The sequence below is a fragment of the Eublepharis macularius genome, chromosome 17 (genome assembly GCF_028583425.1).
Source record: "Eublepharis macularius isolate TG4126 chromosome 17, MPM_Emac_v1.0, whole genome shotgun sequence".
Lineage (NCBI taxonomy): Eukaryota > Metazoa > Chordata > Lepidosauria > Squamata > Eublepharidae > Eublepharis > Eublepharis macularius.
In genome coordinates this window covers 14086164-14153940 of record NC_072806.1, presented here as the reverse complement: position 1 = coordinate 14153940, position 67777 = coordinate 14086164, and the positions used below count along the sequence as shown (strand labels likewise).

General features: G+C 44.2%; 6 protein-coding genes across 6 annotated transcripts in view; 2 read left to right on the top strand and 4 right to left on the bottom strand.

Annotated features, from left to right (window-relative positions):
* The first annotated feature begins 2989 nt into the window (after positions 1-2989).
* On the top strand, positions 2990-11800 carry OTUD3 (OTU deubiquitinase 3). The gene is made up of 8 exons (XM_055000985.1): positions 2990-3247; positions 4844-4992; positions 5487-5599; positions 5971-6093; positions 7538-7666; positions 8317-8413; positions 8684-8859; positions 10005-11800. The coding sequence occupies exons 1-8, from the start codon at positions 3045-3047 to the stop codon at positions 10179-10181; spliced, it is 1167 nt and encodes a 388-aa protein (XP_054856960.1). The 5' UTR covers positions 2990-3044; the 3' UTR covers positions 10182-11800.
* Positions 11801-14396: 2596 nt separating this feature from the next.
* Positions 14397-19008, bottom strand: LOC129344609 (group IIE secretory phospholipase A2-like). Its single transcript, XM_055001397.1, has 4 exons — positions 18874-19008; positions 17652-17796; positions 16059-16165; positions 14397-14909 (listed from the first exon to the last, which is right to left on the bottom strand). The coding sequence occupies exons 1-4, from the start codon at positions 18911-18913 to the stop codon at positions 14767-14769; spliced, it is 435 nt and encodes a 144-aa protein (XP_054857372.1). The 5' UTR covers positions 18914-19008; the 3' UTR covers positions 14397-14766.
* Positions 19009-30055: 11047 nt separating this feature from the next.
* LOC129344608 (basic phospholipase A2 Sms-N6-like) lies at positions 30056-37278 on the bottom strand. Its single transcript, XM_055001396.1, has 5 exons — positions 37207-37278; positions 36058-36114; positions 34682-34826; positions 33624-33727; positions 30056-30249 (listed from the first exon to the last, which is right to left on the bottom strand). The coding sequence occupies exons 2-5, from the start codon at positions 36095-36097 to the stop codon at positions 30110-30112; spliced, it is 429 nt and encodes a 142-aa protein (XP_054857371.1). The 5' UTR covers positions 36098-36114; positions 37207-37278; the 3' UTR covers positions 30056-30109.
* Positions 37279-41773: 4495 nt separating this feature from the next.
* LOC129344554 (basic phospholipase A2 Sms-N6-like) lies at positions 41774-50152 on the bottom strand. Its single transcript, XM_055001302.1, has 5 exons — positions 49694-50152; positions 47791-47847; positions 45820-45964; positions 44947-45050; positions 41774-41932 (listed from the first exon to the last, which is right to left on the bottom strand). Exons 2-5 carry the CDS (start codon positions 47828-47830, stop codon positions 41790-41792), a joined length of 432 nt encoding a protein of 143 aa, XP_054857277.1. The 5' UTR covers positions 47831-47847; positions 49694-50152; the 3' UTR covers positions 41774-41789.
* A 2634-nt stretch (positions 50153-52786) lies between these two features.
* On the bottom strand, positions 52787-59733 carry LOC129344553 (basic phospholipase A2 Sms-N6-like). Its single transcript, XM_055001301.1, has 5 exons — positions 59692-59733; positions 59278-59331; positions 58303-58447; positions 56057-56163; positions 52787-53932 (listed from the first exon to the last, which is right to left on the bottom strand). Exons 2-5 carry the CDS (start codon positions 59321-59323, stop codon positions 53790-53792), a joined length of 441 nt encoding a protein of 146 aa, XP_054857276.1. The 5' UTR covers positions 59324-59331; positions 59692-59733; the 3' UTR covers positions 52787-53789.
* A 7301-nt stretch (positions 59734-67034) lies between these two features.
* The window catches only part of LOC129344884 (basic phospholipase A2-like), a 3078-nt gene continuing 2335 nt past the window's right edge, over positions 67035-67777 (top strand). The window contains exons 1-2 of the mRNA XM_055001799.1: positions 67035-67117; positions 67228-67280. Coding sequence (XP_054857774.1) covers positions 67035-67117; positions 67228-67280 — 136 coding nt within the window. The remainder of the gene's footprint in view (positions 67118-67227; positions 67281-67777) is intronic.

Below are 67777 nucleotides of genomic sequence, written 5' to 3'. Positions count from 1 at the left end.
CATAAGAGACAAACGTATTGATATCACTTCTCTGTATTTTATAGAGTGAAGGAACTCAACACTATTGGTATTTAGGAGGAAAAAAAGAGCATTTGTTTTGTTTCTCTTTCTCTCTTTTTTCTCTTCTGTATATAGTTCAATGGAAATGTAATCTAAAAGTTTTACTAAATATCACTTTTTTTGTAACGTTCAGCATAAAAAATAAAATTGAAATGGAAAAAAAAGGACACCTTTGGAGTCTGCTGTACATAAATGGTGCAGTGGCATATAAATCACTCGTATCTTGCATGAAAATTAAAATCTTTTTATCATCCTCTATCTGTCCACAGGTATGAAAGCATAGGACCATAAAAAAGTGTGGTGCCCTGGTAGCAGTGGGGAATGATTGGGGAAGAGGAATCAATGACAGTTGGAGAGGAGGGGAAGAAACAAAGGCCAGTTAGACAGATCACGAGTATTTGATAAAAGTCCACAAGAGGAACAAGGAGAAAACAGTGGTTAAAATCACAAGTTGTTGACATACTTCCTTCTACTCCACATTGTTGTTGAGAGACTAAAGAAAACTTGTGCTTTCACTGCTTTTCTCCTTTCTTTGGCCTGATAAAGCCAAAAATACTAAGCCCAGCTGTGAGGGCTTCATGCCATGTGGAAGGTTCAGCACTGGGTGTTCAGGGGAAGGATGGAAATTCTCCGCTAGAAAACCTGTAACTTCCTCTCCCCCATAACTCGTTCCAGGTTCTGAGGTAAGGAATACATGTATGTTAAAATGCTTTATATTTGTTAACTTTCATTAGTCATACTCAACTGGCCACACAGGCCTACAAAATCTATTTCATATTGCCTGATGAAGACAGTTGCCAGCTTTCAATCACTAGATTAACGTAGATCTAATTGATTAAGTGGCAGGGGGCCAATTTTAAATTGGTCAGGCTGCCTCTTTCTTTTGTGAGTCTGTTTTGATTTGGGGGTGTTTCTTATTACGGGAACAACACAGAAGATATTAAAGACGGTGTTTCTTTCTAATGCTAGCTTTTTGTCCATTACATTTCTCTCTCACACATCCCATCAGTTTCGCAAGAAGGTGTTGATTTTGAGGTTTTGGTAACAGATATAATTACCTACATGTAAACTGATTTCATCCAGGCAAGCGACCAATTCAAAGCCAATGGGAAATCTGTCAAATATTGCTCCAATTTCACTCCCTGCATTCTGTGTTTCTCCAGCATTTTTAATGCATGCTTGTTTGAGTTTACTTTTTTAGGGTATCTTAAATGTGCTTTGTTTTCAATGAGCAGGGAGCAGTTTTATAGATGGTTCTTCTGATAAAAATTATTTCTAGTGTAGAGAGGGGACACATTCATACGGGGAAGCACAGGTTCCACCGAAGCTGTGCATCTGTTGCCTTATAGCTGCCTTTGTAAACTTCCAGTTGTGAACCCTTAGTTTTGGAAAAGGAGAGTAGAAGAGCAATTCCATTGCTGTATGGGAAAGACCTAAGAACTGAACTGCTTTAACTTTGCCTCGGTGCCTTTCTTCCACCTCTCCCCCCTCCCCCACCCCCGGTCACCTTCTGATACATGTAGAATTAGAACAATATAAGAAATATAAAAAGGAACAGTCCAGCAACTGGGCAAATTCTACTAACGTCAGTAGGGAAGGGAGCTAATAAGAAAACAAGGCAATAAATACAGTACAGAGGTCAGGGTGATAAATAAATTGGACACAAGTTATTAATCTAGGGACAACACAACACTACATGGCCACAGGCTTGGGTGTTGGTTCCAGCGATTATGGATGACAAGGGTCGGGGCCGGGGAGGGTGGCAGTAACATCCCCAGCTGCTCAGGAGATCAAAACCACATGGCCTAAAGGATTACATGGTGTCAGGGTCCAGCTGGCAAGCAAATGTCTTTCACAGCAGCTTAGGATACAACTGTTGAGAAGAGAGGAACGATCAAAAGCTACTGGCCCTGATGGCTAACAGGAACTTCCACGTTCAGAGTCAGCAAACCGCGGCATATCAAGTTGTCAAGTGTCATCTGTAGAATCATGCCTGATCCACTGTTGGCCAGGGGAATCTCTGGGAAAGAGGAGGCTGGACAAACTGGATTTCTGGTCTGATCCTGCGGTGGTCTTATGTTCTTAACCCGAATAAAAAATACAGGATTTAAAAGTGAGGACAAATCTCTTTCAGGGTTAAATGTGTCAGTCTACACATGAATGCTAGCAATGGGTTGCTGCAGAATACGGTTGCCAACCTACAGGTGAGGCCTGGGGACCTGCAAATACAAGCGACCTCAGACTACAGAAATCAGTTCGCTGGAGAAAATGGATGCTTTGGGGGGTGGCCAACTACAGTTTTATTCCCCACTGTGGTCCCTCTCCTCCCCAAATCCAACCCTCCCTAGGCTATACTCTCAAATCTCCAGGAATTTCCCAACCGAGAGCTGGCAACCCTACTGCAGACATGCCTCCATCTACAGCCTTTTCACCTGTCTACATCAGAGGGAGCTTGGGCAGCAAGCTGTCCCCTCCACCTGCCATCTGCCTCCTCCTGTCCCAGAACTTTATCCAGGCCAATCCGCATGGTTCCTAAACCGCTGACTTCTCTGCTCATCTCTGACTTTTGGAAATCTAGTTGGTCTTTAAGGTGCCATAGACCCGGATGTTGCTTCCCACTGCAGATCCCCTTTGTCCTGTATCTGTTAGGGTGTGCGCTTGCACAAAAACGCCATTCCCTAGCTGCTTCTCGACCCGAGCTTGCGAACACGCCAATTAATGCAGATAAGCCTCACGTGGCAAACCTAAATTGTTAGCGCGCACCACTTCCAGCCATACCCATGACGGACAGCAGGTGGCAGCACTGGGAAAGAAGGGACCGATTCGCTCTGGACCGCCTCTCTATGGTCTCATTTCTGGCCCCATTTCCGTCACTTCCCTTTCACGTGACGCCGGCTTGGACAGAGTCAGGGCGGGGCCTCCGCTCCCACAGGCGCAGTCGCGACTGCCCGCCTGCTTGGCCCGGAGAGAGCGCGGAGCCCCCGATGTCTCGCAAGCAGGCGGCGAAGGCCCGGCCGGGGAAGGCGGAGACGGAACGCAAGCGGGATGAGCGGGCGGCGCGGAGGGCCCTGGCCCGCGAGAGGCGGAACAGACCACAAGCGGAAGGCGACGGAGGCGGGACCGGCGGGGGCCTGGCCGCTCAGCTGCAAGCGTTGGGACTGCGCCTCAGGGAGGTGCCAGGCGACGGGTGAGCCAAGCCCCACCCACAGCCGCGAGGGCCAATAGACGCCGCCCCTCGGCTAGCCCTGGGGGAGGAGGCCCCGCCCACCAACCGGCACTTGCGCCCCAAGCCACGCCCCACCGTTGTGCAGCCCCGGGAGGATTCTGAGCCACGCCTATGGCTACAGAGGCTCCGCCTACATAGTCTATTAAGCTTCCTGGCTTTAAAGAAAGGGGTGGAGGCTGAATATGCTACAGTTCCCAACCTCCAGGGGATAGCTGGAGATCTGCCGGAGCTGCAGCTGATCTCTAGGGAATAGTGATCACTTCCCCTGGAGAAAGTGGGTGCTTTGGAGGGTGGACTATATGGCCATATACCCTACTGAGGTCCCTCCTGAAGTCCCACTCGCCACAGGCTTCACACCTCAAATCTCCAGGAATTTCTCAACTTGGATCTGGCTATCCTACAGCGGTATCCCCCTTCAAATGTTGATTTCCTTGAGGCTACCAACTTTTCTCCTGCCAGGGCTCTTCTGTCTTTAGCAGCTGCAAACTGGACAGAAATCTAGTCATATTTAAACTTTTGGGGTCGACGAGAATCTTATGCTGTAACGTTTGTCTGTTGAAGAAATGGGAGCCCCTTTTTAGGAGAAGGGGGAAGCAAGGGGCTAGTCTATGATTTCCCTTCCTTGACCCTGCCAAAAGACTTATAGTTGCTCTTTTGTGGGCTCCAACGTCTGCTTTTGTATATTCACAAACAGTCTCGGGCACCTCCTTACAACTATATCTCTCTTATGCATGTTGGGCTTCTTTTGTTCTCCCTAATGCTGTTTTGGCTCCAAGCACTGGAAGGTAACTGCATAGTTGATTTTCTTGCTAATTCAGGCCCCTCCCTGCCAGCATCCTGACATTTACTTTTGTGAAGTTGGATTCTGCTTTACAGGCAAGACTCTTGCTTTCAGCGCCTGCTGCTCTGACTTAGCCCATGGAAGCTTATGAGCATTTGTAATGTACAAGGAATGGATCCATTTTTCACCTGCCCCTAAATCACAACAAGAAGAGCTCCCTTCAGAAGATTGGTCTCCATCCTTAGGATTGGTCTCCATCCTTAGGATTGGTCTCCATCCTCTGACTCACCAGAGGGGGGCCTGGAAGATCATTTGCAGGAACCTGACTGTGAATTGTTGCAGTGAAAGCAGCAGGTGCTGAATCCAACCAAGCTTTGTGTTTCTTGCAGGGCCTCCGGTTCATATGGAGGGGGGAGCCTTGTATCTGTCTTTGGCCTTTGCCATTTTCAAAAAAGAGAATGGCAAGGATGAACATTTAAAATGGTGGTGTCTGTTCATTTCTTCATCGAAGGCAGACATGGCACATTTGATTAGGCAGGGTGGTGGCAGCAATCCTGCTTGAAGAGAACCTTTTGTTTGTTTTCAGCTGGAGATTCCATTGCAGGCAAACGAAGGCCACGAGTTGATAATCTTGCTTCAGGGTTCAAATGAGTTCTTACTGCCTGAGGTTGCTGGCCAGCACTGGTTGGTTATTGTAGTGTTTGCCATTAATGTAGATGCTGTGTTTCCCTTCTGTTGCAAACCATAAGCTCACTTGTAGTCTGTCTTCTTCCTAGCAACTGTTTGTTCCGGGCTCTTGGGGACCAGCTCGAAGGACATTCCCGCAACCACCTCAAACATCGCCAGGAAACAGTGGACTACATGATAAAGCAACGGGAGGACTTTGAGCCTTTTGTGGAAGATGACGTCCCCTTTGAAAAGCATGGTAGGTGCACCACAGGAATGCTGCCTTTTGGGCAGATGGAATCAAGAAGAAGATGGGAACTCAAAGACCCGGACGTCAAATGAGTTGGCTCCCTGGTCATCTGCTGTGATTGAAGCGCTTGTTGGGGTTGGGCTCCCTGGCAGTCCTCCAGTGTAATGATTTTCCCCTTTCCCTACGTTGTTTTGATGATGGGGCTGTTTTGTCCAGCTTCCATTATTGTATCTGTGCAAGTCTGTCTGTAGCAGCAGAAAAGAGCAAGAGTCCAGTAGCACCTATAAGGCCAACCAAATTTGTGGTAGGGTATGAGCTTTTGTGAGTTACAGCTCACAGTTCGTGAGTTACAGCTCACAACAGCTCATACCCTACCCAAAATTTGGTTGGCCTTATAGGCACTACTGGACTCTGGCTCTTTTCTACTGTATCTGTGCAGGATGTTTTTCAGTACTTTTTTCCCCCACATTCTTTTAACACGTTTCCCTTCTGGTCTTTCCTAGTTGCCAATTTGGCACAGCCTGGCACTTTTGCTGGTAACGATGCTATTGTAGCTTTTGCAAGGAACAATCAAGTGAATGTTGTTATCCACCAGCTGAATGCCCCTCTGTGGCAGGTAAGACTTAAGCTGAGTGGGCAGGTAGCAGATCCCCAGGATAACTTTGGAACTCCCTTCCCAGGAAGGTTCATCTGTCTCCTCCTATTGTTGTCTTCTGCCAGCAGGTGGAGATTTTTTTTGGTTGGTTTGATATTCCCTCAGTAACTGTTACTCGTCCTTCTCCCTGTTTCTGTGTTTTTATGTTGGCCACTCTTATTTGGGTGAAAGGGCAGTATAGAAATGTTTTAAGTAGATAAATAATATTCAGACAAGTCTGCCCTTTTAAATTTGGTTGGTTTTTTGCATCCCGCTGTTTAATTCTTCAGAGAGTCCAGATTTAAGTCTCCACGTACATAACCTTTCATCGACTGTCATTCCATCTTTCACAGATTCGAGGAACGGACAAAAGCAATGCCCAAGAGCTGCACATTGCCTACCGATACGGAGAGCACTACGACAGTGTTCGAAAAGTCAATGACAACTCAGAGGCTCCTGCCCGGCTACAGACAGAGGTGGGTTATCAGAAACTTGGCTGGTGTGTTAAACGCTATCTAAAGACACGTGGGGTTGGGTGTGCTTGCTTAGTGGTTGGAAACTGTATGGTTGTAACTCCAGTTGACCACATAAAGCTGTCTTATACCAAGTCAGACCAGAGATTTCTCAAGCTTGATACTGTCTGTTCCGACCGGCAGTGGCTTTCTAGGATCTCGGGACTTTCACATCACCTCCCATATAATCTTTTTAATGATCTGCATACAAAGCAGATGCTCTTCCACTGAGCCACAGCCCCCACCCCTTAAAGTGATTTACACATGGCAAGTCGTTTCTCTGTAAAAACAAACTTTGCCAAGTTGGTCACGCATAGGATGGGAATCCAGAATGCAGTTCTTCAACGAGAATGATGTCCGCACAGTCTCCCTCTAAATATGCAGGCCATGGCTGGTAATAAGTCTGATACACTGTGGAACAGTTGTACAGTAAAGTGTGTCTCCAAATCTCCTTTGATGGTATCTGCGTTGCGGACAAATTCTGTAATCTATGGGCACAAGCGGATCAAAACTTTATGGGCAAAACCCAAAATTGAGCGTGATGTGATAGAGGGAGGGAAATGGCCATTTTCAAGAGACTGTTATCAAATAAGCTTGTCTGAGCACCTAAGAAAGACAGAAGGACCAGATAATTGGTGCTCTCGCTAAAGGGTGTGGCTTTATGCCTTTTCCCAGTTCACACAGGGATGCTCCGCCATTGGTTGATCTAGTTGCTTTCAGAGCAATTCCTGTCTATTATGCAGTCATGTACTTCTAAAGTGGGCAGGTGGGAATAATTTTGACTCACAAATGAAATCCCCAAACACTCTCTTCCTCCTGTGTACACGAGCGAGTGGTTTCCTGGTGGCATCCCATCCTCTTAAATTATCAGTGGAAATCTGCAATTGCTCCACCATTGAGCATGGGACTGTGATAACGGAGTTGCCACTGAAAATAATTGCTCTGCATCTTACGTAATCTTCTTTCCATATAACATTTAAGTAGAGAAACGTGCTGTATGGTGCAAAAGTGCCGTCTCGCATTTCCTTGTCTTAGTCTGTGTTACTGACTGCCATAGAAGGGGGGTGGTAGTATTAATAATGTTACATTACACGCTTCCCTTATTAAATTTTACAGGAAGTGAAGGGTGAGCTGTGCACAGGCTTGCCTTTTTCAGCGGCGGCCGTACGGTCAGCATAATGGATCTGTGCAATATATGCGCTGCTGTGTTTTTACTGAATTTTATCGTTTGTAAATTTTATTGTCAGTACCTGTTTTTGAGCTTTTATGTCGTGTTCGCTGATGTGATCCGCTCTGAGCCTGTTTGCAGGGAGAGCGGACTATAAGAATAAATCAATAAAGCATGGTGTCTGGTTTCCCCTCCGGAGTCTTAACTGAACTTATCAGCCCTGTGCTTGTGTGGTTCCAGGTGCTGAGCAAAAACGAATCCAATAAAGAGAAGCTCCAACTGAAGAAGGAGGTGGAGGAATCTGAAGAGGAGATACGAGATGAAATAGAGGATGCAGTGCAGAAAGTTCGGAATGCAACGGGCTGTCTGGTGAGCATTTAAGTGTCTGTTTGGTTGGGGATTGTGTATGCAGGTGGAGGTGCCTCCCGGGGGAACAGGCCTGGCTTGTTTGGGTACTAATTCTGCCAAGCCATCTCAACACCCCACTTATTTCCCTGATAAAAAAAGCTTTTGGAATTTTGGTTTATACCATGTAGTTGATCTCTGCAAAAAACAAGATGCTGCTAGACTTCTCTGGGCATAAACAGACTCACTGTCATGCCTTTTCCAAAGAAAGCCGAGAATTGCTATTTTACGAGTGCTGAGAGCTCGAGTCGAGAGTCTCCTTGCAGAACTACAGGGGTCAGCTGTCCCCGACCCCAGTCCCCTGATGATCTAGTTCTGGCCGCCTCTGCTGCCTTTGAAGAGCAGACGGTTACTGTAGCGACTCAACTCTGGGTAACTGAGTCCCTGATTTGAATCTAGCCTCAGTCACTAATCCCACCATGTGGTTTTAGCTCTGAGCCTCAGCTCTGCACCTGCAATAGGACGGCAGTAATACCTTCCTTACATGGCTAAGGATGGCTACAGAGTTTTTGAAGAGCTTGGGACACTCTTCAAGAATTATACACCTTATTAGCGCAGGCCAGCGTAAGCATCTCAAATCTGTCTCTCATCTCTCCTTACCCCACCCTTTGTAGGATGCTGATTTAATTGTCCAGGTCCTAGAGTCGGAGAGCTACTGTATTGATTCTGCAATATTTGCTATTCTCCAGATGAATGAGGTGAAAAGGCTCCGTAAGTGCCCAACAAGTTTTTAATTGGCTCCTTCTGCCAGTTGTTTCAATGGCCCTTCTTCTGTCGTCATTCTTAACTGGGGAATGTGTGTTGGCTGGCAGGCTTCTGCCTCTCCCCTCTCGATGCCGCCCCCCCCCTAGTTTTGTAGCTGCTGATTGCTGCCGAGAGCTAACTTGCAGCTTCCATGTATCTTTATTGGTACCGCAATCACACGAGCGGCGAATACGAGGAACGCCTTGTACTTCTGGCCCATCCCATGTCTCCTTTCAGATGAGGAGGAAGCTCAGGAGGCTCAGGAAAACCAGCAGAAGTCCCATCCCAAGCCCGCCCTGTGGGAGGAGAATGGAAACGGTATCAGGATTTTTGGCACTCAGGGCATAGAAAACAACAACGCCCCTGCGAGCCTTGAAGAAGGAAACCAGAGCAGGAAAAAGCCGGCTCCCAAGGTATCTGAAAGAGGATTGCATCTGGGGTGGTGGTGCTGCTACTTCTGGAAAATGAAGGAATCGGTCTGGATGATTCCATAGTCACTCCAGCTTACCAAGTCCCCTGCAGAAATTCTTGATTCTTTTGTTGGCTTGCGCTCTATTGGTCCTTCAGCAATTTTGCCCACATGCGCTCTTGTCCAGATAATTGCTCAGGTTTGCATTTCTGGTTTGACTTGCTTTGTTCATTCCTCCCGTAACCCAATCTCTGTTCCATCCCCAGTTACAGACTTACCAAAATCTCCCTGTTCTCGTAGCCTAAGCTCTGGTTCATGCATTCTATAGCAACCCTGAGCCCTTTGCCTGTGCTCTGGTTCTCCTCACTCTAGCCCCTTGCTCTGCTGCTAGAATTAGTCAGCTTTCTTTTCCTCCCTTAGCTTCCTTCCCTCTCTCTGTGTGTCCAGCATGTGTTCAGGCTCCTCATTTCCTTGATACCCTCTGCTGTTCCGATGGGCGGCTTTTGCTCTCAGATTCTAGCAAAGTATGAAAATGTGTTGAGTGAGTGACTTGGAAGTGCTAGAGAAGGGGCTTCACCAGTCCCTCTGCCTTGGGACAAGATGGTTTCAAATCCCAGGGGGGGGGAATGTGACATCAGCAGTGATGTCAGAGGAGTAATAGGCCCTGGAGATGCTGGGCGTATTACACCCCCTGGATCATATTAACTATGATCCAAACAGTGCTGCAACTAGTATTGTCCTTGCTGCCTGGAAAAACACTGCATTTTCCCAGCAAGAGTGTGAACAGAAGGCAGTTCCATGTGTTTCGATACTCAGCTTGTATCCAAAACTGAACCTTTCCTCTATCTATAGCGAAGGTTCCCAGTTTGGTGCCCACGGGCACCATGGCACCTGCTGACACCTTTCCTGGTGCCTGCCAAGTGTATTTAGAAAACGGGTGGGGCTTTCCCCCTCTTCCACTCCAGTTAGATCCATGGGTCATGGTTTGGTTATTTTCTTCCTTGATCACACATCCTCGGGACATCCTTTGCTTCCTACCCTTTTCCCAGCATCCGCGTCCCCAAATCCACTGCCAGCACTGTCCTTCCAGTTCTAGTCTGAGCATTCTTTTGTTCCTTCCGCTGCCTCCCTAACTTTCCCCTTTGACAGATATCCAACAAACAAAAGAAAGAGCAGCAACGACTTGAGAAGAAACGTCGCCAGGAAGACCGACACCGTCAGAAAATCCTGGCCAGCAAGAGCAACAACACTGACAATAACAGGAGCCAGGCAGACTCTGAGACCCAGGTCACCCTGGTGAAGACCGTGGCAGCTCTGAACATCTGATGGGATGGCCTTTGCCTCTGGACCCGCAGGGCACAGAAGCACCTGTGCTTGGCGAGGCAAACCACCCTCTTAAGAGCAAATACCTCACTTCTTGTCTGCTATCGAAATAGCGGTGTTTGCTAAATTGTCTGATTCAGGTGGAGTGGCTCTTGGGCCATGTTTGAGAATGACAGTACCTGAGCAGGAGGCGAGGGGGAGCAGTTACCGCCACTGGAGAGCAAAAAGCTGGCGGCCTATAAACAGGACCCCCCGTTGTGGGTTCTTTCGCTGCAGGACCTTATGGAACTTTTTCCAGTTTCTTCCAAGTTTTTTTTTTTTAACGTAAGTTATTTTAAATGATTCTCCATGAGAGCTTCAAGGTTTCCCTACTCAGGAATTTGTCCTCCCTTTCGATAAAGTAAATAGAAAGCTCTTCCCGTGTTGTATTCCAAAGCAAAACTCTGCCAAAGGTTGTACCGAAAATGAGCCTGTTGAAGACGTTGCTTTTCTTTTCTTTTGCTTAATGGTAACGTTAAAAGGAACAATTCTAGGCAGCGCTTTCCTTTGCGTTCAGCCTTATGGAACTGGGGGTGGCTTGTGGGGGGAGGGGAGGCAGAGCAGCTGGTTCTCTGCTAGCAGGAGAAGTTATCCTACTGTACCAGTCTCCGTTTGGTGGAGCAGCTGCAGAAAAAATAGCGGTGGGGGGGGCTGCTTATCTGTGTCTGAACAGTCTGGATTGTAATCCCAACCCTAGTTAAACAGCTATACAGTGAGGGGGCTTACTGGATTGTGGTGGTGGCCTGATCATGTCACACCCTTACAGACACTCAGGGGAAGCGGGTCCTCGGGAGATTTTGGGTCTGCACCCCCTTGTTCAGTTAAGACTGGCCCCTGAGAGTGTCCTGTCAACTTTCAGGGTGTAGCCACTTCACTTAGGACGACTTGAGTTAGGGAAGCGGAGAAAAAAGGCAAGCCCTTCTTCCCCCTGATTAGTAGAATGTGACAGCAACAAGGATGGCTTCTTAGATGCTGACCAAAGTGTGCTTGCATTTGCAATATTTGAAATATCCTGAGTGTTGTAGATGTAAGTTCAAAGAGCTCCTGTTCAGTTTACATCCTGAAAATAGCAAACAGCAATGAGAGCAAACTTCCCAGTTGTACTAGTTAACTCTTTCAGTTAAAAGTACCATTCAAAGTGAATGGATGCTTAGGCTGTGGGTCTGATATTGGTTTGTAGAGTACCATTTTCATTTCCAGCTCATCGGTGGAAACCTCTGGAGCAAGTGATATCACCTGCTGTTCCTGCCATCAAAGCTGTTGAAAATCAAGGCCTTCCAAAGGGTTAGCAAATCATTCATTCCTCACTTGGGTTCTCAAACCGAGGCTATACATTGGCCTGAGTTCCCCTGACAGTCTTACAGCTCTGAAGGTTTGGCTTGTTGCCCAACTTTTCTTCTCAGTAATTTCAAAAGAAGCAGTCCTTGATGATTGATTTCAAAAGAGCTAAGTAGCACAGATCCAAATTTATGGCAGTGATAAATTGCACAGATATAAGATGCACTAATGGAAGAGATAATGGTGCCATATCTTTGTGGTCATCTCAATAAACATGTTCTCATTGAGACTTTTGACCAGTTGAATACACTGACAATTTTGCTTTGATTCTTTAAAGTGTCTGTTTTCTTAGTGATTGTGTAAAGCCCTGGTGGTTTAAGGTAGCTAGAGAAGGGCTCTTGGGCAGGCGTAAAAGGAAGAAAATGTCATTAACTGATTTTTTTTAAAAATCCTAATGCTGTGACACGGAAAAGCCACATATAGTGAAAAATTTCTTACCATCTTTATCTCCCACTTCCTAACGTCCTCAAAGCATATGAAAAATATCAACAGGCATTAATATGAACATTAAAAAAATACCTCTAAGGTGAGCTGTGACTCACAAAATCTCATTCCTTGCCACAAATTTTGTTAGTCTCATAGGTGCTATTAGACTCTTGTACTTTTCTACTTGTTGACAAATCTACAACCAGCCCATGCCACAGAAGAAAGAGCCATCATAATTATGAACAGAGCTGTGCCCTGGGATATCACTAAAACACTGTCAGAAATAGAGCTATCTTGTATCATAGTGTGTCAGGATTATCACTGAAGTTACATGAAAAAATGCTACTTACAAGGGCGTTCCCTGGTAGAGGAGTGTGAAATTATGCCTGCAGCTGTAGGAAGTGTGGTGCCTGGGTTGGAACATGCTCCCTCATCCTTGAACAGTGTCTAGTGTAGCAAAATATGCGGCTATTTTGACATTGTAAGATTTGTGTGATTTTGGCTGAGGAAACCAAAAGGATGAGATGTATAACCTACCATGAGCCGTGTTTAAGCATGACAGAAGGAGCACTATGGAGGCCTGACTTGTTCTTTCTGCAGGACCCAGAAGACCATTATAACTGATGTTAAAATGAGGTTCAAAGATTTGAGAGACTGCTGAGGAAAAGGGCATATTACCAAGGATCAGAAGATCAAGTTAAGTCTTTGTCTAGAGCCACAGTGGTATCCTTCATGGATTTTTCTGTGAAAGGGAAGTGGCCTGTGGAGAATAACAGGCTGTTGGACTGACGGAGAATATCCCAGATGAGATGCAATTTGGTTGTGAAATGCATCAGCAGAAGAACCTGACCGTGTTAGATAAGCTACAATTCAAAGCTTTATGAATTGGTTTGCCAACAGATATTGAAGGTCTCCTCATGCAACAACCCTGTGAGGTAGGCTAGGCTGTGAGTGTGAGACTGGCCAGAGGTCAAGCAAGCTTCCATGGTGGAGGGGAGATTTGAATCTGGGTCTCCCAGATCCTAGTCTGAGACTCTGACCACTACACCACATGGGTCAATGCATAGAGTAGTGGCTGGTGGCTTAGCTGTTCAAAAAATACCTCAGTCGTGTACGCTTCATCAGGCAGTTTAGGGAATAAGAATGGAAGGCAATTCCCCCTCCTGTCCCTTTACCCCTTGAGGCAGTGTTGTGATACTGGCAGAGGAGCACATCCTGCAATAGAAACACAGGCCTCTTATAACAGCTGCCGTTAACAAGACAAATCCCTTTATCTGTCAGGGACTTCCCTCATACTCTAGTAGGCCTTCTCCACATCCCTGTCCCTCTATTGTCACCTCCATGTCTTTTTGTGAGGCTCAGTTGCCATCTACTAACACTCCACAAATGTCAAGGTGAACAGCAGACAACAGTCTCCAAAATGGCCCATCCCACAGTAAAAATTGGGATTATAAAAGAAGACAGTCCCAATCCCAGCAGGCCCTGAGAACCATCTTTGCTCAACACATTTGAGTTCTGATTTCGTGGGTCAAATGAGGGAATGTAATTCCTTCTGTCAGCCATTGATTTACTGGAAGTCCAAAAAAAGCAAACACTCCAAAAAAAGCAAACATTTGTGAGCTGCTCTGTAGCGATATTGTCTTCTAAAATGAAGGATATGTTTATTTTTCACCAGAGCAAGAAAGTATTCCAGTTTGCTTCACTGGCTTCCTGTTATCTCGATAAATATTTGCTCTTGACTTTTGCTCAGTATGGGTAGGATTAATACATCACAATCGGTTCTCATTCAGCGCACTTTAAGGTTACAATTGAGCATGAAGCACTCCTGTTGGAATCTGTGAGATTGCTGTGGGTGCCGCACTTGTTGCTTGTTTTTGAATACCAAAGATGATGGGTGGGGAGAGGAGGACAACAGATGGAGAATTTGGCATGTGAGAGGGATTTCTGGATGGCCACTGCTTGTGGAAGCTTGTGTAAAACTTGTAATAGACACTGCTTGGAACTAGGGTTGCCAGCTTCAAGTTGGGAAATTCCTGGAGATCTGGGGGGTGAAACCTGGAGAAAGTGGGGTTTGGGGTGGGAAAGGACCTTGGCACGACATAATTCCATAGAGTCCACCCCAAAGTAGCCATTTTCTCCAGCTGAACTGATCTCTGTGGCCTGGAGACCAGTTGTAATTCTGGGAGATCTCCAGCCACTACCTGGAGGCTGGTAACCCTACCTGGAACACAACCACAGGCAGGCAAGGTAGGGGATTTTTGTGTGCTTGGAATACTCCCCCCCCCCCGACACACACACCACCATACACTCACACCCTGTGTAAGCAGAAAAAGTCCTGTTGGTATTGTACTGATTTTAGTGAATTCAAGATACAATACTGACATCAGCTCATAAAAGAGATTTTCTGTACTGTCATTCATTAACTCAGAAGTGGCTATTTAATTACAAAATGCATATTGTCACGTGGTAAACTAAACAAAATTACTGCCACACTCATCCTAGAGTAGGGGAAAAGAGAGGAGGTATTCTTGATATTTTTAAATTTACACTCACAAACACGACAGCTAGTTTTAGTGATAGGAAATATTCCATCTTTAGGGAAACTGAGGTGTCCACAATTCCAATGACCATTACTTGAAATTCTTGAAAATCATTTTCCAGAGAACTTGGAGGGCTGGAGTCATACAAGGTAATGAGAGCAATAGCAAATGTTTAACAGTACTCTCTTCTGGAAGGAGGGAGTTGTATAATGCTGGGCAGTTAGGCAACTATCAATCTGGGGATCCTAGCAAGGAGGGGTGGCTCCCCTACACAGAATGTTTGGGTAATAGACGTTTCTTAGGCGGTAGGTCTTGGCAGCTCTTTGGAAACAGAGGGCAGCTGCTTCGTCGCACTCACAGATCATCCTAAGGCACATGGTTTTCCCACCTGGAAAATCAAAGAGCCAAGAGTTAAGGTACACCTCTGCTTTTATTTGTTTGATTTTGATCTCACTTCTCCTTCAAAGATCTAACGATGGCGTCCCCGGTCCCTTCCGCAGAACAATTCTGTGGGGCTGGTTAGGTTGACAGAAAGAGAGAGACTGAATCAGCTTTATGGCTGAGTGGGGATTTGAACTCAGGTCTTCCCAACATTTCAATTATGTAAATTGAAATGTTGTACTCCACTCTGAGCCCGCCTGGCGAGGAGGGCGGACTAAAAATACAATAACAATAACAATAATAATAGTCTGGCACTACAATTGTTACAAGCAGGTAAGCCACGTTAGTCTGTAATGGCAGAACAAAATTTGAGTCCAGCTGCACCTTAAGTAGCAGCAAATTTTTCTAGGGTATAAGCTTTTGTGAATCAAAACTCACTTTTGTATCTTGGAAAATGTGTTACTCTTTTAAGGTGCTGCAGAAATTGTGTATAACTATTATACACTAGATGCAAGGGCCTCTTTGCCAATATATCTCTGGTCCTTGCAGGGATAGGTGCTATTCATTGTGAATCAGAAATGGGAGTCTGCAAGCTAGAGACTCTGCTGCACTGTAAGGTGGAGTCCAACTTCACGAAAGCAAACATCAGGATGCTGGCAGGGAGGGTGAAACAGAAATGTGACTCTTTTCTTTTGTAAACATGCAATCAAAGACACCTATTGGGTCAAGGGGGCATCTTGAGTCCAGTTGTTAACCTCATCCTTACCTTTGGACAGCAGTAGGCTTTGGATTTGGAAGGAGGAGACAAAGAGGTGGGACCATGCAAGGAGGTGGTAAGGTTGCCAAATCTGACTTGAGAAAATCCTGGAGATTTGGGGAGGGAGGTTGCCTGTGGAGGAGGGAGTTTGGGATATTCCACCTAGAATCTGTGGTATACTATAGAGTCTGCCCTCCACAGCTGACATTTTCTCCTAGGGAACCTATATTTGTAGTCTGGAGATCAGATGTAATTCCCAGAAAAATCCAGGCTGAGCCTGGAGGTTGGCTGCCCTAAGAGGAGGGCCAACTACCTTTATCTTGCCCAAAGGCTGTCCCAAAGTCCAAAGCTGGTAGTGGTCCAGGACATCTGGATCATACTGCATTTTTCTTCACTTACTGCAATGAAAGGCCCCGTTCCAGAAAGAGTAGGAATAAGTCTCCAATTTGGGGTCACAGCCAAGTGATGACATCTTTCCATAGCAACAGTCATGGGTATGGCAGCACCTTATCGTTTCAGAAAGGAAGATGGGGGGAAAGAATAAATCACTGTTCCATAGTGCTTGTACTCCAGAAGCAGAATCCAGTGACAAAAGAATTCAAAGCTGGGGTAACATGTTCCAATTCCCAAGACTTCTTCAGAAGAGCTTTTTTAAAAAAAGAAACCCATGGTATTGGATCGCCTTTAAATCAGTACAGCTTGCCCATCTGTTTTTGGTAGAGTTGCCAGCTAGGGCTGGCAACTGGCTGAGACGATTTAGAGGGGCAGGGATGGGCAAGCTGGAGCGCCTAGCCTCACTTCCAGCAAAAGCTCTAGTCAAGGGTGATCCTGTAGGTAGGACTTACTAGTTTCTGATTTTATAAGCATAAAAGTTTTCTAGCAGAACCATCCCGTTCTTGCCAGGTCAGGCCGTTATGTGAAATCGCCAATAGCCTGTCTCTTCTCAACCCTATTTGCAGGTGATTGCTATGAATTACCTTTGAATTAGGGTTGCGAACTGTTTTGGGAAATCCATGAGGTTTTGGAGGCGGTGCCTGGGAAGAGAGGTGTATGGGAGGGGAGCTATGGTTGCCAACCTCCAGGTGGGGGCTGGCACTCTCCCAGAATTACAACTGATATTCAAATTACAGATATCTGTTCCCCTGGAAAAAAAATGGCAGGTTCCATAGCATCACATCCCTGCTGATCTCCCTCCACCACCACCCCCAATTCCATCTTCCCTAGACTCCACCTCTCAGATACTCCAGGAATTTCCCTACCTGGAGTTGGCCACACTTGAGGCAGCTCAGCAGGGATTTGATGCCATAGAGTCCACCCTTTGACGCTGCCATTTTCTACAGGGGAACTGATCTCTGTAGTCTGGAGATAAGCTGTAATTCTGGGAGATCTCCAGGCCCTAGTCTGCCTGTTCCATTGAGGGGAGGGATTCCTGCGTTTCTTTCAGTGTTCACATTTTAGTGACAAATACAAGCTTCAGTCAATATAAACTGGAAAGAAGAAAAAAACACTGGGAGTGTGTGTGTGTGTGTGAGAGAGAGAGAGTGAGAGAGCCTGCCTCTTTAACAGAGGTTTCATTGGATGCTATACCAGGTGATATTATTTATTACCACGCTCCGAAAAGTTTCCAGTGCTCATTTTCATACTGTTAAAGGCACAGGACATTTTCTCCAGGCCTGATGACGATTCTACAGTGGATGTGACTTGCTAAGTATACTTTTTAAGATGAGCTGAATTGTGTCTTTGGAAGGAAAGCATCCAATTCTCAACATTTTAAATCTGCATATTTCAAATTTTTGTACTTTCTCCTTCTTGTTTTGATTGATGGTAAACCAAAAATGACCTTAACGTCACGTGTGTCAATATCAGATCCTTTTTATTTCAGATATATTCTGCCTTCAGTTTAGAGTCAAATAAGGTGACTTTAATGAGAGTTCTCGGGGTGGGGAGCGAGTTTCGATTTCAGCACCTCCTCCCAGGATCCCACCCTCTTACCAGTCAGTTTCATCCAAGGGTTGCTTGGAGCCTCCCAGGCCACAGTAGCATCCATATCCATTGTAATGCAGAGAGGCGAGTTTGCCCGTTACCTGCCGGACCATGCTGGCAAACTGGACCAAGTTGCCATTTGCTAAGGAGAGAGCTGCAAGCAAGAACATAAGAAAAGCCCTGCGGGATCAGACGACCTAGGGCTTGCCAGCCTCCAGGTGGTAGCTGGAGATCTCCCGGAATTGCAACGGATCCCCAGGCAACAGAGACCGGTTCCCATGGAGAAAATGGCTGCTCTGAAGGGTGAGCGTTATGGCATTATACCCCACTGAGGCCCCTTCCCTCCTCAAACACCACCCTCTCCAGGCTCCACCTCCAAAATCTCCAGGAATTTCCCAAACTAGACCTGGCAACCTTAATCAGACCAGCAGGTCATCAGATCTGCTACTCTGTTCCCTTGGAGGGGCAATAAATAGGACATAAGGCCATTGTCTTCCCGTCGTATTGTCTTCTAGCTCTAGTATCCAAAGGTTTACTGCCTCTGAATTTGGAGGTTCCCTCTGGTTGCCGTTGAATATTTCAGTAACAGAAAACTGGAGACAGCCACCTTCTGGATGGTTAGAGACGACAGATTCCTTCTTTCATGGGATCATGTTGCTAAGCTGTATCTAAATGGACGTCTCAGGCCCTGATGTTTATGGACAGAGCAGACCGAACATCTGGTTAAATGGTGACGTCTATCCATTGTGCATAGTTTGTTATTTATTTATTTAGGATGAGTTTAACACACTTTTCTGCATACAGAAACAGACCCAAAGCAGCTTGCAATGTGCCAAATGTACAAAAGACAATCAAATTTCAGTTATGCAAAATGATTAAATACAAGTTTTCACTCCTACTTTACTTGGGGCTACTCCTGCGCTCCACACAGTCCACTGTCAGAAATGAGTGATGCATTTTTGCACATGTGTTCTCTCTCTCTCTCTCTCATATATAGTTGCCAACTTCCAGGTGGGGCCCGGAGATCCCACAGATTTACAGCTGATCTCCAGTTCCCCTGGAGAAAATGGGTGCTTTGAGGAGTGGCATTCACAGCATTATACCCCACTGAGTTCCCTCCCCAAACCCCACCCTCCTCAGGCTCCACCACCCCCCAACTCCAGGAATTTCCCAACCCAGAGTTGGCAACCTTAAGTTCGTGTAAATCTAAAAGTCTTTGGCTTGCACTTACCACACAGGAGAAGCAAAGGGATTCCAAGTGAAAGACTCATATTTACGCAGCTACTAAATATGTAGAATAGTAAAAGGGGCTTATTCTGTATCCCAAGGCAGGAAAGTTCAGGAAATCTAGAGAGCTGCAAGTGGTACTCTTTATATAATTGCACATGCTTGTGTTCTGTTCCTCTTTGGGAATGACATTATAGACGGATGTGCAAATATTGATCTTTTCACCGAGATCTGTTTGATGAATCAGGGCGTACCCAAGACCAGCACACCCACAGAACTGTTGGGACGTATATTGAGGGTGTTGGACATCCTGGTAAAAATACATTTCCCAGATAGTTTCAGGAGAGCAGCTGCGTTGGACTGCAGTAGAAGAGCAAAATCCGGTCCAGGAGCACCTTAAAGACCAACTAGATTTCTAGAATCCTAGAAAGGGGCTTTTAATGAACTGGAGTCTGACTCTAGTAGCTGGAGGCTTCCAGAATCAATATAGGCAGAAAGCACATCTTGTGCTTCCTTAGCCAAGACCCTGCTGGTGTTTTCTGTGACTGACCAACAGATTGTCACTGAGAGTCTACCCTGTTGGCATGTGTTGCATGTGTAGTTTGACAGTACTGGTTCTACCAATAGAACCTTGTTCTGTAAAGTAACCAAGTTCATAGGGAGCCTCACAACACATTACTAAGTACCTAGGGACACTCAAGTGCAGGATTCTGTGTTTAGTCCTCAGTTCATGTGCAGGCTGTTCTTGCTCAGTGCACCCGAATGCCACTTTTATGGGAGCTCCCTTTGTGTGACGCATCTGCAAGTGATTCCAGAGCGTAAAGTGCCAATTCAGCTCTGTTTTCACTGCGAGAACAAGTACAGTAGGCTCTTTTGAATGGCCAATTTGCATTTCTTCAAAATGTGAGGAAGTGTCAAGATCTGCATTTCAATGAATGGATGTGGGGGAAACTGGGATACTTTTAGTAGTTGATCTCAGACATGTGAATGAATTCATGTGGAGCAAATTGAAGTGTGACTGTGTGAGCGAGTGCATGGGAAGCTGGAGAGGCAACATGTGAAATGAGGTTCACTCGAGTGTCCCTAGGTACTTAGTAACATGTGCCCTGGAGAACGCTCCAATCACCTGGAAAACATCTGCTGGTGGTCCCTGGCCCCAGGGAGGCTTGGTTGGCCTCGACCAGGGCCAGGGCCTTTTTGGTCCTGGCCCCAACCTGGTCGAACTCTCTGTCTGAGGAGGACACCTGGGCCCGTCAGGATCTTCTATCATTTCAGCGAGCCTGTAAGATGGAGATGTTCCACCGGGCATATGTTTGAGGACAGCATGAGATCCTTACTGAGCCTCCCACCAAGTGTGGGGTTATACAGTGTCCATTGGCCGGCTGCCTGATGTATGGGTACCAACAAAAAAGGAGGGGCCACCCCCGTTGTTGCTAACAATATAAAGGGAAACCCACGGGGGTTGTTAAGACTACTATTCACAGAATGAAAAAGCTTACTTTATACAGTAATCATTTACTTGTAACTCAACATGCAAAATTCATAACATAAAAATTAATTTGTACATATTCAATGAGAGTTTACATAGAATGAACCTGCAAAGTAAATATAAGTTAACCAGTGTCCAACTCGTGTCTTCTTAAGTATCACAAACTGCACCAACATAAATGATGTCTTCTCTGAACGCGAAGCAGCAAGGGGTTAAAGTGTCCATGTATGTTCCACTTCACTGCAAGTCGCTCACTCGGAAGCAAGAGACACGCCCAATCTGGGGCCGGCTGAAGCTCAGATTTCGATAACGCCTCATCAGGGGCGTCAGTCTCAACCTTATTTTACTCCCAGCTGTGTGCGTTTGGGCATACAGTTCTTATTGTCTCGATCCCAATGGACCATGTCAAAATATCCCACTGGTAACAATTTTAACATTTTAACCCCTTGCTGCTCTGTCCTCTGACAGTTCTCCTGAGACAGGCATCCATCAAAAATGATATGAAACTGGATCCAAGCAAGTATGGAAGATGCCTTCACTAACGAATGTTGGATCCGGCCAAGTATAGAAGACTCAAGAGTCAGAACACTGTGGCAGGGATTCTGAGCAGTCCCTCCTCCCCAAGGGAATGAAGTCCTGATTGAATAAACCATGGGCATCGAGCAGGCAGATTGCATAATATCTGTCACACAAACAAACATGTATTTCACACCATGAGAAACGGTTTGCCATGTCTGTCGAGAGAGAAAAGAGATCAAAGAAAAGAGAGGAAAAAGAAATCAGTACAAAATATAATTATGTCAACGTGACCTTTTAGGATCCTCATTCACTTGATATTTATGGGCTTCAGCGTTATCCTTACTTCTGAAGTACATTTTCTTTTAATATACCTTTTTTCTCTGATATCCCTTTACTTTGGAATTTATACTCTTTTAATATGGTATGCCTTGTACTGGGCTATTTTTCTTCTAATCTTTAAATTACACACTTTTAATATAGAACTCTTTGTGTCTGATACTTATCCTTTTAATCTCTAGTTTATAGTCTTTCAATATGGGAACACCTTGTGTTTGACTCCTGTCTTTCTAATCTTTGAATAGTTACATCGGCCTTCTGTTTTTGCGAACATGACGTGACAAAGCATTTGCATTTTTTAAAAGAGAAGGAAGTACACCAGCTCAAATTTTGAAGGATCATGGTGGTTTCATGCATTGGCAAACCCTGGGGCAGTGGCAAAGGAGCCTCCATCCCTGAGAAGATCTACCATTGAGCACTGTTACTCTCCTCCAATCAGTGGCAAAGATCTCTTCCCTGAATACCCAAGATTCTTCCTGGGACAGATCTTCCTGGGTGGTAGCAACTGAGGGCCAAGCTACAAGTGACGAATGACACTTGAACGGCAAGTGTATTTCTACCTGTTCACTTGCCCTCCACTCAATCCACTTGCTGTTCAAGTGCCGTTTGTCACTTGTAGTTTGGCCCTGAGCATGTTACGTTTATGCAGGGCTTTTTTTCTGGGAAAAGAGGTGGTGGAACTCAGTGGGTTGCCAGCACAGGGGGCAACTCGTGGTGGGAGGGTGGTACCCCTGGTACCACATGTGTGTCCTGGGGGGACCACACAATGATGTCACTTTGGGTCAGCTGAAACAAGAGAGTTTTTTAAAGCTTAAATTGCCCTTGGAGAAAATGGTCACATGGATGGTGACCCCGGCCCCTGATCTCCAGACAAAGGGGAGTTTAGATTGCCCTCCACGCCCTGGGCAATCTAAACTCCCTTCTGTCTGGAGATCAGGGGGAGGGGACACCAGCCAAGTGACCATTTTCAAGAGGTGCCGGAACTCCGTTTCACCACGTTCCAGCTGAAAAAAAGCCCTGTGTTTATGTCAGGCAACACCAACCAAGTTACATTCAACACAAGTATCTAAATAGCTGATTCTGAACATGGCCAAGTTAGAGCACAGATCAAAAAATCTGCATAATGGGTCTATGTATGTAGATTGGGGACCCCCCCCCCTCCCACAAACCTAGGACAGCCCCAAGGTTTGTAGAGAAACCTAATAATAATAACCAATTTATATACCACCCTTCAGGACAACTTAATGCACACTCAAAGCAGTTTACAAAGTGTGTTATTATTACCCTCACGGCAATCACCCTGTAAGGTGGGTGGAGCTGAAAGAGCTCCGAGAGAGCTGTGACTCACCCAAGGTCACCCAGCTGGCTTCAAGCAGAGAAGTGGGGAAAGAAACCCCATTCTCCAGATTAGAGTCCCGCCACTCTTAACCACTACACCTAACTGGCTCTCAGAAACCAAATTGTGAGAGGATTTAACTTCCTTCCCAAATTAGTGAAGCAAAGCATCTTGAGATGCTTCATCACCAGATCTCTCAACCACCATTTTAAAGACAATTTCAGAATTTTTTTTGTGGGGGGGGGTTGTGGAAGGAAGAGGTATATGAACATCGGGCACTAGCCAATAAATGCCCCCTGGGTTTCTGTCAACATGCTGGAAAGTCACAAAACCAGGGTTTCTTTCCCACCCAGCGCTCACTCTACAACAGAAGGAATAATGTCCATATGTTTCCAGGGTAATGAAGATGTGTGTGCACGTTTCCAGGACAAATGTGTTGAGACCAGTTGTGCCAGACTGAATACATCTTCCTCAATATGTGGAAAGGAAGGCAGATTACTTACAACATTCAACGTCTTCACCATCATAGGTGTAACTGTAGCTCCTCGTTCTGGCATCACACAGCGGAGGCTTCAGAGATTCATAGCAACAGTTTAGGATCTGACAACATCTAGAGGAGAAAGAAAAAATGAAAGTCAGTTCTGCATCTGTTCTAACAACAAACGTTTCCTATGAAGTATCCTCACATTATTTTCCAAAGGGTACTTCCAGAGAACGCCTGTGTAATCTTCAACAGAATTACACCATTCTACATCTGTTGATTTAAAAGTGTGTAACTCTATTTTAAGTGTGGTAGTTTTAGACATGGAGCTTGACTGTAATTATCCAGTTGCCTTTACCAGATATTTTACTAATGAGCAAGTAGCTGTTGTGTGTGTGGCAAGTAGAACACAAACATTTACTGCAGCAACACAAGGAGCCAATGAGATCAGTGTTCCGAACCAGCCCAAAGAACCTGTGTACCCGGAATGAGTTAATATCTGACTTCAATGGTCTTAGGCTGGAGTAACTCTGCATAGGATTGCACTGTTAGTCCATTAGGTTTTGAGGCTTGGCTTTTAGAGCCTGGAAGCTGTGCATGTGTGAGAGAGGTTAGTTTAAGAGAAGTATGAATTAATGATCATTGGAGAAATCAGATCTCTTAAAAAGTTTCTCTGTCTGGGGAACTGAGTGCTGGACCTGGTGTGAAATGGCATATCATCATCATCATCATCATCATCATCATCATCATCATCATCATCAGGGCTTTTTTTCTGGGAAAAGAGGTGGTGGAACTCAGTGGGTTGCCCTCAGAGAAAATGGTCACATGACTGGGGCCCCACCCCCTGATCGCCGACAGAGGGGAGCTTAGATTGCCCTCAGCGGTGTGGAGGGCAATCTAAGCTCTCTTCTGTCTGGAGATCAGGGGGCGGGGCCACCAGCCATGTGACCATTTTCAAGAGGTTCCAGAACTCCATTCCACCACGTTCCAGCTGAAAAAAAGCCCTGATTACTACTACTACTGCTGCTGCTGCTGCTGTTACTGTTCTCACTGGGACCCAAGGCAGATTACAAGTATGATAAAAACTTTTAATCAACCAGTGAGCAAATTACAAGATATGATAATGTTTGAATCTAAATGCAAAGATTCCTAGTAAGACAATATAGTTAAGTTGGGATTGTAGAATGGGTGGGAAAATAAACAATGTATGCAAACATATTTGTTTAAGGCAACATGACTGTCAGTGTAGGAAAGGCTTCTTTCCACATTATAATAGGAGTGCCAACCTGCAGAATGGGCTTGGAGACCTCATGGAATTACAACTGATCTCCAGATTGCAGGAATCAATTTCCTTGGAGAAAACAGCTGCTTTGGAGGGTGGACTCTGTTACATTGCATACTAGTGAGGTCCTTCCCACCAAACCCGTACCTCCCTAGGCTTCATCTCCAAATCTCCAGGAATCTCCCAGCCTGGAGTTGGCAACCCAAGTACGCAGGTTGGGCTTGGGGCCCTCACTCTGTATCAGACATAGGACTGCCAATTCCAAGTTGGATAATTCCTGAAGGTGCCATTTGTTATGTGGAGTCAAGAACACTAAATCAGCCATATACACATCAATATAATCCTTGGGATCGCCATGACCAACGCCGTCGACTCCACAGTAGCAACCATACGATTTAAAAATACTGCCATTTATTTTAACCACATCAGTGAGCATTTGTTCACGGTTTTCCTCCTTCCCGTGGACATCAAAATCACCTAGAAAACAACAACAAAAAAGAGATCCCATTTGTTCAGTTTGTTTTTGCTATGGATGTGGGGGGGGGGTGAAGATGTCAAGGGTCACGTCAAAAGTCACTGTGTGATCTTGATTGCCAGTTGATGGCTTTTACACCATGAGTACGTCTACAAGTCTACAGTCAAGATACATCTGCCGCGCATTCAAGAGATGAGTCCTAAAAGAGAGGGAGCTGGAATATGAAGAATGGCAGCTCTAACACACACGAACATTGAACAGTGTTCCCCAACATGGCAGCCATAGGTACCATGAGACCCTTTGATGTGTTTTCCGGTGCCCATTTTCTTCTTGAGGATAAAATCCTCAAGGGTCCTGTAAGAAATGGAAAACAACAGGGAGCTTTGGATTGCTCCCGACTAGCTGAGCAACTAATAAAAACTGACTGACATCTCAGGCTAGCATGTCATGATCAAGCCTGGAGCTTGTCCATAGAGACCTGAGATCTACACTATACCAATATTCCTACCACCAATAAAAAGGGCAAAAGCCTGCCAGCAGTGAACCCCTCATAGAAATATAGAGCTGGAAGGAACCCCAAAGGCCATCTAGTCCACCCCCTGCACAATACAGGAAATTCCCAGCTCCCCCCCCCCATACAGAAGCCTGTTGAGAATGCCTTTGTAACAGATGGCTCCCCCGTGCTTGGGAGCAGCCATGTGATATATTAATCTCACTCAATTGTGGAAAAACCACTCCATGAAAAACCTAGGAAGGCTACTCTACTTACCAGAGGTGACTAGCATAGCAAAAGTAAGAAGCAGGTTCATTGTCACACACACCACCTTAAAAGATCACTCGGGATTCTCTGGTGATCCCCAAACCGAGGAATGAGGATTGAGAAAGTCAGATCTTCCACAGACTGATTTGGAAACATTCAGTCATTGTTCGAGAAGGTTGTGAAGTCCAAACCAGAAGAAGTAGTACTCATAGACAGGCTCCTACAATCTAAAAGCTGATAAGGCAGTGGGCAGCCAGGTACAAACTGTGAATGCCTTTTTACATCAGGTGATTGTTAATATGGAATACATTGTGTGACTTGGACTGGTCACGTGGCATGTTTCCCACTACCTCTAATGCCCATCACTAGCTTCTGCTGGTGAAAGTGGAGAAATGCCTTGCCTAGTTTAAAGATTTCAAAAAAGACACCCGGTAGACTGGCTACACTTCGGGCCAAGCTACACATGACAAATGACACTTGAACGGCAAGTGTATTTCTCCCTGTTCACTTGCCCTCCACTCAATCCACTTACCATTCAAGTGTCATTCGTCATGTGTAGCTTGGCCCTCCAACAGAGTGGGAAGCAGTTGGGGCTGCTGTCTTGTAGATAAAGGGTACACATTGCCTTTATCCTCTGCTTTGCCCTGCAATAGTGCATTAGAAATAACAGACCTGGAGATCATGGATCACCTTTAACTAACTAACTAACTAACTAACTAACTAACTAACTAACTAACTAACTAACTAACTAACTAACTAACTAACTAACTAACTAACAAACAAACAAAAGGTAAATTGCAGACGTGAACAGACACAATTTGGACTGGGGGCATGTGGGAAGAGAATGGGCTTAGACTGGAGCAATTTGGCATAGGAGTTCACTGTTACCCTTCAACCCTCTGATTGAATCAGGGATCCATGTGCCTGAAGGAGTCTAGTTTCAATTAGCAAAATTTGAGTGGAGCTTGAAAGTTCAAATGACAACTGCCTACACAGGGTAAAGATGAATTGGATTCCACAATCTCCATCACATCTGTTTGGGCTCAAAGAGAGAAAAAAATTCTTTTCTGCCCACAAGATGCTCACAATGGGATGAAGTGCCATATGGGAAAAAAGTGTATACGCTGACAGTTGATAGCAGGGGTCGGCAATCTTAATGAACTGGTAAGCATCTTTGGAATTTCAAGAACAGGAAGTGTATCTCAACAAAATGGCTGCCATCACAAAATGCTAGGAGATCCCCCAAAGGAGGCAGCTATCTCCAAGTGATGCTTCCTGAAGACCCAGAGGGAAAGCCTACCCCAATGGAGAAAAGTTAAACCGGTGCCTTTGGCCTTCTTTTGCAGATGGGGGGAGCACTAAACAAGTGGCCTCATGGCTCACTGAATCAACTTCCAACTGTATGAAAGAGTTCAGGCTTTCAAGTTATGCACACCTTGCAGAAAGGGGGCAGAGAAGAAAGAGTTGTGAAATCTGAAACCTTGCACACATTCCCCAACAGAAATTTCTGCAGGAAGTGGGTGGTCTTAGCCTCTTGAATCTTTTGGGTGACAGCATAGTTCCACACTAGAAATTTTCTCAGGAGATGGTGCCCACTCTTTCTTGAATGCAGTTTTTACAGTTGCCTTTGAATGCCATCAAATAATCATGCATACCACCTTTTTTCAGAGTGTTCTTTCTTGTGCAGTCACAAATGTTTGGGATTAGACACAGGCACAAACCACAAAAAAACCGGGGGCTGGGGCTGGGGTTTAGAGAGGAAATGGCTATTTAAACTGCCCTTTAATACGAACCAAATGAACCAGTAGACCAGTTCGTGGAAGTTCGTGGAAACAAGCTTCCACGAACCACTGGTTCGCGAACCATGAACCGGGATGGTTCGTGGGTTTTTTTTGGTTTGTATTCAGATTCGTGCCCATCTCTATTTGAGACATCTGGCCTTCTCTGAATACTCCCATTGATGTCTGAGATGGGTGTAAACAATTCACTTCCTTTGAGACCTTGTTTGGTGTGAGTGCTTTCTCAATTAATATTAACAAGTATTGTGTGGTAATGGTAAAATTATTTCTCTACCCAATATTTTCACCATATGTTGTCTTTGGCAAAGTTTGAAGAGATGTATTCTCCAAATGTTAACTACATATTTAAGTATTTTTCTGGATTTGAGATCCTGTGATATTTTATTTCAATATATGATTTTTTGACTGAGTTACTTGTCAACCAGCATGCAATGGTAAATTTGTTTTTGTCAGTATTTAGCCTCTGACAGTATATGAGACCATCTTTGAGGTGAGAGATGCCCACAAATTAAAACATCTGAATGTGAAGGCAAGCACTTCACATTCAAAATGTAAAATTTGAATTTTAATTGAAATGTTGAATAGTGAAACTGAAAAAATGTATCCGGCAGAGACTTATCTGCTGTCATTCATGCCAGTACTGTTCATGCAGTATATATGGAGCTGCTCTTGAAGGCTATCTGGAAATTACACAAATATGCTACCCATCCAGGGCTTTTTTTCAGCTGGAACGCAGCGGAACGAAGTTCTGGCACCTCTTGAAAATGGTCACATGGCTGGTGACCCCGCCCTCTGATTTCCAGACAGAGGGGAGTTTAGATTGCCCTCTGCGCCATGAGGAGATCTGGAGATCAAAGGGCGGGGCCACCAGCCATGTGACCATTTTCGCCAAGGGTGATTTAAACTTTTAAAAACTCCCCCCTTGTTCCAGCTGACCCAAAGTGATGTCATTATGTGGTCCTGAGTTCCACCACCTCTTTTCCCAGAAAAAAGCCCTGTACCAATCTATTGGCTAAACCAAGAGGAGTACATTACATGTATCTCTGTTGGCAGCCATTACATCCTACAGTGCCCCCCCCTAAACTGCTGTGCTCCATGTCAGGGAAGTGGACATTGCGGCTTGTTTGCTTTGCTTAATGTTGATTTTGTCAAGTTTATGAAGGAAATGGGGCTGTAGTGGAAGGGAACGGTTCAGGAGGATGCTTTTAAAAAGAGAGTAGGGTTATTGTCTGTTGCACTGCTTATTGTGTGTATTTCTTGCTTTTGCTGCATTGGCTTCGAATTTTGTGATCCTAGTCCTAGCGCACTGTTTGCTGGATGTCTTATGCTGTTTGACTGCACTGTAATTTTGTAATCAACAAGAAAGGCTAGCTATGAAATTAATAAGCGTTGGTTTTAAGCTTGTTAGTTGCTTTGTGAACTGACATTGAAAGGTGATACAAATTTAGTATAACAATACATTTGCGAAATAGTAAAGAGTCCAGTAGCACCTTTAAGACTAACCAGCTTTATTGTAGCATAAGCTTTCGAGAGCTGTGTGCACAGGACCTCCTAGCCCTGCGCTCAGCCACCTGTGTGGCAATCCAGCTGCCCCAGCACACGCCCTTGCTGCCGCCGCCGCCGCCGCCGCCAGCTCCACAGCGCACTGTGCTCTGGGCCAGCTGGCTTGCTGTGTGGGTGGCACAGGGCAGTGGGGCACGTGAACTGCGCGGAGGGCCTCCTAGCCCTGTGCTCAGCTGGCTGCGCGGCAAGCCAGCCGCCCCAGTGCACAGGGCGCTGCAGAGCTGGCGGCGGCGGCGGCAGCAAGGGCATGCGCTGGGGCAGCTGGCTTGTTGTGCGGGTGGCTGAGCACAGGGCTGGGAGGTCCTGCGCACGTGGCAAGCCAGCCGGACACCCCAGCACACACCTGCACCACTGCCGCCGCCACCAGCTCCATGGCTCATCAGGTGCTAGGGTGGATGGCTAGCCACATGGGCGGGCACGCCTCCCGCCCTGTGTAATGATGTCATTAAAGTGACATCATCACGCAGTGCCGGGACAGCGCGCGCGCCGTGTGCGTGTGCAGTGACCCAGGCAAGGGTTGCACCAAGGCGCCCACGCTCCTAGATCTGGCTCTGAGCAAAACTACACAATACCGCAGATTAAGACAAGACATGATCTCATCTCTTCTAGTAGCTGCCAAAACCACAACAGCACCAAGATGGAAGTCACATCAAGCACCTACCCTAAGCACTTGGTTCTCTAAGATATGGGAATACCTGATCATGAAAAAAATATTGGACAGATTACAACTATCAGAAAACTATTCCAAATCATCAAAAGGTTTAGAAACATTCTTAAAATACCTTTTAAATGATGACTCACAAATATTTAAGTCACCCTACTAGTCACTCATAGATACTGAAATCTAGCAGCAAGCAATAAAATGTACAATTATAAAAAAAATAGGAAAACCTCCTCCAACCTTATTTTTCAATCTTAATTCACAATGCTAATTTGCTATCTAAAAAAAGTCAGTTCTATGTAAGATATATCACACATTGTTAGCATATCAGATTTTTGTTTATGGTTTGGGTTAAGCTTTACTTCCAATGTATTAAAAGCAATTGTACTTAGTTGTATGTAAAAACGTTTGAATTTGAATAAAAATTAATTATTTAAAAAAGTTTCTAGAACAATTCAGCTTGTGGTTTTATTTTACTCTGTTTTTAACAGATAACAACTGCAGCTGGGCAGACACGGATAACAGGAACAACTTTTCATTCAACATTCCTTGGGTCCCTCGCAGTTCGTGTTGGAGTAAAAACGGAGCTTCTTGTCATATGAGCTCAGGTTGTCTTGCATGCAGAAGGCAGCTGCCTTGTCGCACTCACAAGTCTGCACCGCACACCAGCTTCCCTCATCTGTTAACAAAAAGGATGGGGTTAAAAAGTAGAGATGGGCACAAACCAAAATACAAACCAAAATTAAACACGAACCAGGCCAGTTCGTGGTTCGAGAACTGTGGTTCGTCAGATCCCATTTCTGACGAACTGCCACGAACTTTAGGCTGGTTCGTTTGGTTCATTTTTTGGTTCGTAAGTAACTGCAGACAGCCTGGTGCCAATCAATCAGTTTCCTAGGCAACTGGGGATGGGCTTCCTGAAGACCTTCTTCTGGCCCAAAAGTGACCTTCTGCTGACCCAGAAGTGGCCTTCTGCTGACCCGGATGTGATGATTTTCTGACTCAGATATGGCATTTTCACGAACCAAACAAACCGGTTCACGAACCAGGGGCAGGTTTGCGGAAGTTCATGGTTTGTGAAATTTGACAAACCACGAACCACATGGTTCGGGTTTTTTTCCGGTTCGTGCCTATCTCTATTAAAAAGTGCCCAGAAGGAACTCGAATCCTGTGGGCCAAATGCTTTTCTGCACCACCCGCAAAATCATAGCCCTGAACATGTTCAGTCAATGCATGGAGGGCAAGTGGGTGGGTACGATATAGCTGGTGCATCAGCAGCATGCCTGTGTATGGGGACAGGGCAAGCACACATGCCCGCTCTCTCCCTTTTGGGTCATTAATATGAGGAGGGGTTGGCACAGGTAACCAGGGCACCTAATGGCCGGGGCTGAAGCCAGTGAGTGCACTGCTCTGCTGAGAGCACTGTTTTACCTCCACCTAATTTTTTTAACATATATTTTTTATTTTATTGCTGAAAAATTTAAAAGACAGAACACATACAACTAACAAAAGCTTATGGTGACCAGCACCAACTAACAAACATAACTAAAAAGAAAGAAACCCACCTATACTATTAGTCATTACAGTTTCCCCCACCTAATTTTTGTAAAAGGACCTTTAACTTGAAACTTAGTTCCCATTTGAAGAACACCAACATGTTTTTTAGAATATGAAAATCTCTGGTTTTGAAAATAATATGGCCTTTTAGCTGAGGGCCAGTGTGGTGTAGAGTATAAGGCTAGGACCTGGGAGTTCTCAGTTCGAATTCCCTACTCTGCCATGTAAACTGGCCGTGGGACCTTGGGCCAGTTGCACACTCTCAGGCTAGACTACCTCACAGGGTTGTTGTGAAGATAAAATTAAGGTGAGGCTAGGAGGGTGCTCTCCAGCCCAGCGGCTTGCATACGGGGCACTCTTTGCCCTGTCACAATTCCCACTCATTCCTGTGGAAATTAGCTGGGGAGAGCCTAGCTCTATCTGGAAGGGTTCAGCCCCTGGTTGAGGTGGCTTTTAACGATGCCTTCAATTTTCACCTTTTAGGGAAAAAACCCACCTTGAGATTCCAACTTAGACAATTTTTTTTTCAAAAATCTGTCAAGAAGCTACAGAAGCTCTGACTAAACAGGCAACATTTCCCACAATACACTTTGAGCCTACTTTTTTCCACAGGGTCGCAAGGCAGCACCCATGGTTCTGTCTTCTTCTTTTTATCCTCACCACAACCCTGTAAGGTAGATTATGCTGAGAGAGTGTGATTAGCCCCAAACTTTCCTGCAAGCTTCATTGCCGAGTTGGGATTTTGCCGTTTTTTCAAAACAATTGTGAATGGCTATAGTGCCACTCGATGGATTTCTGATGGGTTAAGAAAAAAAATTGTAAGCATAAGCACAATTTCAACAGGAAAGAAGAGAGTTTAAGAATGTATAGGGCATGGTTTCCAGTCCTGAAAAACACCAGACTAACAAAATACTCTACATCTTACAATAGCCCTGCAGATAAGATTAGCATATCAACCACCAATCCATATGCAAAAGAACCTCCTCAGGATACAGCAAAGTTTCCCCCCATTAGCATTCCATGCCCTGGAAAACTCTTACAGGATGACTCAGCCCAAACCCACCTTCCTGAGTAGATATAAATTACCTGCTATCATCTTCTCCACATATTGACATTGAGAGATCTCTGTCTTTCGGTGCTACACCTCTGAACTACAATGCCAACACCATGGCCATACAGCCCAGAAAATCTACAACTAACTAAAAAATAGTTTGTTGCTGTATTTCTATTGCACCATAATGCTATAATTGCCATTTTTAAAAAAGTTGGCAGAAAGCCCTTTGGTGACCAGTAGGGGGGAAAGAATAGCCCTGAGGAGGCAACGGAGGAAAGTACAGAGGAAACCCGGTGTGCCTGCTCCATTGCCACTGCAAATACCTCTATGTGTGCAGAGGCAGTGAGTTCACAACAGAGAATCATTGCCCTATGGAAGCCATCTGTGATGATGTTGTGGCCCTGGACCAAATGTCAAGCTGATTTCAACCCCAGAAAAAGAATTCCAATTTCCTTGATTCTACGTCCTTCCAAGGTCAGTAAAATGATTACCCAGTTTCCTGCAGATAAAGTGTAGATGACAGTGGAAGGCAATGGTAAACCACCCCGTAATAAAAAGTCTGCCAAGAAAATGTCGCGATGTGACGTCCCCCCATGGGTCATGACTCGGTGCTTGCTCAGGGGACTACCTTTACCTCCTTATTTTTACAGACGTATTTGTTACAATTTGAAGAACTTCTGGAAATAGTGCAGTGTGCTTTGCCCAAGTTAATTTTTCTATGCAAGTTCACTTGGAATCCTTGGGATGCTTTTCTTTACCCCCACAGTAGTTATTCCCAGGGATACGTGGTGCCTTTCAAGAGGTACACAGCATGATGAGATTATCAATAAGAATAGTTTATTTAGTATGCTGTTAGAAGGCCTGGCATATGCGTAAACCCAGACGAGAGCTTTTCAATTGCAATGAGAAAATTTCACACTCGAACTGTGGGATTCTAATCCCAGCCTTTGCATAGGGGAAACTGGAAATGCTGACACATTTCAAACTTACTAAAAGGGCAAATAGTCACGTCAGCTCTACATTGAGACCTGCAGGCACAAATAAACAGTAGGTAAATGCCAATCCAAACATAGCCTTATAGAAATCACAGATCTCTTCTTTATAAAGTAAAATTACAGGCACAAGTGCACCCAATCTATCTAGGGAGGGAGGGGAGGTTTAACTCTTCGATACTTGCACAGTTTTGCTGAACAGCACATGCACACACAACCACTGGGCTGTTACTAGCACTGTCAAAAGGACAAACGCTTTAAGGGGCCTGTCTTTTTCATCTTGAAAGGCTAAGAACAGTGCAGGCACTCCATGAATGTGTCAAAGGGTAACCCTTCTTCGCCCTGTGGATCTCTAAGCCTGATCAGGGCCAGAAGATCCTGTAACTTTTACCTTTTGAAGATGAACCTATAGTTATCCTCATCTCTTTTGATTCTCAGAAGACAACTCACCGCATGTTACAGTTCCATTTTGATAGGTGAATGTGTATCTTTGAAAGTGGGGTTGGCACTTCCCAGTCAGTCCTGTGTAACAGCAGTCATGGACAAGGCAGCAACTGCGGGGAGAAAGGAGACCACAGCCTGAAACAAATAGAACATAAAAGCTCTGCTAGATCGGATCAATCGTCCATCGGTTCCAGCATCCTATTTCTCCCAATGGCAGGACGGAAGTGATGCTCATTGGGAAGGCAGAGACCTGGAAGGATATTGCACTCCCCACTTTTGATGGAGATCGTCTGAACCTTGCAGACTCAGTTAAGAGCCTGGGGTTATAGTGGATCTAGCGCTACTGCTAGAAAAGCAAGCTAAGGCAGCTGCAAAAAAAATGCTTTCTAGAACAGTCTAGCCTGGAAGATGGCCCCCTACCTCGACACGGCCGATCTGGTCATCTGGATCCATGTCATGGTAACATCGAGATTTTACTACCGTAATGCATTGTACATAGATCTCCCCTCTAAGCTAACTCGGAGACTCCAGTTGGTGCAGAATGCTGCAGCTCGGTTATTATTGGGAGCCAGGAGAAGAATGAATAATACTCCTATTCGGCAGCACTCCACTGGCTACCGGTCAGGTACCAGGTCCAATTGAAGGTGTTTGCTATCACATACAAAACTCTTCATCGCTTTGGTCTAGGATATAGCCAGTTTGGTGTAGTGGTTAAGAGCGATCCTTTTTAAAAAAGGATCCTATGCCTTGAGGAATGGGCTCATGCAATATCTGCGACAGATGCAAAATCTCACATACAGAGATTTTGCCCTTTGTGCTGGAACGGCACAGAGGGCAATCTAAACTCCCCTCTGTCTGGAGATCAGGAGGCGGGGCCACCAGCCATGTGACCATTTTCAAGAGGTGCCAGAACTCTGTTCCACCGCGTTCCAGCTGAAAAAAAGCCCTGGCTATTAGTAAGAAGCTGGTGTAATAAACTGAGACCGTAACTTTACCATGTTAACTGTAATCAACCTCCTAAAACAAATTCTAGCAGAAAAAGAATTGCTTTGCTATCGATTTACCGGTCAGTCGCATCTTTGGGTTGCCCTTTGCCACTCTTTCCACAATAGCACCCATAAGTGGTGTAGTCTGGGACTGGATTTTTTCCAGTGACTTGTTTAATCATTTTTCCAAAATCCAAGAGGTTTCCTTGGGCAATAAGAACACCTGAAAAACAATTATGGGAGTCAGCTGGTATGATGTATGGAAGGCAGGGACTTTGTTATCACTTGCCATACTCATAACTATGGTACTCCATTGATGTTGAAGTTCCTCGTTATTAAAAAAAATAAAATTATTTGTGTGCCAAGCCAAAAAAAGAAAAGAAAGAAAGAAAGAAAGAAAGAAATAGCAACAGCCACAACAACAAACAAAACAATGGGACTCTATACATAAGCTTCCATAAAAGGTCTCCAAAACATCTAAGTCCATATGCAATTATCTGTATGTGATATGTTCAAATGTTGATAAGTTTATAAGATCCTCAGTCCAATGAGGTATGGGAAGTGGGCTTTTGTCTTTCCAATGCTGTAATACAAGTCTTTTCGCAACTGTAAGGGCACGGAGGGTCTGTTTCTGTTGAATATCGGTTAGGTGCCAAGAGACAGGCAAAGGGACGCACCTGGTAAATTACAGCATCAACTATTGGACACCTGTCCCTGCAGCAAAACAAACTTGGTCATAGACCTTCCATGTCCATACTCAGAGCCAAGCTACAAGTGACTCCTGACACAGGTTGGACACTTATCAGCTTCCCTCAAGTTTTTTTTTAAATTTTGTTTATTAGGTGAGCATATTACACAAATAACAATTATCTATTAAAACCTTAATATCTATATTCCCCCACCCTTTCCCTCCTCCCTTTATCTAAAACTTCCAACAGCTTTCCAACCCGATAATAAAATCTATTACTTAATCTATTCTTTCTACATATCGTTATAACATCTTACTTTACTATACTAAATAATAACCATCATTTTTAAATCTAATTCTTATCTTCAACTAACCATAATTAAAACTTCCCTTTGTCAGATAAAGATTCATATCTCCTGATTTCCAAATTTAATAATTTTCCAGTTGCCATAATTTTTGCTTCCCTCAAGTTTTGATGGGAAATGTAGGCATCTTGGTCTTGCAGCTGTAATGGAGAGCCAAGCTGTAAAACCAGGATGCCTACATTTCCCATCAAAACTTGAGAGAAGCTGACAAGTGTCCAACCTGTGTCAGGCGTCACTTGTAGCTTGGCTCTCAGTGTTCGTTTTTGCTGTAGTCCTTTTCTTTTTTTCTCCCTGTCCTCAGCCACAAGAGTTGTGAAAGCTCAGCAGCTCCCCCATAAGATGTTTGGGACCGTTGCCGAGTTCCTCCACAGAGGGTCCAGTCAACTTTGTTGGGTACTTACTACAGGCCAGTAGCACAATCGCTCCCAAAAGGATCTTCATGTCTCTCTGATAAGGACCTGGAAAAAGGGCAACATGAAATCTGAATGCCAAGATTGGATGACAATCAATGTAACATGCTAAAAGAGGTACAATGAAGGTAAGAGTCCTATATGTATTACCAAAAATAGTTTGACTCTATATTTCAGTCTTTGTTAATCGTAATCAACCAGTTACTTTCTGAAGAACAAATGCCATATGACAGTTATGAGTAGTTTGTCCCCTACTCCAATATCTTGTTTGTTTTGAAACTTGGTTCCTATTTGCCTCATCTGTATTTTTCCCTTGCGACACAAACGGAAGAGATTTTAAGTGAAAAAAACAAAAACAAGTCTTCCCATTTACCTCACAATCTCTGAGGCTGAATTACGTAAAACTAAAATACCCTCTGGGACCAGCCACTTACAACTAAGCATCATATTAGTCTGGCCTTTTCAAAACGGGATGAAAAATGTAGAGGGCCAAAACCCATCTCAGTGTACAACTGGTTGAGGAAAACTTAACTGAGCATGGAGTGTGCCATGAAGAGTGTCTCAGTAAGGCTTGAAATGTATCCCATTGTCTTTCCCTCTTGGTCTGTCTTAAAACACCCACTGCTTTTAATTTGGAGATGGCAAAGACTCAACTTAGGATCTCTCTCACAAAGCAATTAAAGAATGGGCTCTCCACATAATTTGAAAAACTTATCTCCACCTTATCTGTTCAACATCAAACTGTATAGGTTTGCCAATAGTGTTTTTGTGGCCAGCACTGTTTTCTTTCTTTTCTTTCTTTTTCTCTCCTGTTTGCTTTTTTTTTGTTTTTGCACTAATAAAATTTTTAAAAATTGAAATAAAATTTAAAAAAAATCAGACTGCACATTATGATTTTTGATGTGTTGCGTTGCGGCTCCCCAACCTGACTTTGAAGCTACCAGTCATACGTTACACTTTTGGGGATTCTTTTGCTAGCTGCGCAAAGGCCTTCATCCTTCACCCTGTATTGTTCTCCTGATTAAAAACAGTCCCAGGGGGCACAATTTGCCCCCCAACTGGGCAAATGACATACAGATATCACCCTCTATCCAGAGAGGATATCCTGGACCTAATAAATAAAGTCAATATGGTACTTACTTTCCCCAGCCTTGGATAACGTCTTGGGAGTCTATAATCTGTGCTGGCAACTCTTGGTTTTCTCTCTTTTTCAGTTTGGTTGTCTCCCCTTGGAGGTGTATTGATGGGATTTTATAGCTGGCAGGAGAGTTTTATTACAACAAAGGGGGAAATCCCATTTCTCCCCAGAGCAAGTTTCTCTTCAACTCTTGAAACCTGTCCAACACACACACACAAACTTTTTTTTTTGTATATTGTCTGGAACAGTGATACTTTTTAATAACTGAAGGGGCACACTGAATTATAACTGCAGGCCTGAGTCAATCCTACATCCCAAAAGATGTACTACCAGTTTCTATTGGACCCAAATCTTGCTCTTCTATTTCAGACCAGCATGGCTACCCACCTGAGACTAATAAAATTAATAATAACATTCAATTTATATCCCGTCTTTCAGGACAACTACCAATTTGTTTAACAAAGTATAAATATAGAACATTTTCCTCTTCTATTCATTATACATTCAGTAATAAGTGTAAAAGGTTTAAGCAGATAAATTTCAAAGAGAAACCCCAGCAAGAAACAGATTTCATATTATCAGATTGGGATTCTGTAAGGGCTTAGGATAGCCATACCCAGGGCTTTTTTTCTGGGAAAAGAGGTGGTGGAACTCAGGACTGCACAATGACATCACTTTGGGTCAGCTGGAACAAGGGGGGAGTTTTTTAAAGTTTAAATCATCCTAGGAGAAAATGGTCACATGGCCAGTGGTCCCGCCCCCTGATCTCCAGACAGAGGGGAGTTTAGTTTGCCCTCCATGCCAGTGGCATGGACGGCAATCTAAACTCCTCTCTGTCTGGAGATCAGGGGGCGGGGCCACCGGCCATGTGACCATTTTCAAGAGGTGCCGGAACTCCATTCCACCGAGTTCCAGCTGAAAAAAAGCCCTGGCTGTACCTCATTTCAAAAATGTATTGTTCCTCCTTACAAGGTTATGTACACTATACAGATTTCAGCTTACTTTGCGAACTCATCAACAGTAAGGAATAGTTCACACCACCTCCAAGGGGATTGTTTACCTTTTTTGCCAGATCTCAATTTCACCTGTGCTCTGCAATGCCCTGTTTTGAGAAACTTGGGCGTCTCTTTTGAATAGTGTCTGCCTTTTTGATGTTTACAGCTCTGCGTATAAATCTCTATGCCAACCGAATGTAACATTTAATGCATTTGACTAAGTAAGATCTGGCTCACAAAAGCTTCTGTAGCAATACATTCATTAGTCTTTAAGGTGCCAGAAGACCTTTTTGTAATATCTCCTTTAGATAAGAGAGATCTTTTCTTTGATGAATATCCAAAACGGCAGCGAATTAAGTTCCAAGAAGAGCCTAAAGCCTGTTGTTGTTGTCTAATGCTGGGGAGAGAATGAAATGTTCAAACTGTCAGAACAGAATTTGGTACCCTTTCTGGAACTGAGTAGCATTGCGTTAAAACTTGGCTCGAAACAAAAAATCCCAAGTGCCCATTCTTTGACTTAATGAAAGCCAAGGCTAATAGCCAGAAAGATTTCTTGCTTCTTAAAAAGTCTTATGCAAAGCTAATATATCTAATTAACAATATATTTAATTAATTAAAGAAATAGTAATATCTTTAAAGATATCAAACTAAATAAACCATTTATTCATTTCCATGTCTGACTAATTTTTGCTCATGTCAAAACAAGAAAAACTAAGCCTAAATTTGCACTTAATTTGCTTTTTTGATCATTGTAGGATTCTTCCCAAGGAGATTTCCTGCCATAGTCAACACTAACCAAAACTAGAAGAGAATTTCAGAAAAGTCCCTTTCTCTGACTAGAAACAGAAAGCCTTCCTGTAACCTTGTTTGATTTGCATCTCGTTTTAATATAAAAGCTTAGCCCTGCAGTTCAACTAAATAAACCTTATTTAGCTATTGCTTGACCTGAAATAATTAAATTTGTACAAAACCAAGAACGAACATTATGAACTGAGATGTAGGGTGCAATATGAGCTGCCTTTTATGTTTAATGCTATATCTACATGATGGTATCTACATGATTGCTATCAAAGTTTTAATTGTTTATAATTGTTTTTATGTATTTATGATGTAAATCCACTCTGAGCCCGCTCGCGGGGACAGTGGATTATAAACTAAATGAATGACTGAATTAACTATCACTATGGTTGCCAATCACGAGGTGGGGCCTTGAGATTTACTGGAATTACAACTCATTTACTGAGTTCAATTTTCCTGGAGAAAATGGCTGCTTTGGAGGGTGAGCTCTACAGAATTATATCCCTCTGAGGTACCACAAACCCCACCCTTCCCAGGTTCCCCCCCAAAATCTTCAGGGATTTATTAATTAGCAACCCTAATTACTATTCCCTTTTGCCAATAAGCAAGCTTCTGGCGAAGAGAAGAAAAGTGCAAAAGATCATACCAAATTAATAAATAAAAACAGATAAGCAGAAAACATCTCTGATTTCTCAGCTACATTTTCAGCCAGAGATAACATCTCGCCCATATTTAGCTATCCTTGGAATAGCCCATCTCTTCTCATTATGCTGTTTTGCACATTGTGGCAACAGGGAGATTTCCACAGACTCCAAACAGGATTAGGGGGTACATCAACCTTTAATCCATGGGTGTGATGCAGTGAGTTACTGGGGAGTTTGAGGGGAAGCAGCTGTAAGGATGCAATCACATGACCTTTTATTTGAAAGTAAACCCACTTTTCTCTTGTACAGCATTAAATCTGCCTAACTTTCCATAAAACCAGGCAGAAAGACAGCAGTTCGCAGGAATTACCTCCAGGCATGCTTGCTTGGAGGTGATTCCTGCAATAAGACACGTATAGGACAGAACTATATAGCTATTTATGCACACTTACTTAGGAGTAATTCCATCACTTTCAAATGGATTTACACCCAGATAAAAATATGCATGCCAGTTTTATTGGCCAGACCCGTAAAATGCTGGTTAATAGACCAAAGGACAGACCAGATGTCAATATCAGGTAAGGTGGAAACCTCTTTATGCTTTCCTGAAATGTGTATGTCTCTGTGTTATGTTTCAATGTGAAAACCTGTTCTGGTTGACAGCTTAAGAGTTTTATGATGTCATCAAGATGGCTGAAGCCAAGTTTTCCCTACTTTTTCTAATTTGAACTATAACTTATATGGTATTTCACCAACAAGGTTGATTTTTCATAGGGGTCAGCAACTCAACTGGTAACCCCAGTGCCAAATTTGGCCCAAAGAGGGAAAAGTGTGTCCTCCCCCACACTCTCCAGTTGCCAGCCCAAAGGCAGGAAGTTGTATTGTGGCAGGACTTTAGGGCTACCAACCTCCAGGTGGGTCCTGGAGATCTCTCCCAGAATTACAAGTGTTCGCCAGGCCACAGAAATCAATTCCACTGGAGAAAATGGTTGCTTTAGAGGATGGACTCTATGACATTATAACTTGCTAAGCTTCATCCCCTCTCCAAATCCCCCCTCCCCATTCTCCCCCCCTCCCAAATCTCCAGGTATTTCCCAACCTGCATCTGGCAACCCTAGGCAGGGGTGATACTATCGGGACCAAATTTAGGAGGCAACTCCTCACGTGACCAACCACCCGGGGCTTCATCTGGGGAGAGCACTTACCCTATATTCTCTCTTCAGCTCTGTATTTTGCAAAATAAGCACAAGCGTGCAATGTTCCCTATTTGCATAATGTTTAGATTTGTGGGTTGAATTCCACGGAACTGTTCTGGCAGTGACGGTGCAAGGTGCCTTCTCCAGACATAACGTCTCTTCCTCCTGTGCTAGTGTACTAGACTGGCATTGTCTAACCCAGGGCTTTTTTTCTGGGAAAAGAGGTGGTGGAACTGAGAGCCAAGCTACAAGTGATGAATTACACTTGCCTGGCATGTTGATCAAGTGGAGCACGTTGATCAAGTGGAGCACAAGTGAACGGCAAGTAAACAGGGAGGAATACATGTGAGTCTGTTCACTTGCCAGGCAAGTGTCATTTGTCACTTGTAGCTTGGCTCTCAGTGGTGGAACTCAGGACTGCACAATGATGTCACTTTGGGTCAGCTGAAAGAAGGGGGGAGTTTTACAAAGTTTAAATCACTCTCTGCGAAAATAGTCACATGGCCGGTGTCCCCCCCCCCCGGTCTGATCTCCAGACAGAGGGGAGTTTAGATTGCCCTTGGGCTGATTCCACACGGCTTACCTGAAGCTGGGACGTTGTGCTACGTTGTGGATCATGCCGGGAAAAATGCGAAATATCGCGTTTTCTCACGCGAGTTTTGTGCGACGTCGTGCAAAACTCGCGTGAGAAAATGCGATATTTCTCATTTTTCCCAGCATGATCCGCAACATGGCGCAATGTCCCAGCTTCAGGAAAGCCGTGTGGAATCGGTCCTCTTTCAAGAGGTGCCGGAACTCCGTTCCACCTCGTTCCCGCTGAAACAAAGCCCTGACCCAACCCCATAATTTTGCCTTCCTTTCTGCTTATTATCTATATTTTTTAAAAAGGACCCGGAACAACTTCACTTGTGGTTTTATTATTTTACTTTGTTTTTGTAAGACAACTTTCCCCTCAACATTTCATGGGTCCCTCATTGCAATGAATGTCGAAGTAAAAACGGAGGTCCTTGTTGTAAGAGTTCAGGTTGTCTCGCAGGCAGAGGACAGCGGCCTTGTCACACTCGCAAGTCTGCATTTCGCACCAGCTTCCCTGACCTGTTGACAGAAAGGATGGCGTTAAAAGGTGCCTGGCACATATGGCCTGTGGGTTCTGCACCACAGGGACTTTAAAAGAAATTCATGGCAAAAACATAAACCCAAGCATGTTAGCCAATGTTCTGAGGGCGGTAGGGCATGATATTGCCAGCGCATCAGCAGTGTGCCAGTGCATAAAGGCAAGGCCTCCCTCTCAGCTCATTAATATGAGGAGGGAATACAGGCACAGGTAAGCAAAGCCACTTTGGATTCCCAGTGGGGGGAAAGCCAGGTTATAACTAAAGTGTGGTGGAGTGTGCTCTCAAGTCATAGCTGACTTATGGCGACCCCTGGTGGGATTTTCGTGGCAAGAACCTAACAGAGGTGGTTTGCCATTGCCTGCCTTTACAACCCTGATCTTCCTTGGAAGTCTCCCATCCAATTACTAACCAAGGCCGACCCTGCTTAGCTTCCGAGATCTGATGAGAGCAGGCTCACCTGAGCTATCCAGGTTGGGGCATAACTTAAGTAACTAAGTAAATAAATATCTGTGAGGATGGTAGGGTGCTGCCCAGCCCCGTTTCTTGAATATGGGGCTCCTTCAATGTGTCACAATTATCAGGGTTGCCAACTTTCAGGTAAGGGCTGGAGATCTCTTAGAATTGCAACTGATCTCCAGACTACTGAGATCAGTTCCTCTGGAGAAAATGTCCTCTTAGGCCATAACTCATTCCTGCTGAGCTCCTTCCCTAAATTCACAGTCCACAGGCTCCTCCCACCAAATCTCCAGGAATTTCCCAACCTGAATATGGCAACCCAGATTCCCACACATTCCTGTAGAGATTGGCTTGGGAGAGGCTAGCACTGCCTGGATGTATTCAGCCCCTGGCTGAAGAGTCTTTGGAGATGCCTCCATTTTTCATCTTTTAGGAAAAAACTTTGAAATTCCCCTTTAGATAAAAATCTTTCAAAATCCATGAAGCAGCTACAGGAGTTCTTCTGATTAGACAATTGACATTTCCCACAATGCATTTTGATCCCACTTTTCATCCAAGGGGCTGCAGGTCACCACCCATAGTTCTCTCCTGTTTTACCTCACAACAACCCTGTGAGGTAGATTAGGCTGAGAGAGCATGGCTGGCCCCAAGCTTTCCCCTCAGGCTTCATCCTTGAGTACAGATTTTACTGTTTATTCAAAAAAAATTGTGAGTTGCTATACTGCCACCAGATGGATTTTTGCTGAGTTAAGAAAAAATAGTTGCTATAGCACTATAGTGTTATAATGGTCATTTTTTTTTAAGCTGGCAAAAATCCCTCTGGTGATGTGACATGGGGGAAACAAGAGCCATGAGGGGATAACAGAGGAAAGTTCATACAAATGCGCTGTGTGCATAGGAACCCGCTGTGTGCAGAGGCAGTGAGTTCACACAGAGAATAGTTGCTCTATGGAAGCAGTCTGTGATGATGTTGTGGCCCTGAAGCAAATGTTGGTCTGATTTCAACCCTGGAGAAAGAATTCAATTTCTCTTGACTTTATCTCCTCTGGGGACAAACATATTGATTTGTAGTTTTTACTAACATATTTGCCCTGACCTGGATAGCTCAGGTGAGCCTGATCTCAGCAGAAGCTAAGCAGGGTCAACCTTGGTAAGTAATTGGATGGGAGACCTTCAATGAAGACCAGGGTTGCAGAGGCAGGCAATGGTAAACCACCTCTGTTAGTCTCTTGTCATGAAAACTCCGCCAGGCGTTGCCATAAGTCAGCTATGACTTGAGGGCACTCTCCACCACACTGACATATTTGTTATAGTATGTAGAACTTTTGGAAATGGTGCCAAGTGCTTCGCCCAAGATATTTTTTCTGTGCACTTGGAATCTTTGGGACAATTTTCTTTCACCCACACAGTTATTGCCAGACATATGAGGTGCCTTGCAAGAGATACGCAGCATGATGGGATTATCAATTAGAACAGTCTATCCAGTATGCTGTTAGAAGGCCTGGCATATGCATAAACCCAGACGAGAGCTTTTCAATTGCAATGATTAAATTTCACATTCAAACTGTGGAATTCTAATCCCAGCCTTTGCATAGGGGAAACTGGAAATGCTGACACATTTCAAACTTACTAAAAGGGCAAATAGTCATGTCAGCTCTACAGTGAGACTCGCAGGCACAAATACACAATAGGTAAATGCCAATCCAAACATAGCCTTATAGAAATCACAGATCTCTTCTTTAAAAAGTAAAATAACAGGCACAAGTGCTCCCAATCTCTCAGTGGAGGGGAGGGGAGGTTTAACTCTTCGATACTTGCATAGTTTTTCTGAACAGCACATGCACACACAACCACTGGGCTGTTACTAGCACTGTCAAAAGGACAAACGCTTTAAGGGGCCTGTCTTTTTCATCTTGAAAGGCTAAGAACAGTGCAGGCACTCCATGAATGTGTCAAAGGGTAACCCTTCTTCGCCCTGTGGATCTCTAAGCCTGATCAGGGCCAGAAGATCCTGTAACTTTTACCTTTTGAAGATGAACCTATGGTCATCACTATGACTCTTTTGACTCTTGGAAGACAACTCACTGCATGTTACAACAGGCACAAATACAGAACAGGTAAATAAACACCAGTTCAAACATAGCCTTATAGACCTTGTAGATCTCTGTTTCTTCTTTATAAAGTAAAATTCCATGCACAAGTGGTCCCAATCTGTTTATGCAGGGAAGGTTTAGGCTTTCAAAATTTGCATAGTTTTGTGAAACACCTCATACGTCCACTCTAGATGCTGCCAACAGGAAAAGGGCAGGATTTTTTCTTCTTCACCTTGAAAGGCTAAGAATAGTACAGGGATCCTAGTTTCAGTTTGGAAACCACAAATGTGCGTGCGCGCATGCGTACATGAGTTTGTGTGAAGGATTAACCCTTCTTCTCCCTGTGGAGCTCTGTCAGGGCCGCACAGCCCCATAACTTTTACCTTTTGAAAATTAACCTATGATCATCGCCGTGACTTTTTTTGACTCTCGGAAGACAACTCACCACATGTTACGACTCCATTGTTATAGGTGAATTTATATCTGTCGGTTTTGGTGTTGCACTTCTCACTCAGCTTTGAGTAACAGCAGTCATGTGCAAGGCAGCAACTGTGAGGAGAAAGGAGAGCACAGCTTGAAACAAATATAAAAACATAAACGCTCTGCTACATCGGGCCAATAGTCCAGCCATTCCAGCATTCTTTTTCTCCCTATGGCAGACCAGATGCCGCTAGATGCTGGAAGGCTGACGGATGCGCCACAGAGGCCTCTAGCAACTGGTATTCAAGCTAACAAGCAAGCATTAACCTCTTGGATCCGTCTGACAACACCCTCCCTTCACATCTTGTTAAAAGCTACAAAGGGCACAAGTTTTGTAAAAACATGGCAGATCTCTCTCCAAGCAGCTTATCAAAATCCTCCAGCCTCAAGAACCAAAAGCCTTTCAAAGGTGGTCCTCCTTTTGGCTGCCCTAGAGCGGCATGTGACACACAAATACACCACGCATGCATCACAGTCAGTATCTGAAGGACGAACTGCATTTCCCCAAGTGTTTTTTTAAAAAGGATCCTATGCCTTGAGTAATGGGCTCATGCAGTAACTGTGACAGAAGCAAAATCTCACATATGGTTTCCGGAAATGAGAAATCCATGTATTTCTCAGGCTTTGACAAGCATTTGATTTTCCATTACCAAGCCTGCAGCCTCTAAAACTCGTAGACTGTTCGTTGGGGTTCTTGGAATCGATCAAATGTATTCCTGGCTATTTATAAAAAACTGGTGTAATAAACTGAGCCCGTAACTTTACCAACTGGTTAACTGTAACCAACCTCCCCCCAGAATAAATCCTAGTGGAAAAGAATGGCTTTGCTATCGATTACCCGTCAGTGGCATCCCGAGGTCGCCCTTTGCCACCAATTCCGCAATAGCACCCATAAGTGGTGTAGTCTGGGAATGCACTTTTTCCAGTGACTACTTTAATCATGTCTCCAAATTCCAGGATGCTCCCTTGAGCCATAAGAATACCTGCAAAGCAATTGTAGGGAGTTAGCTGGTGAGAGTGTATGGAAGACAGGGACTTGGCTATTACTTTCCATATTCATCAACAGAGTTCTCCACTAATGTTGAGGTTCCGTGTAAATGACCTCAATGGAGACAATAGCATATTAGATATTTGGCCTCAGGGTTTATTGATCACTAGCAGGAAAGCAATTGCAGGTAGGAATAGGGTTGCCAGCCTCCAGGTGGTGGCTGGAGATCTCCCAGAATTACAACTGATCTCCAGGTGATGGAGGTCAGTTCACCTGGAGAAAATGGCTGCTTTGGAGGGTGGACTCTATGGCATTATACCATTCTGAGGCCCCTCCCCTCCACAAACTCCACCCCCCAAATCTCCAGGAATTTACCAGCCTGGACCTGGCAACCCTAGGTAGGAACAACTTCATGTTTGCAGGAAAGTGATTTTTTCTTCAGCGCAAAATGACTCTTGTGTGGATGCAGCCAGAGAAGGAGAAAGAGCACAGAAAAGACTGGAATGCGATGGGTTCCTAGCAATGTTGTTCTCTAATAATGAATGATGATCAAATTTGCAGATGGAATCACACTCAGCCTGGGTGTCTTATTAGTACTTTAGGGAAATTTCCCAGTTCCTGGTCAAATATCCTGTCTCTATAAAATGTCCCTGTTCTTTTAAAAATCAATTGCTTAAAACAACAACAACAACAACAACTACTACTACTACTACTACTACTACTACTACTACTACTACTACTACTACTACTACTACTACTACTACTACAGCAGCAGCAGCAACAACAACAGTACTTTAAATCCATCTCCTTTGGCTTAAGGGACGGAGAACTCAGCGACATCAGCACTTCTGATTGGCTGTTCCAAGCATATCGATTTAACTATCCTTCTTATAAGACCACTTCTTTATTTATTTATGCTCTGCTCTTCTCTCCAGTGAAGACTCACATGGTTTAAAATATCCTTCTCCCTTCCTCCATTTCATCCTCACATCAACCACCTTGGGAGGTAGGCTAGGTGAGAGAGAACAACTTGCCCAAGTCCCCCAAACAGCTTCCATAGCAGAGCAAGATTCGAACCTGGGTCACCCAGACCCTAGTCCAATACTCTAGCCACTATACCATGCTGGTGCTCAGCCTGTCCTTCAAAGATCAGGATCCAGAAAATCCAAGGACATTTTTTAGTTGGAACGGCTGCTGCTTCTTGTGCCTTTATTCTGGGACTGACAAACTGTTTACTGTTGTTCATGGACAGTGTATGTCATCTTGGAAACTATGGCTGAAAGGCAGAGTATAACTATTTTAAATGGAATAAGTGAATAAATGTGCTGGGGAGCAATGGCACTTCGCCAAGGCTCTGAAAAGGCTGTTCAGTCATTATAATTTTTGTGTTCCCACGGGAAAGCGTGCTACACACAATGATCCTAGTACATGCAGTCACCATTTTGTGTGAATAGAACAACACACATATTTTCCAGCTTACCTTCCAAAAACATGCATCCAAGCTGGAAAATACACACACTGCTCTGCTAAAACAAAATGCTTATCAAGCGGATTGTGCGTAGTAATCCCGAATTCTTCTCTCCTTATGCTCATTTGGATCACGAAAATCATAATTACCGAACAGGGCTAATGCAGCAAAACAAACTTGGTCATAGACCTTCCAGGTCCATACTCAGTGTTCGTTTTTGCTGGAGTCCTTTTTTTCTTCTCCCTGTCCTCAGCCACAACAGTTGTGAAAGCTCAGCAGCTCCCCCATAAGATGTTTGGGACCGTTGCCGAGTTCCTCCACAGAGGGTCCAGTCAACTTTGTTGGGTACTTACTACAGGCCAGTAGCACAATCGCTCCCAAAAGGATCTTCATGTCTCTCCGATAAGGACCTGAAAAAAGGGCAACACGAGGTTTGAATGCCAAGACTGGATGGTGATCAACGCAACATACTAACAGAGATACAGTGGAAGGTAGCAGTCTTATATATATTACCAAAAAGTATTTGGCTCTACATCTGTCATTGTTAATTGAGTAATCAACTAATTACCTTCTGAAGGCTCAAGAACATGTGACTGCCATGAGTTTGTCCCCTACCCTGTTTCTTGTTTGTTCTATGAAACACAGCTCCTTTATGCCTTACCTGTATTTTTCCTACGCAGAGCAAACAATAGTGAGTCTACGTGAGAGAGATTTTAAGCAGAAAAAATGTAAAACGAATTTTCCACTTTTTGTCACAAAAAGGTAGCGCACATGCATGCTCATGCACACAAATGTACTGACAAACCCTCTAGAACCAGCTGCATGCAAGTGAACATCAAACTTAGTCTGGCCTTTTCAAAATGGGATGAAAAATGTAGAGAGTCAACAACATACACCTCAGAGCGCAACTGGCTGTAGGAGACTGTCTTAGATGGTTATGCTTTCAATGTATTCCATTATATTAAAATATTTTATATTTTATTGTTTTATGATTTTAAACTTTAATGTATTGTATTTATTGTTTATATATCTTTTGAAATTGTTGCTTTATGATGCTGTGCCCTGCTCTGAGCCCATTTACGGGCAGGGCGGGATATAAATCCAACAAACAAATACATAAATCTTGTTATTCTTGGTCTGTGTATGTGTCGCCTGTCTTGAGACACCTGCTGCCTTTAATTTAGAGATGCAGCAAAAAGACCCGCTAATTAAGGACATTAAAGATAGAAATTAATACAATTTATTACAGACTAATATAGAGAATAATACAATATGACCCTTCTGTATAATGTATATAAATTTACCCAACAGTTCTCCGCACCATAAGAGAGTGAATTCTAAAAGTGCAAAGGAAGTACATACAGGATATCAAAGTGCAAGTACTAAAGTGCTAATTACCAAAGGTAAATATATTGCACATAAGATATATAAAGTGCATAGAGAGCAACAAGTAACAATGAAAATCCTCAGAACATATTCCAATATCATCCAAGAGTCATAAATGATGAAACAGAGAAAAGTCCAAAAGCACTCCTTCTCAATGGTATCGAGGAGAACTTGAAACTTGTGGGATTTTCTCAAGTGGCTGTGGAAAGTCATAGATTCTCTAATGAGATATCTAGATTCTTATTGGCCCGTTTCAAAATATATCTTTCTCAAAGAGTTACAGTTAAATAATAATTGTTCCAAAAGTACACAGAAGTGGCTATCATCAAGAATTAACTGGTTTATGTCATGGCCCAAAGGCTCTCAATTTGTCTTTAATTTAGAGATGTTAAAGACTCAACTTAGGATCTCTGACACAAAGCAATTGAAGAATGGGCTGTATTCATAATCTGAGAAACAAATCTCCCAGCAATACCCAATATAAGTTGAAAATGATAATATTGATACTATATTTATACATACTATACTACATTTATAAATACTATAGTTATTCTATTAGAGCATTTTAACCCTCCTTTCTCCATGACTGACTTACAATGAGCCAAACAGACATAATTATTGACGCGTTCTGTTGGCCTATCTAACCTTACTTTGAAGCCGGTAGCCATGTATTATACTCCCGGGAGTTCATTTCCCAAGCAAACTGGGGATTCAGCCTTCCCTTTATGCTGTTTTCCCAACCTGAAACAGTCTGAGGGAGCACAATTTTCTCCATTACAGCCCTGCAATGGGGCAGAAGATATATAGCCATTGCCTTCTATCTAGACCAGAAATCCTGGACCTAGTAAATACAGTCAATATAGTACTTACTGTCTCCAACTTCGGAAAATGTCTTGGGAATCTACAGTCTGTGCTGGCAACTCTTGTTTTCTCTCTTGGTCTTGGCTATCTTCTCTTGAAGGTGCCTGGACTGGACTTTATAGCCAACAGAAGAGTTTTATGGCAAGAGAGGGGAAAATCCCCCGTGTTCCAGGCTCAACTGGAAAAGCAGGTTTCTTCTCCACTGGACAGTTATACTGAAACCTCTCCAACAAGTTCTTTTCTGGTCTTCTAAAAAATACCCCACCTGATCCTTGTCTGTCTGTGCGTATATCCCAAATTACGGTTTGGAAGAATGCTGAAGCGGCAATTGTCACTTGCACTTCCGAACATCATATTTTGCAATCCTAGTGGTAGCTTTTTCCAGTGGGTGTTATGGAAGTTTCCATTATGCTGGTATTATCCTCAGATCATAGTATTTGTGTAAGAGACCTGGAACACCCATACCAATACTTTCTGATAACTGAAGAGGCACACGGAATTATAATTTCAGGCCTGAATCAGTCCTACACCCAGGAAGATTTACTTCCCTTTCAATGAATAATTGTAATAAAATAACTGAAGATCTGTTAAGATCCCAAATTATCAGTCTTGCCCCAAATGGTACCCCAAGGGTACCCAATCCTAACCTTTTGTGAAGGGCATCCTCTAGATGCTGTTTTAGAAGATTTGGTGGGGGCATGTTTTTGCTTTCTCCCTTTCTTCATGTTCAAGGAACCCCAATGCCCTCTCCTGCCTGGATCTCTTCACCATGTCTTTCTGTAGCTATGTGACTCTCTGAGAAGGCAGTCTAGAGTCTCTCTACACAAGACATCTGACACGTGAAGAACACGTGCCGGGAGATGTAATGTTAGCTGGGAAGGGTAGTTTAAAAAGACAGAGGCGATGGTAGGGCAAAGGCTTTGCTATACGCTGGAGCTGTGTGAAGGGAATGTGAAATGCCAGAAGGGAAACTTCAGGTCCAAGCCCAGCTCTGGAAGGCAGCACCAGCCTACTTCTATTCCGCGCTGCCCTCTGGTTTCCATCCCACACAGTTTTAGACTGGAGAGGTGAAATTGACAGATCCTTAGGGGAGGTGAAAATGAAATTAACAAACCCTCTGCGGAGCGATCTCTGCGGGCTCTCCCTTTTAAAAATATGCTTTCCGGCTGACATTGTGTCTCCTTACACTTGACAAACACATGCCAAGGCGTCTCATGTAGAGAGACTCCTCATTTCCAGCTGTCTATCCTGATCTCCCCATGTTATGAACCCAGCCTGCTGGCTAACTTATTTGCCACTCTACCTACCATGCACTTGGTTTGGGAAGATGCTCTTTCCTGTGCATCAAAGTCTCTTGCTACACCCCAAGAGTCCCAGTTGCCTCAAAGTCTACTACATACAATGGCTGATGGAACTTTCCAGCCAAGTGCAACATGCCTCCCTACCAACTTTCAAACTTTCTATCTGCTGCACTGTCAAAATTCAAAACTATCCTGGCATTCCCCAAGAGGCTACAGAAGCAGTGCTCAGTCTATCGGACTTACAGCTTTCTCTTTGAAAGTGTAATCTGTTTACCTCTGGAGGATGAATGGGAAAGAAATCCTTAAAAAGTACCCCACATGTGCCTGGATATGTGCAACATCTGGTTAGTGCCACGAAGGAGGCTATTAGACACCAAATGCAAGCATCACAGCATCAGAAGGGACAATATGATATTCAGGTAACATCACAGACTGCCAAAACTGGAGACCAAAGAGAGCTGAAAACCTAAATCATGTCAAAAGAGGTTAATGCTCTAAATTCAGCTGAAAGCACAGAGGACCTTACTGAATAGTGAAAGCGTTGTCTCGGAGGGCCAGAACGCTCAGACATCTTAAGCTCATTGCAATGACATGAAACCCTTTTTGAAATTTGTAGGAAGAGAAGAACAACCCAATTGCGGACCTTCATTTGGACCTTTTGCCAGATGTTGAGATCCTAGGAGAGCTAGAATATTGTAATGTCCAGTGTCCAGCCACATTACAGGGAGAAAAGCTGCCTCTTTAGACTCTAAAGAGAACACTGGCAGTGGTCAAATCCAGTGGGAACACGGGCCAGATTCATTTCTGACCCTGAAAAAAATGGCAGCTCTTACAACCTCAAGGACTGGGGATTTATCTGAATTGTTTCCAGATGCATTCCCCAATCCAGTAAGAACTGCACCTGAGGAATGTCTACCTGCTTGACCCCCTAAGACAAAGAAGGCCTCCTCCAAAGTGATCTGTAATCCTAAGGCAAATTCCCTCTATTTATTTTTAATATATATATATTTATTTTAAAAAACAAAGTATAGAAAAGAAAAAAGGGATTATATAACATAGTTGTATGGATCAAAATAAGTATATATAACAAGATCTATAAAACAGGAAGGATATCTTCCCAGCATCATCTTCATTTAATTTTTTAAAACATTGTCTGACTACAATACTATTTGCTTATATTCAACATTTTTGGTTTCAAATTTATATTCAACATTTGTATTCAACATTTTAAGTTTAAAATTTCATAGCTGATCTGTTTTGCAACTACATATTTAGTTTCAACATTATTGCCTATTCAATATTACATACTTTCACCGCCACCACAACTGTTTAACAAATAGATAATATATTAAATATTAAATATTAATATATCAATATATTAATATTATAATATATTAATATATTAATATATATTAATATATTAATACATATTATCTATTTAATATATTAAATAGATAATATATTAAAATACCCCCACCAAATCAGCCTGCTGAGAAGCGTGCGTGTGCTCCCATGTCCGTGTGATGACATCACTTCCTGGAACTGACATCATTGCGTAGGCACGGGAACACACACGCAAGGAGCACCGCAAACACCAAAAAAGTAAGCACTGGGTCCCACCTCCCAGTAGGTAGGGGGACATCTGGCATTCCTAAAATACAAAGAGAAAATCTATTGATGGTTGTTGTGGGTTTTCCGGGCTGTATTGCTGTGGTCTTGGCTATTGATGGTTGTTGTGGGTTTTCCGGGCTGTATTGCCGTGCCAAGACCACGGCAATACAGCCCGGAAAACCCACAACAACCATCGTTCTCCGGCCGTGAAAGCCTTCGACAATACAGAAAATCTATTATGTATCTCATAATATGAAAATGTTAAAAAAAATCATTCCCTATTATCATTTTATTATTATGAGATGTATAATAGACTTTCTCTTTGTGTTTCGAAGGCACATTCCCTTTAAAGGGTGGAGTGATATAGTGGAATTTATTCAAGGAATGGGTCATATAGAACTAGGCTGACCAGTTGTGGGTAAACAGCTAGACAGTGCCAGAAAAACAAAAGGAACTTACAATGAAGACACGCAGAACTGAGCAACTGCATATGGGTGTATGAGAGTGCCAGTTCTGATTTTTACCAACAGCTATTATTTGATTGTATATATAATTATACATGCAATTAAAACGTTATGAAGCTGAAATTGGTCTCTCCAAGCTAGTTAATTATTTTGAACCGCCAAATGAAAGAATCACCCTTTGGCCTTAAAAAAGCACTACAAATGGGGGTTTTAACACCCACCAGCAAGAACAGAAAATTTGCACACTACTGGTTAGTGAAAGATACTGTTTCTTCCATCACTAAAACATGATCATCCCTAACTAATATTGGCCAATAATTATGTGTGCTGCAGATGAAGACCTTTGCTGCTGAGTTTCTGGGGCAGTCAGACTAGACTGTTCTTCCACACTGATGGATTCCAACAGCACTTAATTTGGGGGCCTACTCCCAAACTGAGGCTTATTTCCCCCTTACCACAACACCATTCTGAATTGCTACACAAAGGTGCTCCAGAGGTATCCTAATTGCTTTCATTTCAGCACCACAATTCAAATGGGGTCAATTGGCTTTAAGAAGCAAACTCCTTTTGTGTGTTTAGATTATTATAGCTTGGGATACAGGTCTTACTTCTGATTCTTTGAATTTGACAATTGCCATTTTAGAGGAAGTGGTTTTGCCCTTGTATCCTCCCCCACAAAAGTTCCCCCTTTTTGGAGGGGTTTCTACAAACAGGACTGTCCCACTTTAACTAGCACTCAGGGGCTGAATTGGAGCAGAAGATGTTCCAATAGAAGCGAAGTTTCCAGCTGTAGCTCCCCAAGTGTTTTTTCAAGCACATCGCCAAGTTTCTGTCGCATTCACAGACCTGCTGTTCACATGATGTTCCACCACCTGAGGAAAAAACAAAATAGCATTTGCAGCTCAGGAGAAGACATTGGAATCCTAAATGTGCAAGACTTTGGGACTAAGCATCTCTTAAGCTCTCAAGACTTCACTGCTAGGGGCACTAGATCACTTCAATGTTGGAAGAGGAGGATCCAGCGCTGTCTCTCTCTTCAGTTTTCAGAGGGGGACAAACCAAAGAGTTATAAAGATAGAGAGGTCAGGGCACTCTGTTTACTGTTTACTATTGTTTACTGCTCTGACTGTCCTTTAATATACAGATTGCTATTCTCAGGATTTCTTCCTCTTGACTTCCTCCCTCTCCCTCCTTCTCTTCCTGGCTTTGTTCCAGGCAACACCTTTCTCATTCTCCTCCCTCCATCTTGGCAGCATGGATGCAGACCTTGTCCTGCCATCCATGCCCATCCTTAGACTAGATAAGTAGTTAGGATCTGTCTCTCCTCCTTTCCTATCAAAGTATGGAGTTCTTGCAATAAAGAACTCTCCTTTATTTTCTAAATATAACCCAAGTATATGCTTTTATTATTTTCATTCCTTCACACACACCAGCCAGCAAAACAAGCTCACAACCATCTATAATCACGCTTCCTATGCCACACGATATCCTCTGTAGTGATGCATTAGGAATTTCCCCGTATCTCTATGGTCTTTCCATAGAGACTAGGGGACGATCCTAGAACAGGACCCAAAAGTGACATCATAACTGTCCCTAATCTCCACCCTCACTAGGCACCGTCCTCAAAATCTCCCAGGATTTCCCAAGGTAAGCGCCCCAATGCTATTTCTATCGCCAAGCACACAAGGCTTGTCTCCAATGCGAAGCACGGTCTTGCATCTTCCCATTTTGGTTCTGCCCATTTATTTTTGTTTGTTTCAGAACATTTATTTAGAAAATTTATATGCTGTCTCCAGAACTGCTGGAGGCAGTGCACAACAAAACCAAAAAAGGAAAAGACAGTGCCAAAAAAACAAAAAAAAACAAAAAAATAAAAATGCATCAATGAAACAATGCAAGCTAATTAATTAAATAAATAAAAACAAGCCAGGGCATGAAGGTCACATAAACAGAGCAGCGTAAAATAATAGATAAAGAATCCTCAGGCTAGGAGCAGACCGTAAAACAGCTTTTTTAAAAAAAACCTTGGCTAAAGAGGAATGCTTCAGCTTTGGTCTTAAAAGGTGCTACTGCTGATAAAGGTGCTACTGCTGCACCTTTTGCTACCCACCTCACCTGGGCAAGCTGCCTCAATCAGGGCTCTGGAGAGGAATCGCATAAGTTTTCCAAAATAAATTCTACCCATGAAAGTTCAACCTGAAAATGATGTGATGCCGTTGATGTGACTGTGCCTCTTGTGACTGTGCCCCTGTCCCCCAGTCTCCTGCTGGATGCCAGCCACTGACTGCCGACCCTATACCAGAACCAAATTTATGCACAACCCAACAGTTTAGTGCCTCACATTAAGAGATTCCTCTCAATTCAACCCCCTCCTTCTGAGGGCCTCAACATGTCTTAATCTAGGCCCAATTTAAGTGATGATAAATTTGAGAGTCACTCAGTCAGAAGCAAACCTACTTAGTTTTACTATAGCCTGGATGACACCATCATTGTGGGGCCCACAAAAGCCTTAAGCCCACTGCTACTGGAAGTGGGAAGAGCCCAGCAGTGTCTGAAGTTTACAGAGTTTTGTGCCCCTGACACCTCCTGCCCCCGCCAAGGCTGACTAGTTGATAGTTCTATTGGCCGGACCAGGGCCGATTCCGGACGGCTTACCTGAAGCCGGGACGTTGCAGAACATGCCAGAAAAAACGCCGAAGATCATGTTTTCTCGTGCGAGTTTTGCGTGATGTTGTGCAAAACTCACATGAGAAAACACGATCTTCCGCGTTTTTTCCGGCATGTTCCGCAACGTTCCGGCTTCAGGTAAGCCGTGCGGAATTGGCCCAGTACAAAGCTGGCTGATCAGCAATTCTTTAACATGGTGTCAGGCTTGCTCTGTTTCTGTCAGCCGCTTCAAAAACAAAGGCATGTTTTAAGAGACTCAACTCTGATGTGGAAACCTAAATGCCACACCACCGTTGTATCCCAGTAATGTGCTGGCACAGTCAACTCACCACAGTTCATGTTCCCAGACAGGTAGCTGTAGGAATAGGAGACCGTTTTGGGTTTGCACCCCTGATTCTCCATTTTCTCATAGCAGCAGTCGTGATAATGACAGCACCTGAGAGAAGGGCAAAGCAATACAGTGTGAGTAACCCAGTGATGTGATGTGAACAACTAGGTCAGGGGTCTCTAATGTGGTGCCTGCTGACGCCTGTGCTCTAGTGTTTTCAGAAAGTGGGTGGGTCCAGGCAGAGCTCTTGCCCAGTACTGGAAATCTGATTTTGGTGGCAGCTGCAACCACAGTGTCAGATTAATTCTCTCTCTCACACCTCTTTCCAAGTATATATACGTAAACTCCTTCTCTTCTCTCCCACATGTTAGTCTCATGTGCATGTGTGTGTGTGGCTCTGCTTGTCACAGCATTCGTTTTATAGTTCCACCATCTCCTGCGGCAGCCATTTTGAGAGGAGAGTTTGAGATTCCACCAGATTCTAGCCCTGGTCTTGCCATACTGAGGGCCAAGCTACAAGTGATGAATGACACAGGTTGGATGCTTGTTAGCTTCCCTCAAGTTTCAATGGGAAATGTAGGCATCCTGGTCTTGCAGCTTGGCTCTCGGACCGCTGTCCAATGGACTTTTCAACTGTCACTTGTCCAACATTCCGCCAAGCTGCCTACATTTCCCTGAGCTAGAATTCTCTGCCATCATGCAGTTACAGAATGTCCAAAGATGGACAATCTGGTCCTGAGGAAGATGCACAGGGCAATCCTAAACATAAGTACACCCTTCTAAGTTCGTTGAAGTCATTGGACTAACAGACTATCTACACGTTACTTGTTTTACAAGTTCTCCACAGGGCCAACCTGTGCTCTGCGCAGACACACATCAGGTTAGGGATTGGCTTCTACTAAAAAAAAACCAAGGGTATAAAATGGGCTCGGAAAGCTGTTGCCAGAGGAGGAAGAGCTGCCTTTCTCCCAAGTTTTTTCCCCTGTGCAAAAACAGTGCTGGAAAGGAGAGTTTCCCCCTTTCTCCTGCCACGTGTGCACACAATACCTCCATGTGGAGCAGCAGAAAAGGGGAAATTTCTCTCCTCCACACTGTTTTTGCACAGGGAAAAAAGCTTGGGAGAAAGGCAGGAGCTTTCCTTCACCCCAGTGAAGCTTTCCGAGCCCATTAGCATGCTGGTTTTTTTTTTAAAGAAGCCAGTCCCCAAGGCGACGTGTGTCTGAACAGGGGTGGCTCCGTGGAGAACTCGTAAAAGAAGTAACAGTGTAGAGAGACTAATTCTGATAAGACTGCACTATAATTGTTCCAGTTTTTGTTGCTGAAGAACTAGAAGTCATGTCCACACATTTCAGATTCATATTTTCAGTGTGTCTATAGCCTTGTCATAATAAATTTGGGGCAGTTTATTTTATATATTGTCAATTCAGTGGACGGCCCCCCGCCTATGCACATATTCACTAGAGCTGACAATGTTGGAAGATAGTTTGTTAGCCTGAAGATTAAGAAGGGCATCTGGGAAGGGCAACAGAATTGTATGAAGACTCTGCAACTAAGAAACTTCTGGCTGACCTGAATGGCTCTCTTAGATGCATGCATGCATGCATGCATGCATGCATGCATGTATGCATGTATGTATGTATGTATGTATGTATGTATGTATGTATGTTGTTTATAGTCCACCTTTTTCACTGAGACTCAAGGTGGATTATACAGTGTGAGATTAGTGCAGTCAATATCAGGAACATTTTCATAAACAATGCCATAGGGTAAATAGACACAAGTTCACATAGCATTAACAGGCATCCAATACAACCGAATGGTGAGGTCTATGGTTCCTAACTCATTAGCGGATCATCTGAGATCCCCTCCCTACAATACAGCCCACCTACCTGAGTAAAAAGCCTTTTTGAATACTTTGGTTTTACATCATTTGTGGAAAGCCAGGAGAGTGGGGGCTCTCCAGACCTCCTCAGGCAGGCCGTTCCACAGGGCAGGGGGCATGTATGGGCTGCAGTCAGTTTTGCCGATGTGCAAGGTGGCACTTACAGGAGACCCTATTTGGAAGAGTGAAGCTGCCACGGAGGAGCATAGGGAGGGAGGCAGTCCCGTAGGTATGCCAGACCAAGCTATGAAGAGCTTTGTAAGTGATAGCCAATACCTTGAACTGAGCACTTTAACTAATGGGTAGCCAATGGAGTGACTGCAGGATGGGAGTGATGTTCATGCTCGGACAATTTGTCACCTTACCAATCGGTGTCATCCAGTGGTTTTCCTTTGCCTCCCAGTCCGCAGTGACATCCATAGCTGGAATAATTTGGTATGGCTTGTTTTCCAGTAGCTTCTTTGATCATCTTCTGAAGTTGGAAGAGATTGCCATCTGTTATGACTACACCTGGAGAAGAGGTATAAAATGAATCTCAAACTTCGAGGCGTTGAAAAGCCTAATTAGAACTGTACATTAGAAGCTGCTTTCCAACCTTTCGTTTGTCTCAAAAGGCGAATGTGTACAGGAGCAAGAGAGGACATTTGCAGGACAAAATCTGGAGGAGTGAGGAGTAGCCAAGATGGTGACTTGAGCAGTCACCTGGAAGTGACGTTCCTGCTCACATTGGCCATTTTCAAACGCACCTGTAAGATCGCGCAAAACTCATGGAACAAAGTGTCTTCCTAGTGCGATTTCCTGGCATGATCCCTTTTAATGGTGCGATGACGTTAGAAATCGGGCCATTAAACGGGATCATGCTGGGAAATCAAGCTAGGAAGACGCTTCGTTCCGTGAGTTTTGCACGATCTTCTGGAGGCTTTGGCTGTGTGAAAAAAGCCATTGCCTTTTTCCTACTGTTTTCTACTGCTGCAGAAGACTAACAGGGCTACCCATCTTGATCTGCCTCACAGGATTGTTGTAAGGATAACATGGAAGAGAGGAGAACAATGTTGTGAGCTGCTTTGAGTCCCCGTTGGGCAAAACAGCAGGATAGAAATATCTAAATAATCATTTTGCTCTTCCCATCTCTTGCTGATTTCCCCTTGCAAAAGCCTCTTCAGTGCCACATGATTGTTGTTAACATATTTTTATTCCTAACTGGGAAATTCAACTTCCCCCAGAGTTGATTTCCTAGTCAAAGGAGCAGCCCCCTCCCCTGACTGCCCTGAAGTAAAGGAAAAGATGTCACTGTTGCATTGGCTCCTCGGGCAAACCCTATTTTATGTTTTGGTACTTACCAAAAGCAAACAGCAGTGCCACCAATGCAGGCAGATTCTTCTCCATGGCAGCCCCTGAAGAAGAAAGCCAAACATTTTGATCTGCCTTTACACAGAGATAGTGCGTTGCACCGCCTCCATTGCGCCACCACAGCCTCTGGTTGCAGGGGGTAACTGCAAGCAGTTTGGGCTGGGATACCAGCACATCAACCCCGAGTCTTCCTGCCTCTGGGAATCAGGGAAACCAGGATTGCTTCTCAGGCACGCTCCCGTCCTAATGATGAGATTTAACTCGTTAATAAAAGTAACGAAAAGTTGGTCTCTGTTTTGTGGAGGGCACATTCATTTGCCACGGCAGCTACCACGTGGGGGAAATGCACAACAGCAGATGCAAAGAGCAAAGTGACCCAGAGACCCTGGCCTCTCTCCACTTACCTTTTCTAGGTTCGGAAGGGAAGTTCTCAATGGCACAAATATCACCTCCGTTTACTGACTCAGCTTATATATGAACCCAGAAGTGTCCCCACCCCTTTGGGAATTCATTTATCAGCTGCATATACAGAAGTATAGACTGCTCTATAAATAGATATTTCTCTTTTGTATCTTCCCCAGAGGGGGAAAAAAGTCCCATTCATGCTATGGCAGGCGGACGCCTGAAGAACACATTTGGTATATGTGCAAAGAACACCGTATGACTCACATGTCTGAAGGCCAAGCTTTCCATGATGTGGAAGCTCCTTGTCTGGAACTTTCAGGTGTTATTTGGCACTAAAAAACCCAAAAAACAAATAAACCACAGTTGTGCAGATGGACCAATACAGACTGAGAGCCAAGCTACAAGTGACGCCTGACACAGGTTGGACACTTGTCAGCTTACCTCAAGTTTTGATGGGAAATGTAGGCGTCCTGGTCTTACAACTTGGCTCTCCATTTAATTAAAGTTTACAGACCCCCCCCCCCACACACACACACAGCAGAGGGGAAGGGGGGCACCCAGCAAGAGCCCAACGCCTGCACTCCCCTCCCGACTGCATGTTCTCCCTCCCATAGACTGCCGCTCTGCAAACTTCTGTAAGCTGCAACACCAGGATGCCTACATTTCTCATCAAAGCTTGAGGGAAGCTGACAAGTGTCCAACCTGTGTCAGGCGTCACTTGTAGCTTGACTCTCAGGCTAAGGCACAGGGGAAGGCGGGTTTACAGTCTGCCTGCGTTTGTGTTGTGGGACGATTCATGCTCCTCTCTGTGGGAACCCCTAGGGATTGTGGCTATTTTGCACTAGGAAAGGCACAGAGGTCTCATCCTGGGTGCCCAAGTGTGCATTTTACACAAAGGTATGACCTGGATAGGCCAGGAGAGCCTGATCTTGTCAGATCTCAGAAGCTAAGCAGGCTCAGCCTTGGTTAGTAATTGGATGGGAGGCCTCCAACAAAGAGCAGAGTTGCAGAGCCGGGCAATGGCAAACTACCTCTGTTAGTCTCATGCCATGAAAACCCCACCAGGGGTTGCCATAAGTCAACTCTGACTTGAGGGCCAGATTTCATTTCATATACAGTCTTGAGTTGAGTGGTATCATGGGAAATTCAAATGGGAACATTGATGGATGCTTTTTCTGCATGACTAACAGACAGCATCAACAGCAAGTAATCTAATGGGCGATGGCAAGGTGACCTTGTCAGTCTTTCTCTTAGTTTTGCTGAACTGGCACCTGGCTAGGATCATTGAAGCACTGCCTCTGCTGCAGCAGCATTAACCCTGTATCAGCTACCTAACACAGTGGCTGAGTGGAAGACCCTCTGCTTTGCATGCAGAAGGCCCCAGGTTCGATCCCCGGCATCTCCAGTTAAAAAGACCAGGTAGGAGATCATGTGAAAGACCTCTGCCTGAGACCTTTAAGAGGTGCTGCCAGTCAGTCGACAGGACTGACCCTGATGGAACAATGGTCCGATTCAGTATAAGGCAGCTTCGTGTGTGTTCACAGAATGTTTCTTTTGGCACTTCTCTCTTTGTCGTCGACTGATGTCTGTTCAGTTGGAAGAGGATCTAGAGCAGGGTGATCCCATAAGTGTGATGCCAGCTGGACTTCCAAAAAGATTCTTTTTAAAGCCCCTCAACTTGTGTCAACTTTGTGGTTTGGCAACTGCTCAATGAGCAGGAACCAGTAGTCAATGGATGGTTTTTACAAGGGAAGGAAGTCAGCAATGAGGTCCTTCTACAACTGTTTGTATGGGGATCAGTGCTATTTTATTTATTCCTAAGTGAGTCTGGGATTAACATTGACATAGTCACATTTGTTTGTGCAATTTGTTTGTGCAACCCAATGGTTAGAACTCAAGCAGATGGTGTGAAGAGTTCCAAAAAGAATCTTTCAAACCTGAGTGAATGGAAAATAAAATGGCACAAAAGAGTTCAACTGGGATCTTTAAATCTCTAATAAAAGCAGCCACAAGTTCCCTTCCATTGGATCAAGACCATGGTGTTGGGGAAAGGAGAGTTTCCCTTTCTTCTGTTCTGTTTTCTCAGTGAAAGCTGCAAGTAACAAAAACCAGAAGAACATTCCAGTTAAGTTTGTTGACCCCCAAACTCAGCCTTCTCCAATGCAGCAAAGGGAGACACCAACGAGAAATTGCAGAAGTCGGAATTCAATAAAGGGTTTGACATCATTCACTCAATGTCTGATAATCCTCTCAGGGCCAAGCTACACATGACGAATGACACTTGAACGGCAAGTGTATTTCTCCCTGTTTTTTGAGAGTCAGCTTTTGAGAGTCAGAACTCCTTTCTTCAGATCTATCTTATACCCTGAAAATCTTGTTGGTCTCTGAGGTGCCACTGGACTCAAACCCTGCTGCATTACTGCACACCAACATGGCAACCCAGCGAAAACTATATTATTACCGGTCGCAGTGAATATGAATGGTTTTTGTGCGCTTCTGTACCTTTTCAGTCATAAACCCTATCATTCAACCCAATGCTCACAATTTTTCTGTTCGTTCTCTGTATAAAATTTTCTATTTGTTCTCTGTGTAAAAATCGTGTTGACTACGCAGTTACTTCACTGCATCTAGATATGGATTAAACCCAGGGGTCATTTCGTAGAAGAAGAGCTGGAGGAACTCATCGGCATAACTCATTAGCATAACTCATTAGCATATGCCACACTCCTTGGCATCACCAGAAGTGTGTCATTAGCATAGCTGATTTGCATATGCCATACCCCTTGATATCATCTATCCTGGCTGTTTTGGACCCAATCCTGGCCATTCAGGGCCAAAATTGGGCTCAAAATGGCAAAAAAGGGGCCTAAGTGACTGAAACTAGCCATTTTGGGGGCTTTGGGGCCTGGTTTGGGACCAAAACGGGCCAGATCAGGTCAGTGCTGGGCAGGGGAGGGTTCCCCCGCCTGGCACCGATCTGATCCAGGCTGTTTTGGCCCCAATCCAGGCCAAAACGGGCCCCAAATGGCTGAAAGTAAGGTGGGAGGGGCCACCTGACATGGGACCTCTTTGGAGAACTGCCAGAACTGCATTCCTGCGCATTCCCCCTCGAAATGAGCCCTGGTTAAACCCATTTAGAACTATGCTACAATAACTTGGTTTGCCTTTAAAGGGTCACTGGACCTTCTGGAGAACGGTGACTTGAATCTGCTGAACAAGCATGCTTCCTCTTGCGCTACCATGTCTATTTGCACAAAGATGCATTGAAAACCATTGATCTTGGGCAAACTGGACGGCTAATGCAAGAGGAAGCCCACTCCATGGCAGAGTCTGTCCAGCATTCATAGAACTTGGTTCGTAGGATTCAAGCCATTATTTGTCCAGTAGCACTGTTATTTTTATGTTAATTAATGGACATAATCTCAAGTGATCAGGTTTTTTGAGTGAGATTTGCAGGAGTAAAATCATGATCGGATTTGATTACAAAATCAAATGGGAGAAGGATGACTGCTTGAACTGATAGCATACAACAGAATACTTCCTGCTGCCTTCTTGCTCAGAATTAAATATAAAAAATGGTACATGCAGTTCCTTAGGAGGAGGTACCAATGTCCGTGCTGGCTTGGCCAACTCTAATGAAAGATAGCTTTGAGGTTCAATACATGAATTGGATACAGGGAGTGGAAATCAACGCGGGGCAGATGTACTTAGATTAACATGCACCTCTTGGTTTCCAGTTTGATTTGGAAAATCCATCCATCCCCTTTTGATTTGCCTGCCAGTTAGGGCTGGCCTTGGACACAGCAGCAAAAAAGACTGACGCACCATGGGGTGGGTGGGGCCAGCCGCGATTGGCAGTATATGCTGTACATTTGGTTTTGCCAAGATCCTGCCATTGGCACTACTCTGAGAATATAAAAATGAAAAGACAGAAGTAAAACAGGCCTGAAAAAATGGTATTTGTTCTTGTTCCGGCGATGGTCTCCACTGATAAGGGAGAGTTTGCAAAATTTCAGATGTATGAAAATGAAATGGGTTCAGTTAAGCTCTTCAGCTTCTCTAAACTATACAACTGGAAGAACAGGCTTCCTCATTTTGATAAACTGAAACTACAAGCTGGTGATTTCTCAGAAAGAGGAAAGACTTTTGAGAATGGCACTGCCCGTAGGAGGGTTTGTTTGGGGACAGTGAGAGAGTTTGTTCCCTATTTGGAACAGCCAAAGCTTTCAAATCAATTTATTTTTCATTTCCTTTGTGATGGTTACCTGGAGAAGTATGGATATTGTTGAGAACTCTTTTGACTCTCACGGCTAGTAACCCTGGTATTTATTGTACTTTTATGCACAATTCTGGTATCCCAGTCTGGCACCTGTACCCAAGAGTGCTTCCATACTAACCAGCATTTTTTTTTTACAGAGGAAGAAGATGTATTCCTCATTGTTATTCTGTATAAATGCAACTGATGCAAAAATACTATTGAAAAACATGTTCACTTCATCAAAGGAAAAAACGGCTGAATCCACACACCTGTGGAGCGTCCTGGCGTTGCGCTAAATGTTTGCTAAACACCCAGAAGTGTAGCGTCTTTCTAGCGCAATTCATCGCGCTAGAAAGACGCTACACTTCGGGGTGTTTAGCGAACATTTAGCGCAATGCCGGGACGCTCCGCGGGTGTGTGGATTCAACCAACTTTGTTGAAGGAATTTTTTGTGTGTTTGCATCATTTATACTTCACTTTTCTCTCCAGGGGGCACCCACGGTGGCTTACATTGTTCTCTCCTCTTCTGTTTTATCCTCACAACAATTCGGTGAGGTAGATCAAGCTGAGAGTGTGTGACTGGCCCAAGGTTCCATTGCAGAATGGGATTTGAACCCGGGTCTCCCAGATCCTAGTCTGACACTCTGCTACACCGTGGTCCTTTGCTCACATGGGAGAAGCAAACTCAGGAAGGGGGTACATGAACGGATCCAGCACGCTTGCAAAATAAGATCTTATCTCTAAACTAGATTCTGGATAAAATTACATAGCACACCCTGCCCTGTACATTGGAGATGCTGAGATTTGACTTAAATTGCATCAGCTAAAAAGCAAATTGCTAAGCAACTAAAGATTAACGAATGCCCTGTTTGTCCGATGTACAGTCTCACTGTCCCAAGCACCAAAATGTATTATCCTTTTACCCTCTTCTTTCCCCCTCCTCTGTACAATACAAGGTGAGTTCCATTTCTCTAAGCATCACAATTGCACATTCCAAGAGACGGTGTGCACTCTACCAGCCCACAGGGACCAACATATTAGAAATAACAGCTTTGGGCTCCGTACATCATAGCTCTATTTGTCAGATGTGCTTCTCAGATGAACTTCAGTAAGACAAGAACCTATTGGGAGCAGACTTGGAAACAGCAGGCTATCCTCCCTGGGACAGAAAGAGCAGTATGTGATGCTAAGGGTTCTTTAGTACTGAGTTTTTGTGCAGGAAAGATAACGTGGGCCAGCAAAGCCTTGCCCAAATAATAGACAATCTGCACAATAGCTTTTGTTTTTGGAGAACATCTGGCTGGAGTGTCCAGAGAAAGGACAGGATGAGTTTGTGACTCAATCACAAGGACCGCCTCTCCCCTTATATACCCCGGAAAGAGCTTAGATCAGCAGGAAAACATCTACTGGTGGTCCCAGGCCCCAGGGAGGCTCGACCGGCCTCGACGAGGGCCAGGGCATTTTCGGTCCTGGCTCCAACCTGGTGGAACTCTCTGTTGGAGGATGCTCGGGCCCACCAAGACCTTGCATCCTTTTGGTGGGCCTGCAAGACAGAGATGTTCCGCCAGGCATATGGTTGAGGCCAGCACTTAGATCTACTGAATTAGCCTCCCTGCCGGTCTCCTATCAGCGGGGGGCCATACGGCCAATTGCCCCCCCATGTATGAGTAGTGATTTGGAACATCAGTCTCACGTCTCCACCCCTCTCCTCCTTCTATAGGTTGCGGGGAAGGATGAATGGAATCCCGTCCTGGGACATTAGAAGTTAGATCGTAGAGCTCTCCAAGAGAGCACCAGTGTGGGGTAGTCGATGGAGTAGAATCTGGGAGAATCAGGTTTGATTCCCTACTCCACCATGGAAGTTTTCTGGATGACCTTGGGCCAATCATACACTCTCAGCCTATCCTACATTAGAGAGCTTGTTGTGAGGGGAAAAAATGGAGGAAAGGAGAATGAGGTAAGCTGCTTTGGGCCCCCTTTGGGGAGAATGGTGGCATAAAAAAAAGTAATTTGTTTAGTCTAACACTCCATTCATTCATTCATTCATTCATTCATTCATTCATTCATTCATTCATTCATTCATTCATTCATTCATTCATTCATTCAATTTATATTCTGCTCTCCCTGCAAATGGGCTCAAAGCAGATCACAAATGGGCTCAAAACAAATTACATAACTTAGATTAAAACATCAGTCACATCACCCAAACATTAAAACACATGTGTGGGGCAGGGTGGCCAGCTACCAGATGACAACAATCTGGGGGGCAATAATCCCACCCCTGGCAGGAGGTGCTTTTTCTGCCCGCCCGCCTCAACCCCCATATGCCTGGCGGAACATCTTTGTCTTGCAGCTGGGCTGGGTTTCCACAGACAGAGAGTTCCACCAGGTTGGGGCCAGGACGTTAACCATTATACCACATTTAGGCAAAACAAGAGTGAAGTTGTCCTGCAGTTGTCCATTTCCAATCTCTCTAGCAAGGTTTCATAGCCACAGAGGTCTGGGAGCCCATCAAAGCAGAGCTAGAGCTGTCCAGCAATTCAGAACCACACCAGAAACCTGACAGATAAGCAAAGAGGCAGTCCAGGGCTGGGAGAGCAGGAAAGCCGATCAGCAGGGAGCTGTCCAGGCTGATGCACAAGCTGATTTTGTGGAATGTTAACTAGTTGAAGTTAGATGCCATCTAGAAAGTTTCGCACCCTGACCTGGACAGTCCAGGCAAACGTGATCTCATCGGGTCTTGGAAGCTAAGCAGGGTTGGCTTGGATTAGTAATTGGATGGGAGACCTCCAAAAAAAACCCAGGGTTGCAGAAGCAGGCAATGGCAAACCCTTTCTGTTAGTCTCTTGCCTTGACAACCCCAGCAGGGGTCGCCATAAGTCAGCGATGACTTGACAGCACTTTTCACCACCACCCAAAAGTTTCACAGGGAACGGATACCCCCATCCTTCCTGACACCAGAACAGGAGCTTTGATCCTGCCAAGACCTAGAATGTGGTCCTGTCTTCCCAAGAATGACTGGTTTGTGGAATATGTTGAGCTGGTGTGTGTGTGCTCCTCTGTGTGGTACAGCCTTCTTTGTACATGCAGGAGTGCAATTTCACTGTCGAGATTGCCGCCCAAAACGGGTTGGGGGTGGGCCACGAAAATGTGATGTACGAAGGCCTGTAAGAGCATTATAATAATAGGATTTAAGCAATTTCTGGTTTGGCATTGATAATTGGCAGTTTGATCCCTGATAATAACGTGGTACTTAAATCTATTTTCTCCTTGTCAGGTTGGTCCCTGCTATGAAACGGCTTTTCCTCCTGGTTATCCTGGTTGCAAGTGGTGAGTTCTGGAAAATACCTCACCGTGCTCACTCCTCTCCTTCTAAAAGAGTGATAGAGGCATCTTGTCTTGAACTGGGCAGGTGCTAACAATGAGCAACTGGCCCCTCATTTATAAGCAACTGGTTTATTGTTTTGTAAATGGTTTTGCTTCTCTCTTCTTCATAACTGGTTTTTTTTAGATTCATTAATATTGTGTGTACATGGGGTAAGGTTTTGAAAAGCACATCATACAGTATTTATATTATAATGTATACCATTTATACATGTGTGGCATAATGTATAACGCTGATTTATTGATGCACAAACAATGTTGGAAAATGTCCTAAGTGCAAGGAAACAGAACGTTGCATGAAATCAAAGAATCTCAGTTTGATGCGCACCAGGGAGAAAAAATCAAAATGGGGATTGTGATGTTGAAACAGCTGGGATGAGAAATTTGAGATCATTCCTAATAGGGATGCAGATGGGTATAAAAATGATTTCATGCACATGGAT

Excerpts from the sequence above, each read along its gene's own strand:
- LOC129344609 (XM_055001397.1), bottom strand. The coding sequence starts at position 18,913 with ATGAGTCTTTCACTTGGAATCCCTTTGCTTCTCCTGTGTG. Across the intron at positions 16,166-17,651 it reads CCCTTGGATGAAACTGACTG|GTGCTGCCATACCCATGACT; the intron begins GTAAGAGGGTGG and ends TGAAACGATAAG. Across the intron at positions 14,910-16,058 it reads GAACGGGGCCTTTCATTGCA|GTGGGAAAACCATGTGCCTT; the intron begins GTAAGTGAAGAA and ends TTGATTTTCCAG.
- OTUD3 (XM_055000985.1), top strand. The coding sequence starts at position 3,045 with ATGTCTCGCAAGCAGGCGGCGAAGGCCCGGCCGGGGAAGGCGGAGACG. Across the intron at positions 3,248-4,843 it reads AGGGAGGTGCCAGGCGACGG|CAACTGTTTGTTCCGGGCTC; the intron begins GTGAGCCAAGCC and ends TCTTCTTCCTAG. Across the intron at positions 8,414-8,683 it reads GAATGAGGTGAAAAGGCTCC|ATGAGGAGGAAGCTCAGGAG; the intron begins GTAAGTGCCCAA and ends GTCTCCTTTCAG.
- LOC129344554 (XM_055001302.1), bottom strand. The coding sequence starts at position 47,830 with ATGAAGATCCTTTTGGGAGCGATTGTGCTACTGGCCTGTA. Across the intron at positions 45,965-47,790 it reads GATTGTGCTACTGGCCTGTA|GTATTCTTATGGCTCAAGGG; the intron begins GTAAGTACCCAA and ends ATTGCTTTGCAG. Across the intron at positions 45,051-45,819 it reads CCTCGGGATGCCACTGACGG|TTGCTGCCTTGCACATGACT; the intron begins GTAATCGATAGC and ends TTCTCCTCACAG.
- LOC129344608 (XM_055001396.1), bottom strand. The coding sequence starts at position 36,097 with ATGAAGATCCTTTTGGGAGCGATTGTGCTACTGGCCTGTA. Across the intron at positions 33,728-34,681 it reads CCCAAAGATGCGACTGACCG|TTGCTGCCTTGTCCATGACT; the intron begins GTAAATCGATAG and ends TTCTCCCCGCAG. Across the intron at positions 30,250-33,623 it reads AAATGGAACTGTAACATGCG|ATGAGGGAAGCTGGTGTGCG; the intron begins GTGAGTTGTCTT and ends TTTTGTTAACAG.
- LOC129344553 (XM_055001301.1), bottom strand. The coding sequence starts at position 59,323 with ATGGAGAAGAATCTGCCTGCATTGGTGGCACTGCTGTTTGCTTTTG. Across the intron at positions 58,448-59,277 it reads GGCACTGCTGTTTGCTTTTG|GTGTAGTCATAACAGATGGC; the intron begins GTAAGTACCAAA and ends CCTCTTCTCCAG. Across the intron at positions 56,164-58,302 it reads CCACTGGATGACACCGATTG|GTGCTGTCATTATCACGACT; the intron begins GTAAGGTGACAA and ends CCCTTCTCTCAG.